Below are 72,089 nucleotides of genomic sequence, written 5' to 3'. Positions count from 1 at the left end.
CTGGAACTGGAGATCATTCTCATGATCATAGGAACCTGAATAAGATTGTCCCTCCCTATGAGAGTGGGGATGACATCCACAAATGGCTAACTGCACTGGAGAGGGCCTGTAGAGTACAGAGGGTCCCTCAAGAGCAGTGGGCAGCTATCTTGTGGCTCTCCTTTGCTGACAAAGGTAGAGATAAGCTCCTCACTGTTTGAGAAGGGGATGATGACAATTACTCAGTCTTGAAGAGTGCTCTCATAGATGGGTTTGGCTTAACCACTGAACAATACAGGATTAAGTTTAGAGACACCCAGAAGGCACAGCCTCAGGACTGGGTTGACTTTGTAGATTGTGCTACGAAGGCTCTGGAAGGTTGGATACATGGCAGCAAGGTGCATGACTTTTTAAGATTGTACAATTTGATTATGAGGGAGCAGATCATTAATAATTGTCAAAAACAGCTTTTACACCAGTACCTGGTGGACTCAAATTTGACTTCTCCCCAAGAATTGGCAAATGAGGTAGATAAATGGGTCAGGACCAGGGTGAAGCCAAAGAATCAGGGTGGTGACTAGAAGAAAGATGCTTCCAAGAACCAAGAGAAAGGTGGGGATAAATCAAAAGATAAATCCGCTACAGGGCCCTAAAAGTCCTCTTCTGGGGGTGGGTCCCAAACCCCTTCCTCCCCTGAAGAGAAACCTTATTGCTTTGTCTGTAAAAAGCCAGGCCACAGGAAAAATGATCCCAATTGTCCAAAGGTCAGCAATGAGGAAAATGTTCCTCCCAGGACTACTATCACTCCTCCTGGTCCTACAAGTAGTAATCCCCCAGGTGGTAGTAATACACCCAAACAGTTAGGTGGGTTCTCATGAGAAACTGAGGTGGACCCTGACTTAGCAAGGTCCCCCTCACAGGCCTCCTCAGTCTGTGATGGTGGCATGGGATTTGACAGTTTTACTGTCAGTCCTAATTCTTTGGGCAAGTACAGACAGGAGCCACTAATCAATGGTCAGAAAGCTGTGGCCATTAGGGACACAGGGGCTAGTGTCACCATGGTGACAGGGAACCTAGTATCCCCTCAGCAGCTTTTACCTGAGTTTAAGTACCAGGTGACCAACATTGATGGTATCAGGACAGATCCTCCCATGGCTATAGACATTCTCAGCTGGGGAGGGGTCACTGGCCAAAACAGAGTGGCAGTATCCCCAAACTTGCCTGTAGATTGCCTGTTGGGTAATGATCTAGAAATGTCAGCCTGGGCTGAAGTTGAATACCAGGCCCATTTACAAATGTTAGGCATCCCTGAGAAAATTGGTGGGACCTTTAGGGCCTCAGTCCAACCCCAGGGAAATGTTGGAGTAGTGGACCCTGAAGGAATGGCCCACTCTACTCCACCAGAGAGCAGAGGGATTGAAGAAAAGTCTTCTTCCCCCCAGACTATAGGTAAGGGTCCGCTTCCTCAGGGAACTGATCCTACTCCTTGTGGAGGAACTGCCCCAGAGGTAGCCAGGCCTGGCCTGGCAAAACCCCTGATGGCAGGGGACCCTTCCAAGGTGGTACCCAGTCTAGAGCAGGTATCCTGACCCTCTCTACCAAACCTCAATCAGCCTAGGGCTGCAGAGGTCACGGAGGTCAGTGGACCCGGGCCCACTGTCCAGAGGAACCCCCTCATCCACAGATTATGGACACCCAGTCTAGTAGCCCTAGCCAGGTGAAAATTCCCCTTGGGTAGGGACCTCCCCCAGATGGACTTTGTTGGGCAAGGGTAAACCTGGGACCAAATGGTTCCAAACCTACCCTCTCCCCCCAGTGTTCCAACCAAAGGGACCCAACCCCCAGCTGTAGGCAGCCAGAGGTTGACCCTTAGGGCCAGATACACCTCGGTCATGGAAAGAAAAGCCTTCACGGTGACCAGTGCTCTGAGGAAGCTGAGACCAACTTTATTAGGGCCTCACTTCTCTACTCAACCACCCCACCCCACCAGCCTTTTACTTTGCCAAAACACACTACAGGTAGTAATCCCAAATTTTGGAGAAAATCCAATACCCTTAAGGGTAGGGACTCCTTAGTGTATCATAAGACAGGGGGTAGCCATGCTAGTGCAGGATCGTCCTCATATGGCCACTTAGTCAATAATGTCTCAACTGGGCAAGGTTAGCCTTATCTCCTTTCATTTGGGAGGGGTTATGAAAGGAAGGTGGAATCTGATTGCATGGTTACCCCCACTTTTTTCCTGGTGTTTTGCTGGTTTTTGACTAGTCTGATAGGGATCCTGCTAATCAGGACCCCGGTTTATCTGCTTTCTCCCTAAATTGGTTGTGCATGTACTTTAGGTACACTCCGGATTGGATTCTCTAGTCTCTAGTATATGGTACACCATGTACCCAGGGCATAGGTACCCCAGAGGCCTCCCAGGGGCTGAAGCATGTATTGTGCCACCCCTGGGAGGCCATTCAAAATGACACCACAGGTCTGCCACTGCAGCCTGTGTAAGGTGGTGCAAGCAACCCTTACTTAGATATAGGTTCCCTATATTTATTCTAAATCACTACACATATAAACCTATCAGTCTCCCCTATGGCAGGCCTTAACAATCCTGATGGCAGGGTGCTGCGTTTTATGTTAGAGGGTCCCCATGCATGAGCAGAGCCCCTCTGCAGCCTTCGGAATCTCTTCTCCGGGGTTGTCTGTGATGCAGCCTGACCATATACTCTTAAGTGCATTATAACCTCGCAGTCAATGCTAACTTTAAAACGGCTGCCTAGAAACATGTTGTGTTTGGTGTCAAACACCTTGGAATCATACCTCCCCACCAGTAACTGGCGGGGAAGGTATGATTCCACCCGTCTAGAGGGACTTATGTCAAACACCGGTAAACCCGGTACCAGCTTTCTCGACCTGGGCATCACAAAATGGATGCTGCCAGCCACAGACATGAGTCTGCCCTCCTGCTGCTGAGCCAAGCTCGAGCAGAGGAAGGCCTGACAATAGGTTTCCTGTCACAGGGAGGTGTAACCACCTCCCAGACAGGCTTTAGTGTATTGGAGCTGGGTGGGTGCACTCTTAGAGTACCAGAAAGTCTGCACTGAGGGCACATTCGGTGTGCCCATGCATAGTCCAGCTCAAACCAGTTGCAGGAGCCATTTGCTCCTGCTCTGGCGCGAAACTGGATAAAGGACATGGGTGTACCCACCCCTCTGTCCTTACCCTTCCCTAGGAGGGTCCCCTCTGTCCTTACCCTTCCCTAGGAGGGTCCCCAGAGCTAGTCCAACCCCTTCCTGGGTATAAAGTGGGAAACCTGACTACAGGACTCTGGATTTTACCTGCACTAAACTCTGCAAGCAGAAACCAAGTACTTCGACGGTCGACACTTCACTGGATGACAGAAAAATCTCCCTTGGAGTAAAAGAGTTACTCCCCTGCAGCGGCAGGCACCTAAACGCATCTGACCGGTATGCATCTCCCGAGCTCCAGCGGACTCCGAAGATTTCTGCAACACAGGAGGTGGGTTCCCGAGCGTCTCTGACGTCAATCTGCTCTCTCAGCAATCCTGAGACCAATAGCCCTTGTAGGGACCGTGCAACCCGAACCCCTGTGCACTGTGTACTTTTGCAGCACCATCTGCTTTTTGGTGATACCTGAGGCTGTGCTTTGGACTACGTGTAGTCCCCACCCGAGAAGTATTTCCAATGAAGATCTCCAGTCTCCACTCCACGAGTGCTCTGTGGGCTGATGCTTTGTGATTCCGCTCGATGTCCCTTCGTGATCCCTGGTCCGTTGGCCTGTGGGTCCAAGCGAGGCTCACTGATTTTCCTTGGGCTTTCCTGGTTGCTCCAGATGTGCCCTGACTCCCCATAGCTTGGAGAGTCCCTTGGACCTTGCTGGTCCACACTGTAACCTGTTTTCTCTGGCCACGTAGGTTGCATTTGCCAAGGCTTGTTGGTGTTCAATCCGGACACTGACCCCTCAGCACTCGACATCCTTCGTGGGACAGCTCACCTCCAGGCTTTGGTTGTCGTCGACATCTCCTGGTCCCAGTGGCTGCAGAGTCAAGCATCCTATCTTCACACCTGAAGCACCCAACATCGGTGGGCATTCGTCTACCGAGCCCCTGGTCACCCTGAAGTGACCCAGACTCTGTCCCCTCTGCTTTCAAATTCTTCTCACTTCAGATCCAGGCTTGGATTCCACCGGACACTTTTCATCTTCCCGGCAGCAGCACTTCTTCGCATCACGACACTGAAAACGACAAGGGTTTCCGACACCCCTTGACCCCTATGCACCCAGCTCCTCTGGGATAGGTAACACGGGTACCTCGGTACTCACAAGGGTGCTGGCCTTAGAACGTTCTATGTTCCAAAGGGTTTGCTTGAAGCCCTCTCCGAAGTGTCCTTAAACTGTAATTTCCCAGCAGCGACTTTCCCATAGAATTGTACGGAGCACGCGTCTGTGTTCCCACACTGCACCCATCGTCCGTGAGCTCCTGGTGTCACTCCTTTGGGTGGTTCCTTGGGGTCCCAGCGATTCTACGTGCTCTAGGCACTGTGTCTAGTGAAGTCGTTGTTGTTATACCATTTTTTCACTATATGGATCGGTGTTCCCCTGGAGCCTGCTTTATATTGTGCCATTTACTGTCGTTCTATTAATCAAGTATTGTGTGCTTTGTGCTCTAATCTTGTATAGAGATTAGTAGAGACTGTTTAGTAATAAATACATATATTTTATATAACACTTGTGTGGTTCTCCTTTCATTTGATTACTCAGGAGGTTCTGATCTGGTAAAACAAGCTGCTTTACATTCCTTCAAGACTTAACCTGAAGGCTGCTCTCCATAGCTACCATTAGCATAACTTTCATAAAGGTTGTCTTTAACCTAATCACCATAAGGGTCATTTGGACTTGTGCATGGTGCCCACGTTAACTAGTGGGCAGTATATACCAGGCCAACTTCTCACAGCGAGTGCTGTTGGCAGCTGTTTGGGCATGGGGTGGAGAGTGCTGTGGGCAGGTGTTTTGACCTGGGGCAGAGAGTGCTGTGGGCAGGTGTCTGGGCCTGGGGTGGAGAGTGCTGTGGGCAGGTGTCTGGGCCTGGGGTGGAGAGTGCTGTGCCAGGTGTTTGGGCCTGGGGTGGCGAGTGCTGTGGGCAGGTGTCCGGGCCTGGGGTGGAGAGTGCAGTGGGCAGGTGTCTGGGCCTGGGGTGGAGAGTACTGTGGGCAGGTGTCCGGGCCTGGGGTGGAGAGTGCAGTGGGTAGGTGTCTGGGCCTGGGGTGGAGAGTGCTGTGGGCAGGTGTCTGGGCCTGGAGTGGCAAATGTTGTGGGCAGGTGTCTGGGCCTGGGGTGGAAAGTGCTGTTGGCAGGTGTCTGGGCCTGGGGTGGAGAGTGCTGTGGGCAGGCGTTTTGGCCTGGGGTGGAGAGTGCTGTGGGCAGGTGTCTGGGCCTGGGATGGAGAGTGCTGTGGGCAGGTGTCTGGGCCTGGGGTGGAGAGTGCTGTGCCAGGTGTTTGGGCCTGGGGTGGAGAGTGCTTGAGGGTAGGTGTCGGGACCTTGGGTGACGAGTGCTGTGGGCAGGTGTCCGGGCCTGGGGTGGAGAGTGCAGTGGGCAGGTGTCTGGGCCTGGGGTGGAGAGTACTGTGGGCAGGTGTCCGGGCCTGGGGTGGAAAGTGCTGTGGGCAGGTGTCCGGGCCTGGGGTGGAGAGTGCTGTGGGCTGGTGTCTGGGCCTGGGGTGGAGAGTGCTGTGGGCAGGTGTCTGGGCCTGGGGTGGAGAGTACTGTGGGCAGCTGTCCGGGTCAGGGGTGGAGAGTACTGTGGGCAGGTGTCCGGGCCTGGGGTGGAGAGTGCTGTGGACAGTTGTACGGGCTTGGGGTGGAGAGTGCTGTGGGCAGGTGTATGGGCCTGAGGTGGAGTGTGCTGTGGGCAGGTGTCTGGGCCTGGGGTGGAGAGTGCTGTGGGCATGTGTCTGGTCTGGGCCTGGTGTGGAGAGTGCTGTGGGCAGGTCTCTGGGCCTGGGGTGGAGAGTGCAGGTGTCTGGGCCTGGGGTGGAGAGTGCTGTGGGTAGGTGTCTGGGCCTGGGGTGGATAGTGCTGTGGGCAGGTGCCTGGGCCTGAGGTGGAGAGTGCTGTGGGCAGGTGTCTGGGCCTGGGGTGGAGAGTGCTGTGGGCAGGTGTCTGGGCCTGGGGTGAAGAGTGCTGTGGGCAGGTGTCTGGGCCTGGAGCGGAGAGTGCTGTGGGCAGGTGTCTGGGGCTGGGGCGGAGAGTGCTGTGGGCAGCTGCCTGGGCATGTGTTGGAGAGTGCTGCGGGCAGGTGTCTGGGCCTGGGGTGAAGAGTGTTGCGGGCAGGTGTCTGGGCCTGGGGTGGAGAATGCTGTGGGAAGGAGTCTGGGACTAGGGTAGAGAGTGCTGGGGGTAAGTGTCTGGGCCTGAGGTGGAGAGTGCTGAGGACAGGTGTCTGGGCCTGGGGTGGAGAGTGCTGTGGGCGGGTGTCTGGGCCTGGGGCAGAGAGTGCTGTGGGCAGGTGTCTGGGCCTGGAGCGGAGAGTGCTGTGGGCAGGTGTCTGGGGCTGGGGCGGAGAGTGCTGTGGGCAGCTGCCTGGGCATGTGTTGGAGAGTGCTGCGGGCAGGTGTCTGGGCCTGGGGTGAAGAGTGTTGCGGGCAGGTGTCTGGGCCTGGGGTGGAGAATGCTGTGGGAAGGAGTCTGGGACTAGGGTAGAGAGTGCTGGGGGTAAGTGTCTGGGCCTGAGGTGGAGAGTGCTGAGGACAGGTGTCTGGGCCTGGGGCAGAGAGTGCTGTGGGCAGGTGTCTGGGTCTGGGGTGGAGAGTGTTGCGGGCAGGTGCCTGGGCCTGGGGTGGAGAATGCTGTGGGAAGGAGTCCGGGACTAGGGTGGAGCACTATGCAGGTGTCTGGGTCTGGGATGGAGAGTGCTGCGGGCAGGTGTCTGGGCTGGGGTGGGGAGTGCTCTGGGCAGGGCTGGCTGTGAAAGTAAGGGTACTTCCCAAGCAGCCCAGAAGGCGCCTGGAGTGTAAGGGACTTTTTCCTTTGCTGCGAAAGCCGGTGTGAACGGAGCCAAGCTGCTGGCGGGAAGTGGGGCCCACAGAGGCGCAGCTCACGGGCCCTGGCTTTGTGAGAGAAAGTGATAAAGCGGTTTGAACGTGTTCATGACACTTGGCGCTGTGCCAGGGACTTTTTTTTGTGAAGTCTGCTGTTTGGGTTTTGGGATTTGGGTTCATGTATATACAGCAGGATGGCTCAGTGAGGTAAACTATCGGTGCTGAAATATGCCCTCATCTGCAAGCATGCGTTTGAATCCCTTTACGACTCAGTCGGCCATCAGTCCCAGGTCGGTAAACTGAATACCAGTGTGGTCCCCAAATATGAGCTTAACTTTATTTGCTGCGTATTACCGCACCACGGGGCATATTTACGAGGCGATAAAAAATTATCGCCGCTTTGGCGGCCGTTTTCGGACGAAAAGCGGCGATAATTTTATCGCTATATTAACAAGGTCACGCTAACGCGTGAAACCTTGCTTTAGCGTGGGAATTTCTAACGCCCAGCTTTGCATCTCTAATGTGATGCAAAGTGGGCGTTCCTGACCTGGCATGACAGAAGAAATGTCGCTAAGTGACATTTCTCCTATCATCAAGCCCCACGCTATGAAGCATAGCGTCAGGAAAAGTAGCGATAACACCTGTTATCGCTACTTTCCTAACACCTGCTTCAGGACTGACTTACTGATTAAGAAACAAGGAAACCCTACCCACAAGGAGCCTGGGTATTATATGTTGTGAGGAAACAATGGCTCGTGTGGATTAATATTTAACAATACAGTATATAGTACATGATAATAATCCAAAGAAGAGGAAGGGTTAAGAGTGATGTCAGAAGAAAAGGCACAGCCATACACATTAAGGGGCATATCAACAAGGGCTTTATCTCTGCTTTTTTGGCTTTAAAAGCCAAAAAAGCAGAGATAAAACTAGCGCCCTATCAACAACAGGGTGCTAACACGCAAATTTGCATGTTAGCACCCTTTTACTCTACGCTTCCCCTTGCATCTCTAATGAGATGCAAAGGGGGCGTTCCAGAGTAAAATAATAGGAGAAAAGTCGCTAAGCAACATTTCTCCTATTATCAAGAATGTCGCTAGCCCTGTTAGAGACAAAACAAGCAGCGCTAACCGCGGTTAACGCTGCTTTTTTACGTCTGCTAATTTTCAGACTTACCCATGATATCCTATGGAAGGAGGATATCATGGCTAAGTTTGCCTGTCCCTATCAACAAGGTAACGTGTGATTATCGCTGGGTTTCCAGCGATAATCTCACGTTAGCCTGTTAGCGTGTAGATTTTTATCGCTATTGAGATAAGCGTTGCTAATAGCACGCTATCTCAGCGATAAAAATTCACGCTAGCCGGCGATAATTATCCTCATGCTAAGAGCGCTGAGCGATAATTATCGCCGGTTGTTGTTGATATGCCCCTAGGTCTTTTGTAAAGAATATTTATATTTTGTAGCAAAAAAGGGTTTTATAAGAAGTGGACATAAATTCACAATACAGATTGACAATATTCATACGATTTACAAATAGTGTCCCAATGAAAAAAATAAACCTAAACAAACAAATAACATAAAGTGCAACATACAAAAAAGGTTTCCATTTTTCTTTACAAAGGCAATCATAAACAATTAATAAATCCAATTAACAACACTCAAGCATTCTGAGTGTCGATAGAATGATTTGCCTTTCACGTCAACGGCGTTTCGACCCTATTCCAATTAAAGGGTCTCGTCAGGACAGTCTAATATAGGGACACCTAAAAAAAGGGGATAAGGAAAAATGTTTGTCAAAAAATGGATCCTATGTCTCAAAAGAGGGGATTTCTTAGAGGAGCATTAATATTAAGTCTATCTACCTGGTCGTCTAGGAAGGAATCTAACGTTTCAGTGTTCAGTGACACCGTGCTCAATGTGAAAATAAAATACTCACAGGTACCCAGCCGGGTGCTGCGTGAGAACAAGGAGAAACCGTTAATTTCAAAACCCATTCTCTAAAAATAATTATCATGGTGCTCATGCTTTTTACTTACCCCTGTGAGAGAAGACTCACGAAGAGGCAGTAGCCCACTGTTTGTATGTCTTATTGTTGAATATGCTCAGCGTGAGGGTCTGATAGCATACATCACCCACGAAGGCTGACTGAAACGTTAGATTCCTTCCTAGACGACCAGGTAGATAGACTTAATATTAATGCTCCTCTAAGAAATCCCCTCTTTTGAGACATAGGATCCATTTTTTGACAAACATTTTTCCTTATCCCCTTTTTCTCACGCAGCACCCGGCTGGGTACCTGTGAGTATTTTATTTTCACATTGAGCACGGTGTCACTGAACACCCACACAGGTGCACCCGAGCACTTCACAGGTCTTTAAAAGACCATTCGTGTGGAGCACTAATTCTGGAGATTAGTGCGGGGGTCTGCCACCGGAGTTACTGACACCGGTGGTGCAGAATGACTGAATCCCTGACCGTCCCCTTAGGATAAGAAATTATCTGCGAAGTCTGAAATACTGCACCCAAATCCCCTGGTTAGTCCTCATTTCCTTCCTTTATTTCACAGGCAGTGTTCTGCTGCTCTTAGCTGTGCCCCCACCGATCTTACATTCGAGGTGGGTCCAAGATTGCTGGTACCGGCCCCTCCGAAATTAAGAGGCACTCATAATGCGGCCCTTAATGATCTGCCTCCATGAATGCAGCCATCCATGTAACCAGCTTTGGGGTCCAGCAACCACAACCCTTAGACTCGAAGGCTGAAGGTGGCTGACATTTTCGAACCTCAACCCTATGAAGAAGTCAATTGAGTGATGAGAATCCATGCCTCATGCTCTTGAAAGGAAATGGAAGATATCCGTGGCTTACTGCCCCATAACATAAGAAACAAGCATTGGCATAGCCAATAGGTCTCGCTTTGGGACCTTATAAGTGTTTAGCCATGCAACAGTTGCATAACTAAACACTTATAAGGTCCCAAAAGCGAGACCTATTGGCTATGCCAATGCTTGTTTTAACTGCTGCAATCTATTGAAGCCTCATGGAGAACATCAAAGTGGCCGTGCGGCCGTGAAAGTGATCGCGATCAAACATCAAAGCGGCCGCGAAAGTGAAATTAATCGTGGTAAAGCGCGACGCGCGCGCCCGCGCACATGCACTGTAGCTCTAGGCTGGCCTGGTAGCACTTTTTGGAGCCCTCTCAATAAGTCGGGCCAGACCAGCGCATGCGCTGGGTCAGGTGAGACCTAATAACAAGCATTGGCATAGCCAATAGGTCTCGCCTTTGGGGCCTTATTAGTGATTAGCCATGCAACAGTTCCATAACTAAATACTTATAAGGTCCCAAAAGCGAGACCTATTGGCTATGCTAAGCAGCCCTGCGGCCGCGAAAGTGATTGCGATCGCGATCAAACATCAAAGCGGCCGAGAAAGTGAAAGTAATCTCAGTCGAGCGGGGCGCGCGCGCCCGCCACATGCACTGTAGCTTTAGGCTGGCCTGGTAGCACTTTTTGAAGCCCTCTCAATAAGTCTCGCCAGACCAGCGCATGCGCTGGGTCAGGCGAGACCTAAAAACAAGGGACCCGATTCACAGAACTAACTTAAGACAAAATCCTAAACTTACTACTTTTGGTATTCACAGAAGTTAGGATTTTGTCTTAAGTTTGTCTTAAGACAAACTTAAGACAGACTTAAGACAAACTTAAGACAGACTTAAGACAGTCTTAAGACAGACTTAAGACAGTCTTAAAACAGACTTAAGACAGACTTAAGACAGACTTAAGTTAGGATTTTGTCTTAAGTTTCTCTTAAGTCTGTCTTAAGTCTGTCTTAAGTCTGTTTTAAGTTTGTCTTAAGTCTGTCTTAAGACTGTCTTAAGTCTGTCTTAAGACTGTCGTAAGTCTGTCTTAAGTTTGTCTTAAGACAAACATAAGACAAAATCCTAACTTCTGTGAATACCAAAAGTAGTAAGTTTAGGATTTTGTCTTAAGTTAGTTCTGTGAATCGGCCCCAAGGTTCTGTTTGTCGAAGGCATAATGGGAGATGGATGTTGTGACAGGATGTACACTGCGCCGTCGGTCAAGTTTGCCATATTAATTTATTAAACTTGAGAATTCTTTCTAGTAAAGACCCAGAGAATGGGAAGATACACTGACGAATTCCCCATAACTACTACTTTAGAAGCAGCCATGCAGTCTCCTAAATCTTTTTCTGGGCCTTATGAATTACTCTGATCCTTTGAACATGAGCATTTAAGTCAAGGGCCCCAGGAATAATCAGGGAACCAGGAGTGGCTGTACTCAAAGGTTTTTCACTTTGAGGTTTGAAACAGAGTGAACTCTGAGACATGTATTTCGCTGTAATGCACACAAGGGCACTGATGTCTCCTTAGGAGTCAGTTTGCTCGTCTTTGGGCCCGGATTCTGTCTGGACACCAGTACCCCTGTCCATCCGCTCGTATGTATCTACTGCCACATCTGTTGTATTGTTTGCCTATTTCACGTCCCTGTTTGTTTACCGGACTGTTCCGACAACACTTGTGTGTCCATGTGTTAGCGTCAGCTTCTGTAATTGGGTGTTTGTCAGTAGTCATTGTGTATCTGTGTTTGTCACCACTTTGCCTAAGGTGCTGAAGAGAGCACGCATAGGGGACGGTGTGCTCACCCACATTGTGTGTGCCTGAGGTAATGTGTACATAAACAGCATTGTCCAAACAACTGACTAACATGTCCACCACTCAAATGACTTTCATATTTCACTATGCGAATTCAACACTAATCCCTTATGGGTTCCGGAATAGCGTGCTACTCGCCGAAAAAGCGCTTCGACGCCTCGTCAGGGGTAGTAAGCGCTATATAAATGCAATTACAGCACAATACAATTTACTTGCCTATGAGGCTTTGTTGCGTTTTCACCCCTTTTTAGAGCCCCTGCATCTCCACTCTGCATATTGCTGGAAGAATCAGCCCCCCGAAATCTTTGGTAGCCCCCCCCCCCCCCCCAAATCTGGCTCTAGTTGCGCCTCTGGGGGGGGTGGGGGTGCATTATTTGGCATATTTTGCCCTTCGTCAGCCAGGATCCATTCCTATCTTACACTTAAAACTCCGAAGCTCTCCAGGGACAGGAAGTCGCGCGCGTGCAATGCCCGGTCTCCCAACCCTTCCTGTCGGGCTTTGCTGAAGGGAGGTTTTCTACCATTTTAGATTTAATGCCACATTGATGTTGTCGGGCACATTCAGAGCTCATCCAAGCAGACTGGCTGCAGCAGAGACTCCTCTGCTGTTTAAAATGCGGGGGGCGGTGATTTGTCCTCATTCGGGGAGGACATTTTCCTCAAGGTGGGAAGTTGCGTATTTTCAGAAGATGTTTAAGATCTTCACGAGGATTTTTCTTTAATTAAGAACCGTGGTTTGTGCCCACTCTGCTGTAGTAAATGCTCAGCTTTTAATGACGTTTAAACAGACTTGCTTTATTTATTTATTTATTACAGCCAATCACTCGGTGAAAAGTGGGATAGTCTGTGATCTGCGTGTGGAAACCAACACTGAATGTGTTCTCCTTGTGTAATGTAACTGGTGCTCAGGCAAAGCCCTCCAATAACATGGCAACATTAAACGTGACATGTGGCAGACAGCGCCTTATTCATCAGATCACTCAAGATTCCAGGCACCGCTCCTCTGGATCGAGTCGCACCAGCAGCGCTGCGTGTTTATGCCACAATTGAGAGCTCTGACGCGGAGACTGAGGGCCCTGCACGTTTCTCATAGTGCCTGCAGTCAGTCAAAAACGTGTTCAGAAAACATGACCATCCATCCGTGGCCTCTCGGCAGAGAGCACAGAGTGGTCACATACTCCTGCTGTAATTGTGATTCTGTTGAACTGGGTGTGATGGGACCCTTTTGATGGGGCTTCACAGTCTTCAAAATAATAAGGCTAAAGTAGAGTAAAAGAAAATGCGGTGCTCGCTTGCTACATAAGTCATCCCTAACTATACACCCTACCACTTTCAAATGTCACTAGCCGCCACTGGCAGCGACATTAAGAAGGCCAACAGAAAAAGGCCACTGAAATTTAAAACGGTCCTCTGAACGTTATTTTTCTTCTTTTAGGAGTTGCGTGATTGGGCCTGGGCTCTTTCTCACAGTCCCCCCCAATCACGCATCTCGTTTTAGAAAGGTGGGCGGTGCCCCCGCCCACTCATGCAGGTAGAATAGGGGCATGGCGTAGGGAATAAATCCTTTCTTTGACACCAATGCAAGACAACAGTAAAAATGTCCAGATAACTCTGGTGATCAATTATTCTGCTGGAGAGCAATCCTTTGTCTGTTGGTAGTTTTGAAATGCAGATAAACTGTAGTTTATGTAGACAGCTCAGTGGGTTACTGCCTTGCTTACAGAGATCCTTTTGTTACTTGCAGTTCAGACGTTACAATCCTAACAGGACAGTGACCTATGAACTGTCATCAAAGAGCCGCATACAAACCTGAAAGGTATAATTAGAACTTTTTTTGTGTAGTTAATATTTCCCCAGTCTTTCATTATTGTAATGTTGCTATAAAGAGTTTGTAAGGGCAGATATACATTTTAATCCGTAAAGCCCCCCCCATACCACCACTGTGGTATGCTTTAAATCCTGTGTTTGTGCTTCTCCAGACCAAACTCTCTTAAAACATACTGCCCACCAGTATGGATGACATGTGATGCCTACTACTGGTAATCCTCATTGGCTCATGCAACATTCCTTATTGGCTGATTTACATACTTGTATGATTGATTGTCTCATAATGTGGGCACGATGTAAAGTACTGTAACACCCTACACTATGAGTAGCGCTATACAGCCAATGAAGTGCATATGAGAGAGGGGCTACGGAGATATGAGGGGCACTGGTGGAGGGTGGTAGTGAGGGACTCTGAGGAGGAGGTCATGAGGGGGAGAGGCTACGCAGAGATGAGGGGCACTGGTGGAGGGTGGTAGTGACGGAGTCTGAGGAGTAGGTCATGAGTTGGAGGGGCTATGGAGAGATGAGGGGCACTGGTGGAGTGTGGCAGTGAGGGCTTTTGAGGAGGAGGTCATGGGGGGAGGGGCTATGGAGCGGTAAGGAGCAGTGGCAGAGGGTGGCAATGACGGAATCCAAGGAGGTGGTCATGGGGTGTAGGGGCGCCACAGAGAGATGAGGGGCACTGGTGGAGGGTGGTAGTGAGGGAGTCTGAGGAGGAGGTCATGAGGGGGGAGAGGCTACATAGAGATGTGGGGCACTGTTGGAGGGTGGCAGTGAGGACATCCGAGGAGGAGGGCATGAGGGGGAGGGGCAATGGAGAGATGAAGGGCACTGTTAGAGGGTGGTAGTAAAGGTATCTACGGAGAAAGAGGTCAGTGGTGGGGCACCAATAAAGACTTTTGCACCAGCGCTACAGCCGCTAAAGCCGGCCCTGTCTTGGCCTTTCTGTTTTTGTTTATTTAATTAGCAGTCGGGTCATTAGGGCCACTGTGGAATATATTTTAGAGTGTGTGCTCATTTTTTTCCTGCTATATATTCAATGATTTAAGTTTGAGGGTCATTTTCCTAATGTTTTTTTACCGGGAATAATGAAAATGGAGTCGGATGGTGGCTGATATGGGCCTGGGGCCCAAGGTCAGCTGTGAGCTAAGGTGCACGGGAGATGGATGGTAGAAAATGAATAATCAGGCCGGGAAGGGAGTGTGCTGCAGAGTCCTGGGTCTCTGCAGGTAGTAATGAAGAGAGTTTCTCTCTGAAGACTGGCAATGAGGGAGGCTGAGTAGTGTTACTTGCCTTATACTCCCACCTCAGAAACCACCTCTTCCCATCAAAGGGACCTTACATGGGATACATTTCAAAAAGAAAAATGAAACGTTTGTTTCATTTTTTAAGAGCAGGCAGTGGTCCCACGGACCACTCTCAAAAAATATTTTAGCATCCATTCACAAAGAGGAAGGAGTCCCCTGGCAACTCCTTCCTCTTTCCGAGCGGGTTACCGCAACTTGAAGTAGGTTGTAAACTGTGAGTGTTTTGCAGCTGCAATTGCAGTTGCAAAACAATGATACATACAAATGCGGCTCGCTATTAGGAAGAGACGCCCTTGGAACACCCCTTCCTAAAACAGTCTTGCACAATATCGTTTGTACATATCAACACCCTTTTTTGCAGTCGCAAATGGGCCAATTGCCCGTTTGCGACTGTAAAAAAAGGTTGTACATCTGGCCCTTAGTAAGCTACAAGGCAAGTCTGTTGTTATGTGCACCTTACTTGGGGCTTAGATTCTTAGTGCAAATGCAGCACTATTATAGTAGACTCAATCAAACAGAAAATATGTTTTTAAATAAACTCTGTGTTGGGTGATATGACCCCGTGTGGTGTTGGTGCTCACTCTTAGCTGTATTATCCTAGTTTGTAAATAGTTGCTATGGTGCCCAAGGGAGGGGGAAATCACCCACACCCGATATGTGACCCAAAGGGATCTACCTTACAAGTGAGAACAAGCCCGGGCACTCATACATCAAATGATGTGTGAGTGCTCGGGCTTGTTCTCTCAGAAAATGTGTTTTGTAAAAGGGTGGGCGTAGTGGGGCTACGTGAAGCAGCGCGTAGTGTGCCCAAATCTACGCACACTACATGCTCCGCGTAGCCCCACTACGCGCCACCCGCCTCCCGCCCGCCCTCCTTTTAAAACATACCCTAATTGTAAATTAAATAAAAGTAAAGTCACTTACCTGAAGCGCGGTGTCTCCGGGGCTCCCTCTTCCTGGTTTCCAACTTCTTCTGACAAATGCGCATGCGCGGACGCCCGCACATGCGCATTTCTTGCGAGAAATGCGCATGCGCGGGCGTCCGCGCATGCGCATTTGTCAGAAGAAGTTGGAAACCAGGAAGAGGGAGCCCCGGAGACGCCGCGCTTCAGGGTAAGTGTCTTTACTTTTATTTAATTTACAATTAGGGTATGTTTTAAAAGGAGGGCGGGCGGGCGGGAGGTGGGTGGTGGGTGGCAGGCAGCTACGCTTCGCCCTGGCGTGTGCGTAGCGCTGCCTGCTTCGCCTACTTCGAAAACTGCGAAGCAGGCAGCGCTACGTACACTACGTGGGCGAAGCGTAGTGTCACGCCCAGGGTTAGTTTTGGACAGTGCACATCTAGAGCACATGTATTTGAAGGTGCCCTCTTATGTGATGATGAATAAAGGAGGCTCAGGGAAAGAAAGGTTTGGCTAGGATCACACAATTTGGTCAAGCATGGAAGCCAGGATTGATCCCAGGATTTCTAGTTTCACATTGTACAATTCAGCAACTAGATGGGTGTCTCATTCCCCTGTATTGCATAACAGATTAATGCTTTACCTTTCATAATTTGACTGTTTTAGCACACGAGAAAGAAGCTCACGGAAACCTATGTATGGATGAGTTTATAAGGGCGTTTCCAAAGAATAATAAGGTTACCTCTATGACTGGACTGCTAGTTTTGAAATGGTCAGTGTGAAAACTGCTGGCAGTTTTCATAAAATACTCCTTTCTCTTTTTTCAAATGCGTTACTGTTTTTCAAGAATTTGTATCTTTGAAAGTACATCGCAAAAGAATGACAAGAAAGTAAAATGCATCAAGTTACATTTGTGCAGAGAAATAAGTGTTGGACAAATTGCAACAAGTAAATAGCCAGCCTTTCTAATTCAATGATGTCAAGGCTTTCGTGTGGTGATAGGGACTTCCTTAATCTTGAACTGTTATAATATGCTTCGTATTCAAGTACTTGTATTGAAGCCTGGCCAGCTGGAATTCGAGGGTTTGCAGTTAGGTCCAGACATTGCTCTTACTTTTAAATAACTCTCCACATGCTCTGTATACACACAGAAGCTATCCGTTGCCTCATGGTGACTGTTTGCAAGTAGATATGATGTAATCTAGGGCCTGTAGGCTACCTCCAGAAGCAACAAATTGGACCCGCAGTGCAGGGGCGGCTCCTACACTAGGGCGGAGGAGCGTTGCCCCACTGCTTTCTTGCAGTGCGAGAAGCAGAAACATAAAATGGTAATAACATTCAGTTATAACCATTTTATGTTTGGTTGCGGGTGGGCGGAGCTGCTCTGCCAGCAGGGCAGGGGAGGAGTGGTGTGCCCACTCCTGAGTGCGTAAAGACTGTTTGGTCGGCCCTCTGGGGCTACCAAACCAGTCATGCACACTCTGTCCTTCTCCATGCTGATTAATTACAATTAAAATTATTAAATTATACCTCAGCGCGACACCCCCACAGCCCCCACAACTCCCCCCCAGTCATGCGAGCTGTGACTGCTGCAGTGGCCCACCCGAAAGCACCCTTGTCCCACCCAAATAAAAATTCCTGGAGCTGGGCATGCTTGTATATAATATTAAAAAAGCTTCCACTTAAAGCCCTGGTGACATCACGACAATGTTGCTGCTCCTGAGTTTCAAAAAGAGAAGGGAAATCCAGAGAGAAAATGACTCTCTTTAAAGGATTTCCATTCCGCTACAACGCTCACCTGACATGACGTCATGCCGTAACTTCTCCACTAGTGAGAAGTGAGCAGTGTGAGCAGCGCACATCGATGTGCCGCTGTCACTGCCGTCGGGGAAAAAAGAACGGATCGCCTGTGCCAGGGCACAAAACAGAGCCCGATAGAGACCCGTCTCGAGGCCTCCTTTAAAAAACTGCCGGTGCTCGGCACCGGTGAGACCCGGCCCACTTAAAGCCCATCATGTTGGAATCAATAGTTGGGATGCGAGGGTGTGTGTGGGGGAGTGAGGGGGGGTGTGGGTGGCCAAATTGGGATTCTCAGGTCCCTTAGAACGAGGTACTAAATTATGAGATAGTGACACATTACTAATGTTTCCAGGGCAGCCGGTCTTACCTCCTCTCTGGACAGTCTCCATCCAGCCAGCTCGAGTCACTGACTACGGCAAACATCTACTGACTCGCACAGAGTTTCTACTGAATTCAGTTCTGGGGGTTTAGTGGCTAAGCTGTCAATTTTCAAACCTGAGTTCTAAAGTTCCTACTTTATATATACTATACATTTTCCTGTACATAGGTTGAGCAATAAACAATCCTAGTTGCATCCAGGAGCCGGGTAATGGTTCCTAAATGTGTTGTACTTGGTTTTAGTTGTATTGTATTTACGTTTTTATAGCGTGTCACTATGACAGTTGTGTGTGGCCTCGAGGTAGTGTGTCTTCGTAGCTTGCACAGTTGGCAGAGTGTAGGGCCCAGTTCTACACAGACTTTACTTTTTTAATGCAAACCTGACGCAAGGTGTTGTGGTGGGATTTACAATCCAACGCAACCTTGTGATTTGTGTTGGATTGTAACCAAAAATGATGTAAAGCAGCACACTGCGGTGCGTTGCATTATGCTGCGTTAAGGGGGTGCTCCATGGGTGGTACATGGGCGTTCCCACGCCACCACTCATAGGATTTCATGCAAATCCCTATCGACAAGGAATTGTAGACAGTGATTTGCTCCAAACTCCTGCACCACCCTGACAGCAGGCAGAACGTTTCCCCTCTTTGCTTGTGTTCTGCATTCTACATCACACATATACAGTGGGAAATGCATTAAAGCATAGTTTTTGTGCTGGAAGGGATCCCGTCCAGTACACAAACTATGCTTACCACAATGCAGGCACTGTTGTGCTATGACACAAGGGTGTCTACATTGCTGCATGGCAGCCAAAGGTGCATGCGTGCAGGGAGAGAGGAGAACAGCGCCACATCTTAGTGGCGCTGTTCTGCTCTCTCTCATTCGTGCAACGCAGTGCAGCAACTTTACTTGCTGCGCTGTGATGCGTGATATTTTAGTCAGTCTGGACCTATGCTTATAGTTTGGCATTTATGGCAAGAGCTGTATTTTGTGTAATGCAGGTGCTTCAGTCAGGATGTATGACAGTGCAACACATGCCTTTACCATGCATGGGAAAGGCTGTGTAGTAAAGGCATGCTTGATAAAGACATTGTGTGGTAAAGGCATTGCATCATAGAGGCATTGTGTGGTAAAGGCATTGCATCATAGAGGCATTGTGTGGTAAAGGCATTACGTGGTAAAGGCATCTGCATAGTAAAGGCATTGCATAATATAGGCATTGTGTGGTAAAGGCATTACGTGGTAAAGGCATCTGCATACTAAAGGCATTGCATCATAGAGGCATTTTGTGGTAAAGGCATTACGTGGAATAGGCATCTGCATGGTAAAGGCTTGTGTGGTAAAGGCTGCGTTGTAAATGTTGTGTGTGGTAAAGGCTGCATAGTAAAAGCATGTGTGGTAAAGGCATTGCATGGTAAAGCATGCGTGTCAAAGGCTGCGTGGTAAAGGCACTGCGTGATAAAGGCATCTGTGTGGTAAAGGCATGCATGGTGAACGCTGTGTGATAAAGGCATTGCGTGGTAAAGGCATGTGTGTGGTAAAGGAACGCATGGTAGAGGATACATGGTAAAAGCATGCATAGTAAAGGCTGGCATTGAGTGGTAAAGACATTGTGTGGTAGAGGCATTGCGTGATAAAAGCACTGCATGATAAAGGCATCTGTGTGGTAAAGGTATGTGTGGTAAAGGCATGCGTGGTAAAGGTATGCATGGTAAAGGCTGCGTGGTAAAGGCATGCGTGGTAAAGGTATGCATGGAAAAGGCATGCGTGGTAAAGGCATGCGTGGTAAAGGTATGCATGGTAAAGGCATAGCGTTGTTAGGGCTGCGTGGTAAAGGCATGTGTGGTAAAGGCATGCATGGTAAAGGCATAGCATGGTAAGGGATGCGTGGTAAAGGCAGCATGATAATGGCACTGCGTGGTAAAGGCATTGCGTGGTAAAGGCATTTGTGTGGTAAAGGCATGCATGGTGAACGCTGTAAAGGCATGCATGGTAAAGGCATAGTGTCGTAAGGGCTGCGTGGTAAAGGCATAGCGTGGTAAGGGCTGCGTGGTAAAGGCATTGAGTGGTAAAGGCATTGAATGGTAAAGGCACGCATGGTAAAGGCATTGTGTGGTGAAGGCATTGCGTGGTAAAGGCATTGTGCTGGAGCGGGTAATGCAAAATTTTGTATACCCACCCCATTTTGCATGTCATTTTATGAATTAGATTAATTAATTAATTATAATCGTACTAATGGTTTGGAGTGATGTGGAAATAACTAACCAACCTTATTAATGACCGAAATACACGTGGGATTTGCATCTGCATGGCCTAATTAATGACGTAAACTAAATTTCGTATGCATATTAATGATAGATAAATAAAACATTGCATGATATATGTTGCTTTAGTGATGTAATTGTGATTCGTGCTTTATTTTGTAAGTATAACCCGCAATGAGTGTTGCTTTTGCTAGAAAAATACATACAGATATGGGTATTAGTGAGGGAATGACATTATAATAGTCATTTTTATGTATTAATTACGTTTTGTGTCTCTTTGCTTAAGTTGTCCATTTTGGCCTGCCTAAAGATGGCTGACTTTGGTGCCTAACCCGACTGCCAACGCTGAACAAGGCTTGGGTGAAGTGTGCCTGCGCTAAGATGAGCAACAATGGCCCCGTCCTGACCCCAGGCAAGATGTACTTGCCAAGGCCACTGGGAGTGGTGCCAACGCTACAGACAAAAGACTTTACAAAAGAACCAGAACCAGCAAGTATGCTGACATCATGGACTAAACCTTATGGGAACAGAGAGGATGATCCCCGATTGTCCAATCAGCGAACTCGGATGCCCAAAATGTGTTACTTTTTATCATCAATTTTACTATAAATTATGGTAGAATAGAGAGGTAATTAGATTTGACGGTCGCTCCTTCGATTTCCTGATGATATGCTGACGGCGAGGACGGTGACACTGCAGGACAGCTGTTAGCCCAATTCTCTGACGGACTGAATTAATGCCCAAATTCCTGATGAACTTTACCTGCTAAATTGATGGGCATAGATTTGCGAGACTGCGAGATTTGACATAGAGGACGACTTTAGCCAGAATAGGTAAATATGAATGGCAACTTGATCAAATGAATGATTTACTTTGCAATTTTAATATAAATTTGGATTTGAACATCTACAGAAATGAGTCGGGTTGTTTATTAATTGAAATGTGTTAATGTAAAGGTTAATTATAGTATTAGTATTTCACTTAAACCGCAACTAGCAGATCTGTCCCGGTTAAAGAGGGTAATACCAAATGTGGAATCTAGGGCCTAATGAGTATAAGAAGGGTTTGTAGGTTTGTTACTCATTAGGGTAAAGCGGTATCTTCCTCCCTCATTATTCAGTGCTTAGGAGGATAATCGCCTCTTGCACGGACTAATGGTAAGTGTGTGTTGGTGTTATGGGCCCCACCAGCAGATGTATGAATAGTGTACGTGTGTGAGATCTTTTGGTCCGTGGCAGTAGGGAGGGATTTTGCACTCTGCGCTGGATCATTGCGTGGTAAAGGCATTTGTGTGGTAAAGGCATGCGTGGTGAACGCTGTAAAGGCATGCGTGGTAAAGGCATTGCGTGGTAAAGGCATTTGTGTGGTAAAGGCATGCGTGGTGAACGCTGTAAAGGCATAGTGTGGTAAGGGCTGCGTGGTAAAGGCATAGCGTGGTAAGGGCTGCGTGGTAAAAGCATTGAGTGATAAAGGCATTGAATGGTAAAGGCACGCATGGTAAAGGCATTGCGTGGTGAAGGCATTGCGTGGTAAAGGCTGTTTCCATTCAGCCACGATTCAGCATATTTGGCGCTATGACTCGGCATGCCTGTGCTGCAGATGAGTGTGAGAATTTATATAGCGCTTTAATAATGCACACCACCACTGGGGCTTTCCCACTATGGTTGTCTCACGATGGGTGGCGTGAATCTTCCAGTAGGGGCGCTCTGTATTGAAGATGTCGGTCTCAGCAGTTGAGGACAGCCCCTGGAGCTGCTGGTTTTGATCTGGGACTCCTTGTTGGGTGGTAGGCTCGAATCCTGCCGGTACTGTCCTTAGCCAGCACAGCTCTACGTGTCTTTCTCTCTGTTACACTTCACAATGAGTCCAAACAAAGCAAGGTGACTAACACTGACAAGAAACATACAGAGAGTAACCACAGTAGAAAACGACACAGGCGTCAATCAAAGAGGTGAATGCAAAGACCTTGTGCAGTCCAAGTGGACATCACCAAAACATAGCACCGTCCAAGTGAAGATAAACAACGATACGCCCACAAACACGCCCATTGAGTACATCACCCAATGCCATGCTGACACGCACACCTTTCACCATATATGGACATCCGCACACAGACATGACCACACCTGCCAGGGAATGACTGCAACAAAGGACTGCAAGTAGGGACATTCAGTGCCCACATACAAGCAAGTGAACACAGCACCATTGAGTCCAAAGACTAAAACAACCTCGACAACCACACCAGAGCGAAAGGCCACACTACACTGACATACCGCTCAAAACACACCACCACCGCAACATTTACCACTGCAACAGTTCCACTACCTGAAGATACCACTAGAAAGACATGGCAGGTACGTGGGGGTGATGCGAGTATGGGCCACTCGTAGAGTTGGCAAGTCTATCTCCTGGATAATGACAGCGAGGCCATCATAAGGGTCAGACTGTAGGTGGAATGAAACTGTCCTTTTTGGGGTCCTATCGAAGGCTACCTGTGGGTGTTTGCGTCAATGTATAGGCTGATGGCGATAAGGTCTGCCTCACGCGCAGAGCACACCAGGTTCAGACATCGCTACTTTTAACAGCATCTGTCTCGCCCTGAAGGTCAGAGCCGCTTTTTAACCACTGCTACTTCCCTTTACAAACACTTAGTAGGCTTGTCGAGTCAGGTAGCTGCGGTCTGCATGGTCCGTGGGAGTAAAGCATGGATGTGGCATTATCCAGAAGTCGCTGGAGTGTTTCTATTACTCTCTGAACTTCATCGGAGCCTTTAGGAACCTCTGTAACCGTCAGGTCATCCTCCATTGGTGGGCGGCTGTTCCAGCTGTTGACCAACTGCTCTGGACCTCATTTTCTGTGGTTGGTTCCTGGAACACGTTGTCTTGAGTCTCTTTACTTTAGTCTACACCTTTCTTCCCATAATCTGATAAACCTCCTCAAATCAGGTGCTCATGGTCTCCACTTCTCATATGTAGTCGCCTTTACCAGCCCTCCTCATTCCAATTGTCAAGCACTAACTATCTGGAACAAAACCGGCTTCTTCATATTACCCTGTCTGGTCTTCGGCCAAAGTAAAGTACTCAATAAAATCTTTTCTGTCCAACAGAATCCAGTCAGTTACTCTTTCTCCCTTTAGGTCATCATGTGAAGAGTTAAATTAAGGAGTACCGCAGGGCTCTTCATTGAGCCCAATACTGTATAATGTTCTCATGGCCGCTCTAGTATCAATTATCCAGTCTTATGGCCTTAGTGTGGCTTTGTATGCCGACGACACACAGCTGATGTTCTCCATTGATAAAAATCCAACCATCTCTTAGGAAGTATTCCAATCCTACCTTGAGTTAAAACTAGCTGTTTTAAATTATAATAAAACTGAGATCCTGATATTTGATGGCTCTCAATAAATGTTGTCGCCTGGTTCGTGACCTTGGGAACTGGGAGATTCCTCCTGCCCTACTAGCACGGCACAAAATCTGGGCATAAAATATATCCCAATTCATCGATCCGCCTCCAGATACTGGCCGTTGTTGGTCCTTGTCCCTCTCTATTGCAATCTTTAAAAAGATATAAAGACATCCTGCCCGCCTCAGTTGTTCATGCTTTGACACATCTAGATTGGAATATGCTAATTCACTCTACATTAGTCTCCCTCAGGTTTTGGTTGGGTAGCTTCAATTTGTGCAAAACGCGCGGCTAGATTCATTCTGAAGATACCACGGCATCAACACGTAACATCAGATCTCCACACTGATGCCAGGTGAGCAAGAGAATCCAGTTTTAAAGCTTAGGGCCCAATTCACAAAGGCAAACTTAGTCCTGAAGTCTAAGTTTAGACCCGAAGTTGAAGTTTAGCTTTGTGAATTGGGCACTTAGACTTCAAGTCCAGACTTCAACTTCAGGCCTAAGTTCACCTGTGTGAATTGGACCCTTAGACTTCAAGTCCAGACTTCAACTTCAGGCCTAAGTTCACCTGTGTGAATTGGGCCCTTAAACTTCAGGTCTGAACTCAGGGCCGGCTTTAGGGCGGTGCGACCGGTGCCACCGCACCGGGTGCTGGCTTCCTGGGGGCGCCGTGTTTGAAAGTTTATTATGCTTTTGAAGCACCTGCTGCAGCCTTTCTTTCCCCTGGCAATTACCAGGCCTCACATAAATGTCAAGAAAACTCCTGTGATTAATTATCTTCCTGGAGAGAGAGCAGCATTTTGTATAGTTGAGGTTTTGACTCATGTGAAGTTAGTGCAGAGGGTTAATATGCCTGCTGCAAAGAACGTGTACTAAGTCGATTACAGAGTGCATATGATGTAAACAGATTACGGCTTTCAAAAGAGACATCCTTCTGTTACTTGCCATTTATAACTTAAAGTCCTAATATAGAATAGTGAGCTATTAACTTTCATCCCAGAACTGCATACACACTGCAAAGTATACATTATTAGAACATTGATTAATGTTGCAAAAAGGGTTAATTTGGCTAGAAATCAATTTGTATTATTAAAGAAAACTCCCAACTATGCTGTTTCTTTTTCGACTTTGCGTTTGTGCTTCTCCACACCAAGCACTCTTAAACTATACTGCCTACCAGTATGGATGACATGTGACTCCTACACTTTCAGTCCTTTGGCTTATGCAACATTTCCTATACACTGATTTACACACGTATGATTGATTGTCTCTGTGTAATGTGTGTGTGATGCAAAGTGCTCGGACACCCTACACTAGTATGAGTGGCGCTATATAACTAATTCAATGCATCTGAGAGAGTGTGGTTATGGTGACTTGGTGACTGTTAAAGGGTGCTAGTGAGGGAATCCGTGGCAGAGGTGGTCATTGGGGGGGCGCCAACAAACATTGTCGCACAGGGCGCCACCAGCACTAAAGCCGGCCCTGTCTGAACTCAGACTTCAGGCATAAGTTCACCTGTGTGAATTGGGCCCTTAAACTTCAGGTCTGAACTCAGACTTCAGGCCTGAGTTCACCTGTGTGAATTGGGCCCTTAAACTTCAGTTCTGAACTCAGACTTCAGGTCTAAGTTTACCTTTGTGAGGTGCGCCCTTATGCCTCACATACGTGGTTTGCATAGAATGGATCCCAGATATCTGATTGAACAATTCACACACTACCACCCCACTAGGAATTTATGCTTGTCGAAGGCACCACTGTCAACAATTACCAGGATTAAGCAGATGTAGAAATGTGTTGTTCCTTAGCCTAGATCACCGCTAAAAACTAGCATGACCTTCCTATCACTCTTTGTTCATTGGCAATGAAGTCTGTTTCAAAAAACGACTGAAAACCTGGCTTTTTAGATCTGTTTAACCAAAGTCACCTGAACCTTTATTGTGCCCTCTCCGATTTACGTCAGCGCCGGGATACCCTAATTAGGGAGGTGCCGCGCTGTACAAGTAGCTATTCATTCATTCGTTCATTTATTCATTCATTCATCTGTACCCATGAAACAGCTCTTGGAGTGAGGCAGCGCCCACCAGCCCCTCGCTAAGCCGTTACCATGGTACCTGTATCAATTACGAGAACCATGAGAATGGCGATTGGTGGTTGGGGGGATCTTCATGCTGCTCACACAAGGACCTACTGTTCTGGTTCTTCTGGGTGCTAGATCCAATCTGGCCTCAGGTAATGGCATTGCCTTGGCATCCAAGGAGCCATGATGCAATCACAGACACATACACACACCAGATAAACATATTAAACACTCAACAGAACAAGCATGGACTGCTATAAATACTCCCTCCTTTATTACGTCTGAATGTTCAAGCCGGCGCTTAGTCACATGGGTGGTGCTCAGTCGCCTGCTAGTAAGTTCCACTGCCTCAGGCTGTACTTTTTGCTAAAAACACTTTGCATGCCCTTATTATGTTAATGATCTTGGCAGTACTTCTTGCTCTAGACTTTTGCTTCCAGTACTTCCTTCTTTTGCTCTTTCACTTGATGTCATTCTTTTGCTGTATATCTTTAACCTAAAATCCCAATATCCTTGATTGAATATTGTTTAATTTTCCACACCGCCCTGGGTGCAGTTTAAATATGACCATACCGAATATGGCGCCCAACCAGAAATCTCGGTGTAGTCACGACATCCCATAAGAGACTGCACAAGGCTTGAACTCAAACCCCCACTGGATCATTCGGAGAGGCAGGGAGCTTTCGAGGTGGCATGGGTTGCACTATGTGGGGGGTGGCACCGCTGGGATTCCACTGGCACAGTGGTGGGTATTTCTGGGGCATTTCTACAGGGAACGGCTTCCTATGCAAGAGGATTCTGATCCTGCGGGCTCCCAATGGAGACTTGACCTTAAAATGAGCAAGATGAGGCCTGGCCATGGTCACCTCTTATTGATCCTCCCACTCCATCATCTATCTTTGAAACGTTTGATCATCCTACTCGCTCTCCATTGCTTCTCCTACTTCCCTAGCTCTCCTGCCAATCTTTCTCAGTAACCTTGGACTATCCACTCTCTTCACTGCCATGATACATGCGCTTGTTTTGATGAGTGCGTGCGCATGCAAGGCAACACTGGGCACTGATCCAGCGGATTACCAGCTCAGGTTACTCACACACCATATATTCACCTGAGCCCATAAACATTCACACAGTAAGCCAGTAATATCTCTGGGACCAATTTTGTTTTACCTGCAAGATTTTGTTATCTTTACCCAAATCTTACCAATTTCTTGATCCAGACAAGTAACCTCACTGCAGTGTGCCTTTCATTCGCAAAACACTATTCAATATTCCCAGGGATTTCCAGACAACATAAAACAGAATACAAACGAATACCGGTTGTTAATGCATAAATCAATAATACAATCCACAATATTCTCTACCTAACTAACTAGAACCCTAACCATAGCTCTGCTACCAGGCTAACTGATCCAGCGGATTACCAGCTCGGGTTACTCACACACCATATATTCACCTGGGCCCATAAACATTCATACAATAAGCCAGTAATATCGCTGGGGTCAATTTTGTTTTACCTGCAAGATTTTTATGGGATCTACATTTTTCATTATTCCCACCACTTTTCCTGTAAAATCCCACACTTCAGGATTTACTGTTGTTTTGACCTCATCTGGCAAGTCATCTTTGGTCATCACAGAATATAATTCATCTACTTCTGTTCCTTGTTTTTCTAGCATGATTTTGTACACTCCGTCTTTGTCTGGAGTCTGAATAGCAACACCATCTGGTGTGCAAAATATGGTGCAATTCATCTTGCACAACAGATCCCTTCCTAATAAGTTCACAGGACTGGAGTCGCACACTACGAACGTATACATTTCTTTGAATTTGCCAATACATACCTCCATTGGTTTTATAATAGGGGTCCTAATTTGTTTATTACAAACGCCCACTACTTGGATCGCTTCTCCCGAGAGGGGTAGGTTTGGGATGTCTGTTGTTCTCACAGTAGAACGGGTAGCACCAGTGTCCAATAAAAAGGTAATGTCATTTCCTTCCACCTTACATCAATATATGGACCTGACTGATCTACCGGCAAGGATGCGCCAAGTACGCACTCCTCTTCCTCCCCCCTCGGGCACCGTCATAAGGTGCTGTCATCAAAATAAGAATCCTGCAAAAGAAATTGCAATGTTACAAAGTTTTTCTTACCACTTTCTTCTTGAAATCCTGTGACCATACTGTACTTGGCTTGACTCAAACTATTTGGCATAGGGGCAGGTGGCAATGGACTCTGTAGGTTTACAACCTGCTGCGGTTGACTCGTTATCACCTCATTCTGCGTCTGTGGATTTAATTTTTGATTTGGGCCATTATTATTCTGTATATTTTTACACTCGTTTTTCCAATGCCCCAATTTTCTGCACCCATGACAGGGAAACCTTTTCCTTGCTTCCTCTCTGCTCAATCGCCCTTTTGGTTTACCCTCACTATTATCACTCTGACCTTGCCCCCTTCCTGCATTTCCTGCCTGACTCTGTAACTGGAGTTCTTGCTGTTCTGCTTATTTCAATTGAGCCCACATCACTTTCTCCTCTAAATTCTTTCGTCTATTGTCAATTTCCTCTCCGCAGTATTTTGCATATTTTAGGATCTCATCTATGGGCTTTGCTTGCCAGCACAAATTGTGCAGCTTAATCATTTGGGATATTTCTTGTCTTAACCCTGACACAAACCGATACACAAAATGAGTCATGTCCTTACCTCCAATATTTTCAAATCCACTATATTGCTTGAACACCTGTAAAAGGCGCTCATAGTAAGCATGTACGGACTCATCCTTTTCCTGGATTGTTCTATCTATTTTTATCTTTTGGGGGAATTTTCCCTTTTAAGAAAGTGATTACTTGGTTATATTTCTTCATAACCTCCTCTGACGGAGCTCCTGTTTTCTCATCTCTCGGGTACTCATCACTAGGCCAATCAACTGTAATTTTACATTCGGTCCACAAATCAGCAGGCACCACTATGTCAAATAAACCATCCAAATCTTTCAACAAAAACTTCGAACCCTTCACAAACCTCTCAACTTGCCTGTACCATTCCACTGGCTTTTCTCTCAATATAGGGAAATCATTAGTAAATGATAAAATATCCTGTCGGGTCTATGGGACATGTACATATCCCCCTCCTGGAACCTCTCTCATTGGGTACAATCTATCAGCCTTCTCTGTTTCTCTCATCAAGTATTCGGATGTCGATCGATTTGTTTGTGCTTCCTCCTTTTTCTTTGTCCATCTAACTTTCCATCTATCTAAATCTCCCCATTTTTGTAATATCGTCATCAATTCCTTAATCTGCAATTTTCTCCCTAACATATTCATGTTTTCCAAATCTTTATAAGAAGATTCTGCTTTATAGGGGTTCTGCAACACCTTGGATCTCCCTATCTCTATTCCCATTTCAGAGGCCAAATTTGTCAATTTTTCATGAAATATGTTCGTGTTTCGGGTTATACTTCTGCAAATGAACAGTAATTCTTTCACACTATAGGTGTTTAACCTATCCAGTCCTACATTCCCAGCTATAATTTCTTTCAATTCAACTCTTAATTTGAAAATGTCCAATATTTTCGGTGGTGGGTTTGGCTTTTCTATTTCTTGTGCCCATCTTTCTGTTTCTTCTGGGGTTACTATTGTGGCACTCTTCGTCACTGTGGTTGTCTCTATTCATACTTCTTTCGAGCAACCTGGTGTGACCCTCCTGGGTGTGTCATTTATTTGCCCTCTTATCGGTAAGTCCATTATTGAAATCACTGACTCACACTCACTGGCTTGGTCATCAATTATTAATTTTTCTTTTCTAGGTTCAACAAGGGGAGCAGTCATGACGGGTGTTTTAGGACAATTTGATTTATCCCCATACAATGGGACAACAGGCCCTATGGTCACTGGTATAGTCAAGGCTTCAGGATGCGCGTTTAACTGGGTAATTTTCTGTATTAATTCACTTCTAATTTATTTATCGCTTCTCTTTCTCTTTCTTGAAGTACCCTTTCCATTGTTTTGTCATATACAACCTGTGGAATTAAAGGCATATCTAAAACCGGGGCACTCGGCGTTTCTCTATTAGGTCCTTCTTGATAAGGCGGAGGATTTTTCATTAAAATATCTTCTAAATAATCATCTTCTGAGTCTCCACTACCTGTCCTTGTCAAATGCTTTGTTTTCTCTGTGCATTTTCCTCCAACCTGTTCCTCAGTCGTTAGTACAGGATATACTCCTTCAGCCACCATGGTTTGTCTCCACTGTTTCATCTGACTATCTCGGTTTCACGTGGAAATTTTGGATAATACCTACTAAGGTTTCTGTTGCTTCGTGATCTATCACGCTCAAATGCTTCAGTTTCCCATTCTTCTAATTCTTCGTACTGGTTCAATCTAGGTCTAGGTTCTAATTCATTCATTCTAGTGCATATGTTATGTAAGACTCTCCAGTAAAATGTTCCAAATTCGGGGAAAGCTAATATTCCATCATCTTTTGTGTACTCTATCCAATTTTCTAACCATACACAGGTATGATAACCTCTTTCCACCATCATGTATGATGCGGGTGTTTTCGGGAAGGGATAAGAATTCCGTCTCTAGTTTTAATGGTTTTATCCTTCTTAAAATAATTTTTAATTTTCTGCATAAATGACATTTTTCTCTTTTCTCCGTTCATTGCGTAGTGAATTCTGGTTAAGATACTGTTCGTAAGCAAATCCAATAAACCTACTATCTGGACGGGTCCCTATTAAAGTCGAATCGAACACACAAGTTCCAGTGTCTATTATTATTCTTTGGGATTCTATGGTATTGACCAATCAAATATCTACTCTTACTTTAATGATACTCCAATACCAGTGCGGCTTCTCATTCTTTTAACCAATCAGATTCTGTTTTGCTACGCATTTAGCCAATACTAGCGCGACTTTCAGTGACGTCAGTATCACTCCTCACTACTGACCCCTCCTTTACAATGTTTCGCGTCAGTCCGTCCCTCCCCCCCCCCCCGCCCCCCGCGCTGTTTCAACCAATCCCAGCGCGGCACTCTGTGACGTCAGTGCAGTACTCGCAACTGACCCCTCGTTTACAAGGTAATACAAAAACTTATTTTCTTGAATTTACGTGCAATTTTCATTAATTAACAACATAAAAACAATTGCTACTTGTCTGATCCTCTAAATACAAAGAATAGTCTATTTCTTTTACTGCGAGTAAAACCTTTCCGCTTACTCTTCACACACTATGAGTACAACCTTTCTGTTTAACCCTTCACACGAGCATCAGAGAACCTGCTACTTCTTCAGTGTTACCCTTTCTAGGTGATATAAGACCAATGTCTCACCAGCGAACTTCTTTGCTATCAATTACTCTCACTTTCATACGAAAGAAAATAATCCCTAAATCAGTGCTTCTAGTCCTGCATAACTTTCAGCACCTTCTTGATACAGACAAGTAGCCTCACTGCAGTGTGGCTTCCATTCACCACCCTCTATTCAATATTCCCTGGAATTTCCAGACAACTTAAAATAGAAAACAAACGAATACCGGTTGTTAATGCATACATCAATAATACAATCCACAATATTCTCTGCCTAACTAACTAGAACCCTAACCATAGCTCTGCTACCAAGCTAACTGATCCAGCGGATTACCAGCTCAGGTTACTCACACACCATAAATTCACCTGGGCCCATAAACATTCATACAGTAAGCCAGTAATATCGCTGGGGTCAATTTTGTTTTACCTGCAAGATTTTGTTATCTTTACCCAAATCTTACCAATCCAATCTCCTTAACGAAAAATTTCCTTTGGTCAATGAATCTAGGAGCTAGTAGAATAGGCAGAAATAACATTTAAGGGTTCCTTCAATAATCACAGACTCAAAGAGTTTTAAAAGTTTTATCTAATCAATAATTTTGTGAGTCAAAGATCAAATACATTGTAAACATCGAGTTTCATTCAGGGAAGAAATCAAGTTTAGTTCAAATAATAATAAGTCACAATGCAAAATATCGTGATGACAGTACCTGAAGAGGGAGAAAATAGAGAGCAGGTACAAGGACAGATTTCCCAGAATTATAGTTACCGAGGGTGATAGATGAACCCAACTCCTTGAAGATGGGCCAGATGGAGTCCACCGGACAGGTGGAAGACAGAGGATCAGGACAGGTTCAGAGCTGGGAAGGCGACCTATTCTAAGTGCAACGCCAGCGTCGCACCCCTCTCTGGCACCACTCTCCTCGATATTTCTTCCGCGACTCCCCTTCTAGATGATTGGATTATCGATCAGCATTTCGGTCTCTCGAGCAGGGTCTCTGGCATCTGCAAGGTCTGAGACAGCGTCTCTGACAGAGTCTGTGGCAGTATCTGTGTCGGGTCTGTGACGGGTCGGAATGACGGGTCTGACAACAGCGACTAACTAACTTACCTCAATGATACTATTCTGTGTTCGTGTACCACCCCCAAACGTTTCAATATCGTGTTTTCCCCTACTTCTGATCGTACAGGGCAAGGAGGTGAGTTCATCACACCATATTAAATGTAATATTTTACTTAGGTTCTTTGTTCTATGTTTCCGCCTCTTAATTTACTTTCCCAAAGCTTTATTTCCACCCGTATTTCACATTATGCTTAATACATTGTATGCAAATATTTGTCATTCTTGTTCCTCTGTCCAGGTCATGTGCTTCTTTCTATCTTGAGCTTGGCTGGATTTCAATGGCGTCATCATAGTTCTGGGCAGTGTTTAGTGCGCGTGCGCACTGATCAGGTGGGGTAGAGATTTCAGTCACCCTCTGAGGCCCAAATACGAACTAATAATAAAATCAGAGAAAAACATGTTAGAATATGAAAATAAATGAATTCACTGTATACCACTTATCACTACTCTAATCCCATTTACTTACTTATCTCTTTTGCATTAGCAATTAATAGAACTTGTAAGGTTTAATTTAATCAAAGCATGTGTATTAACCTGTGAGTTTCAAGCGGCCATTTTAAACACTATTGCCAGCTGCGAAAGTTTCCTCCAGCATCGAAAACGTCATACCACGTAGATGCAGTAGACGCATGCGCAGTGAAATTCCCGTGTTTTATCGGCCATTTTAAGACACTCGGGTTACTGGTTAGTAATATACGTAGAAAAGCTTCCCCTAGATATGATATATTGTGTGTAATGCAATTATTACTATTCACAAACAGGTTGATTAAAGTGTTACGCGTTATTTGAGAGGATTGCATCCGAGCAAGTTTCTTCTTTACAAAACCTTGCTCCATCAGCACTGATTTTTATTTTAATAAACAGATTTTATTGATTTTGGTAAAAGTGTAGCAACACTAAAAAAATAAACATTGCATCCTGGTCTAGTCCTCATCTCCCCACCCACCCCCAGTTTCAGCACATTACGCAGGCGGAACCGCATTCCTAGGTTCAGTCCCCAATGTAGTAGACAGGCCGCAATATTCCCACCACTTGACCCAAATCTGATTGAATTTCCGAGGACATCCCCTGGCTGTACAGATCGGCTCATCTTGCTTGGCGCACCAGTCCACTCCGGAGCGCCACCGTTTTAAGGTAGGGGGTTGTGGCGATTTCCAGGAGCATGCAATGTCTCTCTTGGCAAGCCCCACCAGCATTCTTTCACCCCACACCACCCCCAAGTTCATCCATAATACCCAGAAGGGCCATCTTTGGGGTCAGCGCAACTGATGTATTAAAAATCGCAGAGAGGGCGGCATGTATGCCGGTCCAATACTGGACAATCCGGGGACATTGCCAGATCATATGGAAAATGGTGTCATGTAGGACGGTTGCATGAAGCCGGGCATTATACAGTCTTCGGGAGGGGTTCAGTGGCCTTCTCTTTCTCGTTGCCAACGGTGAGTCCCTTACATCACACGAGCAGGGCCCGCTGCGCCTGCAAGGAAGTGCTCACGTGTGTGCCACCCCACCGCCTCCTATAGCACCAAGACACCTCTGGGCATTCGTGCGCTTAATACATTTATTAACATAACATAACATAACAGAAACTGCTTGGAAGTGAATTGTGGTCATATATCAGGTGTTAGAAATATCTACCAAAACGTTTAATAAACTAATGGACATATGTAGGATGGCCCTTTCGGCAGGTGGTGCAGCTCCTACCATGCATATGTTACTGTGGAACTGGGGCGAGCCCCGCCTTCACCCCGGCTGCTGCAAGGGTGAGGACTTGTCACTCCTGATTTTTTCCATCACAATTGGGCATTTCATGTTTCCACACTGACTCCTTTCCTTAATTCTCAGTCCCAGACAGATACCACTCCTGAATCCCATCTCATTCGACTCTAGTTATACAACTTCCACTTTTAATCATTATACGAACTACTTTTTGGGCTTTTTTGATGTGAAACCTCTACATGTATTTTCTGTACCTTTACAACGCTGTTTATGTTTTGTAAATACTTCTTTGCTTGTATTTCACTTTGATGATGTGCTCGTGTTTTTTCTGGGACTTCATGGATTATTTCTGACTGTATTCTTGCCGCCCACGTGTCTGTTCCCGCCTTTTTCTGGGCACTCTGATTGCTGCATTTACTTTCTTATTGTTACTCGAGTCCTCCACCCTCTGGAGTGCAGTCGCTGTACTATTCTATGCTATGAACTGTTTTCACATTTTGATTGCACTGTTTTCACCTTGCTTATCTTTTCATGATTACATTTTAGTTTATTGAATGAATACATCTTCATTGTATGATGACTTAAAATCTTATACAAAACGATAGCATAAAAACACAATAAATATAAAAGCAAAATATATCATAAGCTGTGCCATAAAATTGTGTGATATAACATTTTTAAAATGTTGTTACGTTTATCGCAAAGCAAAATTAGCAACCTCCCCAGGCACCCGTCATGGGGGTCTACATGGCCAGTGTAAGGGGAAACAAAGCTTGCGCAGAGCCCAACTTTTAGTTTATTCCCGCTTGCTCTTGATTGCATATGAATTATCTCCTATTTCTTAGGTAATAGATTGTGTTATCGACCACCTCAGTAGTAGTCGAGTCATAAGAATGAAGGGTAGAGTCATTCCAGATTTTAGGTAGGGCACTGAGCAGTCGCATACATATCAGTTTTACATTCCTAGCTCTCTGACACCCATCCTGGGGGGCTCATAAGCCACCACACATCATGCACCGCACATGTAAACCAACGCAGGCTCCCTCCAGTGAGAGGCACCTGCAGGGGTTCTTGGCTGCAGTGAGGAGTAACCAGGGGCCACAGAGAGGCCTCAGCCCCCTGGGCCTGCTCACGTTAATAACCCTGTCCTGTGTCCCTGCATTCATCCCATCCCAGAATGATCAGATCCGACCTTCAGGAGGTCAGCTCTGGGCTCTGCTTTCCGTCTCCGATGAGAGGCCTGGGAACCGAATGTGCAGACTCTTTTAATGTCTAATGTCTAGTCCCAGGATCTCCCAACTAGACAACAACTGAACTTTGTAGTGCGGGTCAAAAATCGGATCAGAAGCCAGGAACTAGGAAAAAACACAGACTGTCAATCTTCTTGACACCTCCCTTCATCTTACGTGCCACCAGTTTCCCAGATACTGAAGTGTCCTCCTCAATACTTGCTGCTCCAGATCTCCCCAGAGGCGAACCCAGGCCCTTTTGTTCTCTATATCTTTATGTTCTCTTTCTTAATACTTTCTTCTCTTTATTTCTTCAGCCCAGATTACTTTATCGATGAATATCCAGCATCACACCGACCCCGAGGCCCCTTCTTCCCCCTGACCCACTTTTAGGGAATTTGTGCTTCGAGACAATCTGGGTTAAAATTTCAGAAAATACCTTTAGGAAAATTGGGGTCCTGTCTAGACGAAAATGTTTCCAAATTAAGGATTTTTCCTCCCTGCCTCGATCTGTTGCCCTCTCCCGTGTCTACGTTTTCGAGTTCGTTCTCTCTTTGGAGAGTCAGATGAAACCTACATTTATCAAGTAAATTCTCTATAAAAGAGAAATGTAATATTAATGGATTCTATTGCTTTACATAAAATCACTAATACATGAACATTGAGAAGCTTTTAACATAATTCATCCTTCCACACAATTTGACATTATTCCACAGTAGATAGTTTTTGCAGGCTGCTCTCATGGAAGCTTACAACTGACACTGTACTCTGTCATGAAGTTCAACAAACATTGACCCGCCTCGTCCACTCCCAAGGCACCGGTTAAAAAACCTGGAATAGATCACATCGTTTCTGCATTTTTGTCAATCTGTTCAAACCAAGCCCTATTTCCGAGCTGAAGTCACTGGCCAATGTTTTGATACAGTAATCCTTCGGTGCTTGCTGCATAGAACTTGTTTTGAGGCCTGCATATTCACACACAAAGCTTAGATGAGGTGTGTCTGTCCCTTTAAAGTGGTCACCGTAACATATATATCCTTTCTATGCTCTTGTCTGATAGAAACTGTCCTCATCTAAGGTTAAACTCGTTGCCAGACATATGTCTGGCTCTTCCTTACTCCTACCTTGTGTTACCTGTTCCGCCTTCACATCTTCCATACCTCTGGGTGATGACGAGAGGGAATCCTGCGCTAAGGGCTTTGCACCCGCTTTCTCCACCGACATATGAAGACTCACACTTGTGATTATTGGAGAACAGATGCTGCTTGGTGGAGAGCTGGCTGTGTGACGTCACTCCTGCTTTAATGTAGTTCGCCACTGGTATCGCAGTCGTCGAGGGCGTTACAGGCTTAGAGAGGACTCTTCGGGTTATGTTTCAAACAATGATATAGAACATAGAGGTGCACCACATCAAAGACCCCCAAAAAATCAGGGGAGAGAACACTCCAATGAAACAAGTAAACTTTGTGCGGTTCTTGTCTTTATTTTATTTTCTTAAAAACCAACACACATATGCAGCGAAGACAGCCAACGCGTTTCGTCAATAACAATGGACTTCTTCAGGACAGTAATGATCCTGGACGGTAACTCAACCAAATCAATGCGTCAAGATGTGGTAATCAAAAAGGCAGGGATAATATACTTCATCGATGTCCACAATCTGTGTGAATCATAAACAACATATATTTCCTGTGGTCCAGGTTTCTAATAGTATAGTCAATATGTCAGGTAACAATGAACCCCAAGTGAGGTGGGAGTAACAAGGAAAGATTGGGTGCAGGAACCTCCTCAGGCCCGTCTGCTTCGCCAAAAGCAAGGCGCGTAGACGGGAAAGGACTCTTCAGGTAAGGATCATCGTCCCATCCCCTCTTTACCTGTTCCGCTCACCCTCCATGTTGCTTACAATGTCCACCTTGAGCTGGTTCATAAATAATTCTGTTGACAGGTGCCATAAGGGGGGGGTTGTCCCCAGATGGAGGCCACAATGCAGGTGTGTCGTCTCTATGCATGTAGGTGTTATACCGACCCCAGGTGAGACTTTCTTTTGTTTGAAACAAAGTTCTCTTCGTGCCCACTGCTCTATGCGCTTCTCCCTTCGTACCTGTGAGGGCTCTCAAGGGCTCTGCCTGGACCCCTTCCTTCCCTATCTTCACTTCTCCACACTCTTCTACAATGGCTTCTAGATTCCAAGCAGGCACATTTACATCTTTTTCTCTTTCTTTACATTGAGTCGCCACAACATCAGACACCATCTCTTCCTGGCCAATTTGAATGACTATGCCATAAAAATCCAAATTCTGTTCTTTCTTGCATCTTTTTCCAATGCACTATCACTTTTCTTTCTCGAAGTCCCTCAACGCTGGGTGAATCTTTTACTCATGCCACCCTTTTTGCAACCAAAGCTCTTGCTTCTTGCAAATGACACTTCCAGCTCCAGAAAAACCACAAAATAGAGCCAATCATTTCTCTTTCGGCATCCAGAATCCCCCACCAGGCCCAGCGAAGCCTGCGTCTACTGCTGCTCTCCCCACCTGCTGGGACCTCTTGCTGACCCCCTCCAGCCCTTGGCCAAGCCTTGTGTGCGCCTATCCTTCACTCTGTCCTTTTCCTTCCACATCTTATCATTTGTTACCTGCCAGTTTGTCAACAAGTTGTGTTGTCTTTTGTATCAAAATGTCTTCATTTCTTGCCTCTTTCTTAAATGTCTGTCCTTGTCATTAACCTTTGTCAATCACCTCGTGCCTAGTTCACGCCTTTCCACTCATTCAGTTAGTCCAGTTTTTGGCTGCGGGTTCACTCCTTTATTTTTTATAATTGTGTCATTTTTATTCATGTTGATTATGTTTGCAAACAAAATTGAAGGGCCAGTCCTATTGGCTTTGGCATTGCTTGCTTCATGGATTTTGTGCAGTGGGTTAAAAGTGTGAAGTTGATTCCAAGCCTCACATGAGAAGATGTATTAGTTATGTGTGTCCCCGGGCCAGCCTTGCTGGGTCCCACGTGCACATGTGGGCGCCAGGGAGACACCCCAGACACCCCAGAGCAGAGGCAGGAGCAGTAACATTGAAGCAGACTTGCAAAGTGTGACTGCACGCCTGCCTGGCTCACTGTTTCACTCCAGAACTCTGTGGCTGTATAGGAGCCAGCAGTTCTCAGGGTGATTTGTGTAGGGTCAATGGAAAGTCCCCAAGGCTGTTTCCGTCCCCCCAGAAACTTTGGGGCATATTCACAACTAAAGTGGCAGAGCGTGGCGTTAAAGCAAGAAGGCTATGCCGCGCTCCGTCACTTTCGAGACACAGGGCTGCACCATATCTACAACAATACGGTGCAGCCCTGAGTTTCTCCCTGTGCTGGCGCTAAATGTAGCAGCCTAGCGCCAAAGCAGGCACCCGTGCACCGTAGTGCAAGGCTTCCTGCGTTGTGGGAAATGATTGTTTATGTGCAGGAAGGGGTCCCTTCCTGCACATAAACAAACACAAATGGTGATTTGTAACCTCTCTGCGAGATGCACACCCTACTGCATAATTAGAATATGGGGCGGGCTGAGGCAAGAGCGTTTTACATCCAGCCATACATTGAGAATGCCTTCCTTCATCCATTCATCCATTATCCTCTTCATCAAGTGGCAGTAATATATGCACCACTCACCCCCCCCCCCCAATAAGGTGGCATTAAAGGCCCCTACCTACTATGCATCACTAAACACAGTAACTGCGTAGTCAATTCATTCATTCATTCATAGCTGTTACTATTATTCATGGGCCTGAGAAACCCTGGAGGGGGCGGGTTCCCATCATGTCGCGAGGCTGAAATACATCTTTCTTTCCTTCTCAAATTTTGTCTGTGTAGGATCCATCCATCCATCCATATATCTATATGTCCCTGTCTATCTATCCGTCCATCTGTCTTTTTAACTCTCTCCCTTTCTCCTTGTTCTCTTTGTGTGGATTCTGTGTAGGAGGCCAATGTAGGGTCCCTTGGCAGATAGGTTCATGCTAATATCCATCCGTCCATCCATCCATCCATCCATCCATCCATCCATCCATCCATCCATCCATCCATCCATCCATCCATCCATCCATCTATCTATCTGTCCCTGTCTATCTATCCGTCCATCTGTCTTTTTAACTCCCTCCCTTTCTCCTTGTTCTCTTTGTGTGGATTCTGTGTAGGAGGCCAATGTAGGGTCCCTTGGCAGATAGGTTCATGCTAATATCCATCCATCCATCCATCCATCCATCCATCCATCCATCCATCCATCCATCCATCCATACATCCATACATACATCCATCCTCACTCTCTTCTTGCTCTCTTTGTGAAGGTTCTGTATAGGTCTCTTTGTAGGCTCCCTTGCCAGCCAGCCTTCTATTCATCCATTCATCCATCCATCCATCCATCCATCCATCCATCCATCCATCCATCTATCTATCTGTCCCTGTCTATCTATCCGTCCATCTGTCTTTTTAACTCCCTCCCTTTCTCCTTGTTCTCTTTGTGTGGTTTCTGTGTAGGAGGCCAATGTAGGGTCCCTTGGCAGATAGGTTCATGCTAATATCCATCCATCCATCCATCCTCACTCTCTTCTTGCTCTCTTTGTGAAGGTTCTGTATAGGTCTCTTTGTAGGCTCCCTTGCCAGCCAGCCAGCCTTCTATTCATCCATACATCCATCCATCCACCCACCCATCCATCCATCCATCCGTCCATCCATCCGTCCATCCATTCATCCATCCATCCATCCATCCATCCTCACTCTCTTCTTGCTCTCTTTGTGAAGGTTCTGTATAGGTCTCTTTGTAGGCTCCCTTGCCAGCCAGCCAGCCTTCTATTCATCCATTCATCCATCCATCCACCCACCCATCCATCCATCCGTCCATCCATTCATCCATCCATTCATCCATCCATCCATCCATCCATCCTCACTCTCTTCTTGCTCTCTTTGTGAAGGTTCTGTATAGGTCTCTTTGTAGGCTCTCTTGCCAGCCAGCCAGCCTTCTATTCATCCATTCATCCATCCATCCATCCACCCACCCATCCATCCGTCCATCCATCCATCCATCCGTCCGTTCATCCATCCATCCATCCATCCATCCTCACTCTCCTCTTGCTCTCTTTGTGAAGGTTCTGTATAGGTCTCTTTGTAGGCTCCCTTGCCAGCCATCCAGCCTTCTATTCATCCATTCATCCATCCATCCATCCATCCTCACTCTCTTCTTGCTCTCTTTGTGAAGGTTCTGTATAGTTCTCTTTGTAGGCTCCCTTGCCAGCCAGCCAGCCATCCTTCTATTCATCCATCCATCCATCCATCCATCCATCCATCCATCCATCCATCCATCCCCAATCTCTTCTTGCTCTCTTTGTGAAGGTTCTGTATAGGTCTCTTTGTAGGCTCCCTTGCCAGCCAGCCTTCTATTCATCCATTCATCCATCCATCCACCCACCCACCCGTCCGTCCGTCCGTTCGTCCATCCGTCCGTCCGTCCGTCCATCCACCCACCCATCCATCCATCGTCTTGCTGTCACTGTGTAGTTTCCCTTGGCAAGACCGAGTCCTGCTAACTTAGACGGACACTCGGAAACATTTCAGAAACACCCCAAAGAGAAGAAGCCAGGGATCCTCGCGCAGCGGGAGGGAGGGAGGGGGGCGCAGAGTTCAGTCTTGCATCAGCCCCCTGAGAGCCGAGCGTTGTTTCTCCTCAGTGCGAGGGTCTGGCACTGCTGATGGCCAAGTGGGCAGAGACCCAACCCAAACAGCCCCTGCCGGCGGGACGGCTGACGCGCAGAGCCCCGCACTGTGCTGTGCACATGTGTCCTCCAGGCGGCAGCGGGAGGGGCCGGACCGGTTGCGCGCAGGAGGAGGGGCACGCAGGGCTTTAAGTGGGGTGAAAAAAGTGGGGATCTCTAAGAAGGGCGTGGCCTATGTACTTAAGGGTGTGGTTTCAACATGTAAGCTACATTTCTTTGATTCCCCTCACCTGTAAGCACTGCATTTTCTTTTACTTTCGTACTGTCAATAATTTGATAACTGTGTACTTCCCACACGGACATTTGCACAGAATCACAACTGCAGAGAGGCCAAGGATTGTATGAACATGTATTCCTTTTTGGTTTACTGAAATACCAAATACCTAAACTCTTAGGGAATGCAAGATTAAGGAAGAGATAAGAAATATAAACTAGAACTATAGCGCCAGCAGGAGGCAACACTATCCACCCCCCCCCCCACAGTAGCATGCATGTCTACGCATAAATAAAACACACCACACAAATTTTGTTTGGGTAAGAAACTGCTGCAGGTTTATTACATACAGCGTTATGTAATATGGTGGGTTATCTTACGGGCGATCCAAGGGCGGGCAACCATCTGGGCCGCCTGCCCGCCTGATGAGCCAAGCAGCACTGGGGCGAACCCCATCTGTGCTGCCCCTTCGGTGATCCTCTTCCCGGATCATGGTCCCTTATTACTCACGCCCCTTTCAGGGCGGAGCGTAAGAAATATAAACTAGAACTAAATCATCCCCATGGATTACCCCAGTGCTTTTCATACTCATTGTTCAGAAAGTGATGCAACCGTGTTTTTGTCGGTAAAATTAAAATCATGAATATAGCCTCTGGTAGGGACCCACTTCAATGTCCTTTTTTTCACAACAAATGTTATTGTTGACAGACACAAAAGGCCCGGGTGACACCAGGGCAGCACATTGTATACGTATCATGGCGATGGTAAAGATGTTGACTTATACAATATAGAATTCTCGAAACAAGGAATTTGCAAAAGGCTGAATTTAACGCATATAAACATTATTAACTAGAAACATCAGTGTCACAAAGTCCATATGTATATTGTCGTACAAAGTCTCCAATCGTAACATGTGAGTACATAATGTCCTTTTTTAATTAAAACCAGGCCTCAGACCCAAGAAACCCAGCCCACTTAAACCCCTGCGGCAAGGATAGTAGTGGCAACAACCTGGCAGCGAGACTGGGGCTACCAGGAGCTGTGCCAGGGGAGCCAACGAACAAGCAGTCTCTACTCAGCTCTACCCACTGTCAGCCTGAGTTTAATGGGCAATGCCATCTATAAGTTCAAATGCACAATGTGAAGTCACTTCAAGTTGCGGCTAAACACTATAAGGGAGGGTGTCCCAGGGAGAAAGTCACACACAGTGCATTGGCTCAACCCAGACCTTCTGGCCATGCCCTAACTTTGGACAACAGATGGGCATACTTCGACAAATCAACCGTTGCATGGGGTATGATGAGAGGACCTGGCACAGGCGGTGCCCTAATGGGACATGGCCTTTAAGCATGCATAGAGGGAGCACAAACCAATGTGGTTATGTACACTGTGCACTGTTCAATGGGTTTACAAAACCCTTAACAATTTGCATATAAATTCAGAAATGCTTGAACAAAAATCAAAACTGAGGTTGTGATTCAAACATGTACTTGGTTACATAGACATGGATGAAAGTATGCAATAATCCATTTTATATGAACATATAGATATCACAGATATCAATAAATGTAACTTCACAAAACATAACAAGTGGTCATTGCATCATGATCAACACTTGAAATCATATACAAAGGTTTAAGAACACGCCAGATGCATTTCGGGACTGACACGTCCCTTCGTCAGATGCGTGCCATCTCTCTGCCTTAGCTATGCATATGCATGGTTAAGCCACTCCGTGTTCTAGCTGTCTGAGCGGATGGGCGGGGAGAGGAACCGGAAGGATCGCGGCAGGAAGAAGGACCGGGATGCGGCTTGATAAGTAGGTCTTGGGCCAGGGGAAGGTAGGAGTAGGTTTTAGGGGTGGGGCTGGTTTTAGGGCTCAGGGCAGGGGGCTCGTGTCAGGGTCGTTTTTAAGTCAGGGGGCTGAGTTTTAGGTGGAAGGAAGGGGGAAGCAGTTGTATGGACTGGGGCAGTTTTGGGGTTCAGGGTTAGGGTCGGGATAGATTTCAGGGCAGGAGGCCAAATCTTAGGGCTCAGGTTAGGGGTAAGGGTTTCGGGGTAGTTAATAGGGCTGGGGTGGGTAGATTACAACGCAGGAGGGATGAATTTAAGAACTCAGTGAAGGGGGCCTAAGGGTGGGATCTTAACCACACATATAGCTTTACCAATCATGACTTTGCAACAAAATTTGTTGTAATGACTGCATGGTTAAGGCATGCATGGTTTATGCACGCGTGGTTGTTTCATACAATCTGCCCTTATAAAAGACGAGCATTCAATCATGAGCTGGTGGTCCTAAAGACCACTCAGAAAACAGTAATGACCTTGCTTCTGAGTTTTAGAAAATGTTGTATCTTCTTGAGACACTTTACTTAGGAAAAACAAACCCAGGGGTCCATAGCCCTTCACAACACTCAGTATTCCATGTTATATGGCAGTAAAGTCAAGACTAGAAGCAGCTGTCCTTGCAGATGTCTGCATTAAAAAAAGGCTATTTTGTTTTGCCGTTTTATATAGCGTGAACTCGGCCAAAGGGTGGTGGAGCGCTTTATATGAGCACCAGTTACACTATTCAAGATCAGATTTATTTATTATAAGCGGGAAGAGTCAGTGTTGTGGCCAAAATCACAGGATATTGGGCTGATGGCGAACCTCGAACCCGGTTTACCAGTTCCAGGGTCGGCAGCTCTGGTTAGGTCTCACCTGAGCCAGCACGCATGCGCTGCTCTGTGAGACATCTAGTAAGGGCTTTAAACTTTGGCACACACGCTCGTGCATGTGCTTTTGTTTTCTTCACCCGCTATTGGCCTTTGCATGCGTCTTTCTAAGAAAGACAGCACGCAATTGGCCAAAGGCGGGTGCATGTCCCGCCTTTCTCTGCCCTGGCCTAGGGTCCGTGGGAGGGAGTGCGGCTTTCATCCCTCGTCATGGCTCATTAAGCACAGCGTGCACTTTCAGCTCCAAACGTTTTCGCTTTCACTTTCGCGTACCGCGCTTGTTTTATTTATTTATTTACTAGAGCTCCGTAATGCCTTTCTGCACAGAACACCCCTCCCACCTCCCAAACATCAACCAGAGCGATGCCGTGACTTGTTTCTATTCTTTGTGAGCCACTCTCACTGCAGGCACAGCGTATTTATTTTTATTAACGGAGCATTGCGCTTTAATGCGCTTTTAATTTTAAATGCAGAACTGGGCTGTACAGAGCCCTCATTGCTGTGCGTGCGCTACATGAACGGATATTTGTTTGTTGTGTAGTGTGCAGTACTGGGCTGGACAGAGCCCTCATTGCTGTGTGTGCGCTACATGAGTGGATATAATAGGCTCTTGCTCTACAAGGTCTGCTGGCTGTTTTGCAAATTCATACAGCGCAAACTGAACTCAAGAGTAGTAGAGACCTTTACAAGACACCCAGTTACATTACACAAGAGCACATTCACACAGGGACACATTGCCTTTTAGAAGGCACGGGAGATTAACTAATTTGCCCAGAATCACACATTGGTAAGCCAACGCCGTGACTCGAAAAACACCAGCTTCCGCACGCGATCATCATGCGTGATAAATCAATTAATCGCACGCGATCATCATGCGTGATTAATCAATTAATTTCCCCATGGTCCCCCTGTTTACTAAAAACGGGGTGCTAAGGAACATTCACATGCGCTATAAGAAGGGACCACCCCGTTAAATCTGTTTCGTGTTCTATCTACTCGCCGTTTTTTGTATCTAATATTCAGCCTCTTTCTGCTCTCCCATGTGCCCCCTTCGAGATCCTCCTCTCGATCCGCATTCAGCCAGCACCCTCCTACACTATAGTCATCCACCACCACGTCCAACACCACCACCATGTCCACCACCACGTCCACCACCACCATGCCCACCATGTCCACCACCACCACCATGTCCACCACCACGTCCACCACCACCACCACATCCACCACCACGTCCACCACCATGGTCATCAAGTCCACCACATCCACCACGTCCACCAACACCACATCCACCACGTCCACCACAAACATGTCCACCACCACCACGTCCAGCACAACCACGTCCACCACCACATCCACCACCAGCACCACATCCACCACCACCACATCCACCACCACCACTTCCACCGCCAACACCACCACCACATCCACCACCACCACCACGTCCACCACCACCACCACGTCCACCACCACCATGTCCACCACCACCACGTTCACCACCACGTCCACCACCACGTCCACCACCACCACCACATTCACCACTACCACCACGTCCACCACCACCCCCACGTCCACCACCACCTCCATTACCACCACGTCCACCACCACCACCACGTCACCACCACCATGTTCACCACCACCACATCCACCACCACCACGTCCACCACCACATCCACCACCACCATGTCCACCACCGCATCTACCACCACCACGTCCACCACCATATCCACCACCACCACGTCCACCACCTCCACCACCACTACCACCATGTCCACCACCACCACCATGTCCACCACCAGGTCCACCACCATCACCACCACATCCACCACCACCACGTCCACCACCACGTCCACCACCATGTCCACCACCACCACCATGTCCACCACCACCACATCCACCACCACCATGTCCACCACCACCACCACCACATCCACATCCACCACCACCACCACATCCACCACCACGTCCACCACCACATCCACGTCCACCACGTCCACCACCACATCCACCACAACCACCATGTCCACCACCACCACCACCACGTCCACCACCACCACACCCACCACCACCACGTCCACCACCACCACATCCACCACCACCACGTCCACCACCACTACCACGTCCACCACCACCACATCCACCACCACCTTGTCCATCACTACCACCACATCCACCACCACCATGTCCACCACCACCACATCCACCACCACCACGTCCACCACCACATCCACCACCACCATGTCCACCACCGCGTCTACCACCACCACGTCCACCACCATATCCACCACCACCACGTCCACCACCTCCACCACCACTACCACCATGTCCACCACCACCACCATGTCCACCACCAGGTCCACCACCATCACCACCACATCCACCACCACCACGTCCACCACCACGTCCACCACCACGTCCACCACCATGTCCACCACCACCACCATGTCCACCACCACCACATCCACCACCACCATGTCCACCACCACCACCACCACCACATCCACATCCACCACCACCACCACATCCACCACCACGTCCACCACCACATCCACGTCCACCACGTCCACCACCACATCCACCACAACCACCATGTCCACCACCACCACCACCACGTCCACCACCACCACACCCACCACCACCACGTCCACCACCACCACATCCACTACCACCACGTCCACCACCACCCCCACGTCCACCACCACCTCCATTACCACCACGTCCACCACCACCACCACGTCACCACCACCATGTTCACCACCACCACATCCACCACCACCACGTCCACCACCACATCCACCACCACCATGTCCACCACCGCGTCTACCACCACCACGTCCACCACCATATCCACCACCACCACGTCCACCACCTCCACCACCACTACCACCATGTCCACCACCACCACCATGTCCACCACCAGGTCCACCACCATCACCACCACATCCACCACCACCACGTCCACCACCACGTCCACCACCATGTCCACCACCACCACCATGTCCACCACCACCACATCCACCACCACCATGTCCACCACCACCACCACCACATCCACATCCACCACCACCACCACATCCACCACCACGTCCACCACCACATCCACGTCCACCACGTCCACCACCACATCCACCACAACCACCATGTCCACCACCACCACCACCACGTCCACCACCACCACACCCACCACCACCACGTCCACCACCACCACATCCACCACCACCACGTCCACCACCACTACCACGTCCACCACCACCACATCCACCACCACCTTGTCCATCACTACCACCACATCCACCACCACCATGTCCACCACCAGCAACACCATTTCCACCAACATGTCCACGTCCACCACCACGTCCACCACCACCACCACCACATCCACCACCACCACGTCCACCACCACGTCCACCACCATGTCCACCACCACCACCATGTCCACCACCACCACATCCACCACCACCATGTCCACCACCACCACCACCACATCCACATCCACCACCACCACCACATCCACCACCACGTCCACCACCACATCCACGTCCACCACGTCCACCACCACATCCACCACAACCACCATGTCCACCACCACCACCACCACGTCCACCACCACCACACCCACCACCACCACGTCCACCACCACCACATCCACCACCACCACGTCCACCACCACTACCACGTCCACCACCACCACATCCACCACCACCTTGTCCATCACTACCACCACATCCACCACCACCATGTCCACCACCAGCAACACCATTTCCACCAACATGTCCACGTCCACCACCAGGTCCACCACCATCACCACCACATCCACCACCACCACGTCCACCACCACGTCCACCACCATGTCCACCACCACCACCATGTCCACCACCACCACATCCACCACCACCATGTCCACCACCACCACCACCACATCCACATCCACCACCACCACCACATCCACCACCACGTCCACCACCACATCCACGTCCACCACGTCCACCACCACATCCACCACAACCACCATGTCCACCACCACCACCACCACGTCCACCACCACCACACCCACCACCACCACGTCCACCACCACCACATCCACCACCACCACGTCCACCACCACTACCACGTCCACCACCACCACATCCACCACCACCTTGTCCATCACTACCACCACATCCACCACCACCATGTCCACCACCACCACATCCACCACCACCACGTCCACCACCACATCCACCACCACCATGTCCACCACCGCGTCTACCACCACCACGTCCACCACCATATCCACCACCACCACGTCCACCACCTCCACCACCACTACCACCATGTCCACCACCACCACCATGTCCACCACCAGGTCCACCACCATCACCACCACATCCACCACCACCACGTCCACCACCACGTCCACCACCATGTCCACCACCACCACCATGTCCACCACCACCACATCCACCACCACCATGTCCACCACCACCACCACCACATCCACATCCACCACCACCACCACATCCACCACCACGTCCACCACCACATCCACGTCCACCACGTCCACCACCACATCCACCACAACCACCATGTCCACCACCACCACCACCACGTCCACCACCACCACACCCACCACCACCACGTCCACCACCACCACATCCACCACCACCACGTCCACCACCACTACCACGTCCACCACCACCACATCCACCACCACCTTGTCCATCACTACCACCACATCCACCACCACCATGTCCACCACCAGCAACACCATTTCCACCAACATGTCCACGTCCACCACCACGTCCACCACCACCACCACCACGTCCACGTCCTCCACCACCAACATGTCCACCACCACCACCACGTTCACCACCACGTCCACCACCACCACATCCACCACCACCACATCCACCACCACATCCACCACCACCACATCCACCACCACCACGTCCACCACCACATCCACCACCACCACATCCACCACATCCACCACCACCAACACGTCCACCACCACGTCCACCACCACCATGTCCACCACCACCACGTCCACCACCACCACATCCACCACCACGTCCACCACCACCCCGTCCACCACCACCACAACATCCACCACCACGTCCACCACCACCACCCATGACAGGTAAAGTGTAACTGGAGGGCAGGAGTAATAGGAGTGTCAACCCCAGCTGTACATGGGACATTTAGGGATGCATTGGGTGCGAGAAGACGGGAATAGGGGCTAGAAGTATTACACCAGACCCAAGATACATTTTGAAGAGGCGCAATGTCACAGGGGCTCCTGTAAAAGCACTCACAGCATCTCTACCTCACTGTGGCATACCTGCATGAGCCACTCACTCAGAACAAGCATTGGCATAGCCAATAGGTCTCGCCTTTGGGACCTTATAAGTGTTTAGTCATGCAACACTTGATGTTGTTGCACCAAGGATATTGTGCTGGATAACTAAACACTTATAAGGTCCCAAAGGCGAGACCTATTGGCTATGCCTATGCTTGTTATTCTGTAGAGGTGGGCGAGCTGCTATTAGCCAGGCTCGAATCTGAAGCCTGCTCTGGCTCAGCACGAGGTCCAGTTGTAACGTCGACCCCATTCCGAGCCAAAGCTTTCATGTGTCTTTTACCACCCTCCCTTCCTCCAGGATGTGGCACTATGACCAGAGCTGCAGACTTTGGAATTCGAGTTTTGTGTCAGCTAAATATACTGGAATTCTGGGCAAATCACTTCATCCTCCTGTGCCTCTAAACAACGCATGTGACTTTGTTTAATATTAATGGCGTTCATGTAAAGCCCAACATTAACTTTGGGTCAAGTTCACCCTGTTAAAGAGTGCAGAAAACGCACAAAGAGGTAAAAACAAAGACTTGGCATAAGAAAAGTCAAACAGATACTCCTTTTATGGCTGATTTGTAGGAAGTGAAACCAGAAAACATCTCCTCTTCCCTACTTAAATTGTGTGATCTTAGGCAAAACATTTTACTTCACAAAAGCTTCTTTTCCTTCATTATCACATATGAAAGTGCCTTTCAAATATGTGAGTTTGGATGACCAGTGCTTAATTTAATAGACTAACATTGCCGTCTAATAATCTGGGCCACGTACAGGGATAACTTGACAACTGTCTTGCCTCTTAGTTCACTGATGTTTCATGTTTAAGAATAATAATAATAGTAGTAATCAGTGCAGTGCTATAATGTGACGTATTAATGTTAAAGTTTTCACACGTTAGAGAAATACACTTTTTGAACTTTGAAACTGTGAGACCGGCCTCGCGGCGTGGGAACTCCCGACCAGCAAGCTACCCTGCAACCACGCCGAACCTCGATGTCAAAGACTTCCGGCCCCCATGGCCCAACATCCCGAGGGCCGGCCAGATCCCCTACACGCATGCCCGGCCGAGGGAGAGAGGAACCCCCCAAGCCAGACCGAGAGGCGCCGACCCTGTCACACCTCTGGTCTCTTCCCCGAGGGAGGTTTCGATCGACCACCAGGCACCCGGTGAGCGGCCGCCTCGCCTGCTGGGTGTCCGGAGTCCCTCCCGGACCCACCTGAACAGATCAAAGGGCCGAGCGACAGGAAACCCCGACACACCGCCCCCAGGCACCAGACCCCTCTCCGCGAGGACTCCGGACTTCAAAGAGGAGGGGGAGTATAACAAGGGGTGCTGAAGGGACGGGAGGCAGAGAAGCCTGCTGACCTGGTCGTGGCTCGATTGCTCCCCGCACCGAAGAACCCTGAACCATCTGAGCCCTGCTGACGCTGTCGCGGCTCCCCGAACTCTGAACCATCTGAGCCCTGCTGACGCTGTCGCGGCTCCCCGAACTCTGAACCATCTGAGCCCTGCTGATGCTGTCGCGGCTCCCCGAACTCTGAACCATCTGAGCCCTGCTGACGCTGTCGTGGCTCCCCGAACTCTGAACCATCTGAGCCCTACTGACACCGTCGCGGCTCCCCGAACTATGAACCTCCGGTGCCTGCTGAGTGACTCGCGGCCCGCTCCTCCAAGAGAAACGGCAGAGATTGCCAAGAGAAGCAACATCCCCTCAGCTCGAGGATTGAGAGCTGTGCGCCGGATACTCCGAAGAGACACTGATTCAAAGACTGTCCCGCTACCCCCTACCCCTCATCACAAGATCGCTGCCGCTTGTGGCACTAATTCTGCACCTGCCTTCCGGATCATAAAGATCCCTGACAACTAACGATAAAGCCTATTGTCTCGCAAAGAATTCCTGTGTGGTGTCCCTCTATCCGAAAAGGGTACGTGCAGCGTGTGCGATCCTAGATACGAGACCCTTCCAGGAAGGGCCTCCCCGCTCTTGCTCGGCCTAACTCTGGGCAAGGTGGGCCTCCGGGTGGTCAGGAAAGTATTCTGCAGCCTCCCCGGGGAACGCCTTCCAACATTTGGTGGCAGGCGACGGGATCCGAGCCAACACCTAGAGATCGTGCAGTGGACGGCTAACGCACTACCAGGAAGAAATGGATATAGAAACCTCCCTAGGTGCCGCAGGCACCAACCCGAGCACGACATTCCGAGAGGACCAGCTAGAATCTTATACGCACCGAGAACTGAAACAATTTTGCAAAGACCTTGGAATCGCTACCACCGGACTAAGCACGAAAGAGGACTTCCAGGGAGCATTAAAAACCTGGGTCGAGGTGGGAACTCCCCGGACACAAACAGAAGGAGAGCTGCCTAACGAACCACGAAGCACCCCGGGGAGGAACGGCGCCCCCGAGGGACTAGCGGACCGAGAAAGAGGTCGCAACCACGAACTAGAACTAGCAAAATTAAAAATTGAAGGAGAACTAAAACTGGCCGAAAAGAAGCTGGCGGTAGAACAGTTACACCTACAAGGAGAACTTGAGGAAAAGAAACGACAAAGAGAACACGAAGAACGAAAACTCCAACACCGAGCACGAACGTGGCCTGAAAGAGATCGAGCTCAAGGCTAAGAATGCGGAGGCCAGACCCTCGGAAACCCAACCCATCTCCTCCACCGTGGAACCAAAGGTCCACATCCCCAAAGATGTGGTGAAGCAATACTATAAGAACGACGACATCCAGCAGTGGTTCAAAGCCTACGAAGTCGCCATGACCTCCCACCGAGTCCCGCAGAGAGACTGGGGGGCTGGGCTGTGGGGCCGGTTCCTGAGCGAGGGGAGGGATACCCTGCTGGACCTGCCCTCCACGGTGATGAACTCCTACAGTCACATGAAAGAGGCCCTAGTAGCCAGATATGGGCTCACCCCTGAAATGTACCGACAACGGTTTAGAGACTGCAAGAAGATACCCGGTACCACCTGGGTGGAGTACGTGAACTTTTACAGCCGGGCCTTGGACGGGTGGATCAAGGGCAGCAAGGTCTCCACCTTTGAGGAGCTGTTCGACCTAATCGCATGGGAACACTTGTCCGCTAATTGCTTTGTAGAACTGCGCCAGCACCTCCTGGACAGCAAACTCACGACCCTCGAAAACTGGCCGTCGAAGCCGACCGGTGGGTAAACACCCGGGCCTCCCGGGGTCCCGTGGGAGACTACGGTCGCCACAGTCAGGGACCCCCCCGCCAGAGGGGCGGAGGGAATCAAGGCCGGCCCAGGGAACTCCCGGGGGGATCCCCGCTCAGCCCCCCCAGAGGACAACCTCCGCCCTTTTCAGCTCCACCTCCGGCCAGCACTGGGCCACCGGGGAGGCCGGGGCCCCGAGTGAGGATCACCTGTTTCCGCTGCCAACAGACCGGACACTACGCCAGCGACCCTCAATGTCCCATGTACCAGCGAACCGCCACAGCCACCCCGCCGGCTCGGCACATGGCCTCCGTAGCCCTGGAGGAAGAGATGGAAGACTCCGAAGAATGGGAACCCGCCGCCATGGCCCTGGTCTCCCTAGGGGACCGGGAGATGGTCCCCGGAACGTCCCTACCAGCCAACACGAAGAAGTACCGACAGCAGGTGACGGTCAACGGTCACCGCGTCGAGGGCCTCCGGGACACGGGGGCAAGTGTCACGGCGGTCCATTGTCACCTGGTCTCCGAAGACCAGATCCTGCCCGGCGCCTTTTGTCCCGTCATATCATCAGACAATTCCGAGAGCCTCTGCCGGATGGCCCTGGTTCCCTTCGAATGGGGGGGAGTCACTGGCAAGTTAAAAGTGGCGGTCCGAACCTCCCAGCCCGTGGACTGCCTCCTGGGCAACGACCTTGAGAATTCCCCGTGGGGACAAGTGGAACGAAGGGCCCATCTCGAGATGATGGGCCTACCCGAATGGGTATGCGCCACCACGCGCTCGAGGACTCTCAGAGTGCCTTCCTCCGAGGGGGGGGAGGCCATGCCACGGAGCACCGCCACCATCCCCGAGGTCCCGGATGCGCCACCCGAGGCCAACGACCCCCTGCCGGACGAAGCGACCGTTCCCGACGAGGGGTCCGTGCCTTCCGACCCCGAACCCCTGACCGAGCTCGGGGACCTGCCGGAATTGGCCCAGTGGCGCAGCGAAGGAGGTCCCTCCCGAGAAGAATTCTGTCAAGAACAATCCACCTGCCCTTCCCTCATTAGACCCCGACAACAGGCCGAGGCCCAAGCAGTAGGCGACCGGACTGGCACCCACTGGGTATACTGGGAAAACGGCCTCCTGTACAGCGAACAGAAGTCGGCCGAATTGGGATCGGCCCGAGTACTGGTGGTACCCCGGCGCTTCCGAAGTCTCCTCCTGGGCCTGGCCCATGATGTACCCCTGGCCGGACACTTGGGTCAAGATAAGACCTACCAGCGACTCGTCACCCACTTCTATTGGCCCAAGATGCGAGCGAATGTGGAGGCCCACTGCAAGTCCTGCCTCACGTGCCAGGCCAGCGGAAAGAGTGGGGGGAAGCGCAAGGCTCCACTACAACCCTTCCCTGTCGTCAGTACTCCTTTTGAGCGGGTAGGCATCGACATCGTGGGACCGCTGGACCCCAAGACCGCCCAGGGCCACCGGTTTATCCTCGTCCTGGTGGACCATGCCACCCGCTACCCCGAAGCCATCCCCCTCCGCACCGTGACGGCCCCCGTGGGGGGCCGGGCCTTGATGGGGATCTTCTCCCGCGTGGGGTTCCCCCGCGAAGTTGTGAGTGATCGGGGTACGAACTTTATCTCCTGATACATGAGGTCCCTCTGGCAACAGTGCGGAGTATCGTACAAGTTCACCACCCCGTACCACCCCCAAGGGAATGGCCTAGTCGAGCGCTTTAACAGGACACTGAAAGGAATGATCATGGGCCTCGAAGAACCTCTACGTCGGGGGTGGGACGCCCTCCTCCCCTGCCTCCTGTTCGCCTACCGGGAGGTTCCACAAAAATCCCTGGGGTTCAGCCCATTCAAACTGCTATATGGACACCCCATCCGGGGACCCCTGAGCCTGGTCAAGGAGGGTTGGGAAACGACTCCCCGGGGGACCCCCCCGGATGTGTTCCGATACATCCTGGCACTCCGCAACCAGACCCGGATATTCCGAGAACTCGCAGAGGCGAACCTCGAGGCTAGCCAAGAAGAGATGAAGCGCTGGTATGACCAGAATGCTACGCTGGTCGAGTTTCAGCCGGGCCAACAAGTCTGGGTCATGGCCCCGGGGAAACCCTGCGCCCTCCAGGATAAATGGACTGGACCCTTCAAGGTGATCGAGCGGAAGAGCCAAGTCACCTATCTCGTCGATGTGCAGTCCCCGCGGAACCCCCTCCGGGTTCTCCACGTGAACCGCCTCAAACCCCACTTTGTAAGGACAGAGTTGAGTTTACTCCTGGCCACCGACGATGGGGCCGAAGAAGACACCGAGCCCCTTCCAGACCCCCTGGGGGCGAAAGAGACCGATGGTTCCGTGGAGGGGGTGAGACTATCAACCGCCCTCACAGCCCCACAGTCCGACGACTGCCGCCAGCTACTAAGGCAGTTCGCAGACCTCTTCTCCCTGATCCCTGGGGTCACCAACTGGTGTGTCCACGACGTGAACACCAGCGACAGCCCGCCAGTGAGACACCGGACCTACCGGGTCCCTGATCGGGTCCGAACCTGCATCCAGACCGAGGTAGCGAAGATGCTGGCTCTCGGGGTGATTGAACCCTCCGACAGCCCCTGGGCCAGCCCGATAGTCCTGGTCCCGAAAGTGGCGGCCCCTGGTGTCGCCCCCGAGCTGAGATTCTGTGTGGACTACCGAGGACTCAATGCGGTCACCCGAGGAGACGCTCACCCTATCCCCCGCGCAGACGAGCTCATTGACCGGCTCGGAGCCGCTCGCTACCTCAGCACCTTCGACCCAATGTGTGGATACTGGCAGATTGCCCTCACCGAGGGAGCCAAGGAGCGCTCCGCCTTCTCCACCCCGGATGGGCACTACCGCTTTAGGGTGATGCCGTTTGGAATGAAGAATGCCCCGGCCACCTTTCAGCGGCTGGTGAACAGGGTCCTGTCCGGACTAGAGGGGTTCAGCGCAGCATACCTCGACGATATAGCGGTATTCAGCACCCAATGGACCGAGCACCTCCAGCACCTCCGACAAGTCCTGCTGGCTCTGTGCCGGGCCGGCCTCACCATCAAAGCCAGCAAATGTCAAATTGGGCACGGCTCCGTAACCTATCTGGGACACTAGGTGGGAAGCGGACAGGTCGCCCCCCTCCAGCCAAAGATCAACGCCATCTTGTCCTGGGAACCCCCCACGACCCAAACAGAAGTCCGGGCCTTCCTGGGCCTCACCGGTTACTACCGGAGGTTTATTAAGAACTATGGCAGCATCGCAGGCCCCCTCACAGAGCTAACCTCCAAAAGACTCCCCAAGAAAGTACAATGGACTCCCCCCTGCCAGAAAGCGTTCAACGCCCTAAAAGCAGCTATGTGTACGGCTCCGGTGCTTAAAGCCCCTGACAACGCCCAGGAGTTTGTGGTCCAGACGGACGCCTCGGAACACGGCATCGGGGCAGTCCTCTCACAGTACGACGACAAAGGCATAGATCAGCCCATAGCCTTCATCAGCCGAAGGTTGCTGTCCCGAGAACAGCGGTGGAGCACAATTGAAAGAGAGACCTTCGCAGTAGTCTGGGCCCTCAAAAAGCTACGGCCCTACCTGTTCGGAACACACTTCCGAGTACAAACAGATCACCGACCCCTGCGGTGGTTGATGCAGATGCGAGGAGAAAACCCCAAGTTGCTACGCTGGTCCATCTCCCTCCAAGGGATGGATTTCACTGTGGAACATCGCCCCGGGACGGACCACGCCAACGCGGGCGGCCTGTCCCGATTCTTCCGCTTCAGCGAGGAGAACCCCCAAGTGGATGGGTAGTTCTCCCCGCCTTTCAGCTGGAGGGGGCACGTGTGAGAACGGCCTCGCGGCGTGGGCCCTCCCGACCAGCAAGCTACCCTGCAACCACGCCGAACCTCGATGTCACAGACTTCCGGCCCCCGTGGCCCAACATCCCGAGGGCCGGCCAGATCCCCTACACGCATGCCCGGCCGAGGGAGAGAGGAACCCCCCAAGTCAGACCAAGAGGCGCCGACCCTGTCACACCTCTGGCCTCTTCCCCGAGGGAGGTTTCGATCGACCACCAGGCCCCCGGTGAGCGGCCGCCTCGCCTGCTGGGTGTCTGGAGTCCCTCCCGGACCCACCTGAACAGATCAAAGGGCCGAGCGACAGGAAACCCCGACACACCGCCCCCAGGCACCAGGCCCCTCTCCGCGAGGACTCCGGACTTCAAAGAGGAGGGGGAGTATAACAAGGGGTGCTGAAGGGACGGGAGGCAGAGAAGACCTGGACTGACGAGAGCCTGCTGACCTGGTCGCGGCTCGATCGCTCCCCGCACCGAAGAACCCTGAACCATCTGAGCCCTGCTGACGCTGTCGCGGCTCCCCGAACTCTGAACCATCTGAGCCCTGCTGACGCTGTCACGGCTCCCCGAACTCTGAACCATCTGAGCCCTGCTGACGCTGTCGCGGCTCCCCGAACTCTGAACCATCTGAGCCCTGCTGACGCTGTCGCGGCTCCCCGAACTCTGAACCATCTGAGCCCTGCTGACGCCGTCGCGGCTCCCCGAACTACGAACCTCCGGTGCCTGCTGAGTGACTCGCGGCCCACTCCTCCAAGAGAAACGGCAGAGATTGCCAAGAGAAGCAACATCCCCTCAGCTCGAGGATTGAGAGCTGTGCGCCGGATACTCCGCAGAGACACTGATTCAAAGACTGTCCCGCTACCCCCTTCCGCTCATCACGAGATCGCTGCCGCTTGTGGCACTAATTCTGCACCTGCCTTCCGGATCATAAAGATCCCTGACAACTAACGATAAAGTCTATTGTCTCGCAAAGAATTCATGTGTGTTTTCCCTCTATCCGAAAAGGGTACGTGCAGCGTGTGCGATCCTAGATACGAGACCCTTCCAGGAAGGGCCTCCCCGCTCTTGCTCGGCCTAACTCTGGGCAAGGTGGGCCTCCGGGTGGTCAGGAAAGTATTCTGCAGCCTCCCCGGGGAACGCCTTCCAACAGAAACAAATGTATCATATTTTACATGATGTTATGAGATTTCCGTGTCAAACCTTTTCAGGGCTCGGCTCGTGCACTGGGCCTAAGATCCGAGCCAGACCCTTTGGCCCGGCTCTGGCTCGGCTCTCCCTGTAAAGGTGTTGGCCCGCTCACCTCCACTTTGCTGTCTGAAGGCTGACTCAGAGAGACCAGCACGCTGGGGCAGTAGCCCTGTTTTATTATCCATGGCCAGCAGCAGTTCCTCTGTTGACGTTACCACAGCAGTGGTGCCCCACTTCTTTCATAGGGCTAGACTTTACTGTGGGAAGGCCGTACATAAAGGAAAGTTCAGTTCAAAGGGTGTGCACCACCGGGCATCACTTACAGGCAGAGCAGGAAGGAACTGGCACCCGCTCAGGCACTGTCTGGGGAAAGTACCAAACAGGAGGTGCCCATGGGGGTGTTCTCTTCTAGATCACCAGCCTGCCAACAAACACACCTGCGTTGTGTGACATTCCCCCTGTGAAAAACAGGATGTTCTCAAGCCGAGTTTCATAAAAGGCTTATTAAGTGGCATGTTGCAAGTGGAAACAAGCATTTGCAATGCAATCGGTCTTCCATTTGGCAGAGTTAGAGCTATTGGCATTGTAAATGACAATGTCTTTTATCTGTGTGTTTTGGTTTGGAGTGTAGTTGATGTATGAACAGAGACACAGCTGTAACACTGCCTAGAGGACTTGGAATGAGGAATTACTGAGGTGACCAAAGTAGCAGCTAGGAGAACAGTGTAGAGGACTTAGAATGAGGAATTTCCACAGGGACCAGAGAAGCAGCTGCAGCAGTGTCCATAGGACTTAGAATTGAGAATTGCCTATGAGACCAGAGAAGCAGCTAGCAGCACTGTGTAGAGGACTTAGAATGAGGAGTTACCACTGGGACCAGAGAAGCAGCTACCAGCCCTGGCTAGAGGACTAGGGATGAGGAATTACCACTGGGACCAGAGAAGCAGCTGCAGCACTGTGTAGAGGACTGAGAATGAGGAATTTCCACTGGAATCAGAGAAGCAGCTGCAGCACTGTCTAAAGAACTAAGAATGAGGAATTACCAAAGGGGCCAGAGAAGTAGCTGCAGAACTGTGTAGAGGACTCAGAATGAGGAATTACTGACAGGACCAAAGAAGCAACTGCAGAATTGTGTGGAGGACTAAAAACAAGCATTTGCAATGCTATAGGTCTCACATTTATAAGAGTTTGAGCTATTGGCATTGTAAAATTACAATGCCTTTTATTTATGTTTTGGTTTTAAAACAAATAAAAGGCATTGTCATTTACAATGTCAGTAGCATAAACTCGCATAAAAGCAGTGTGTGGAGTGCAGCAGTGTGCGGTGTGCAGCAGTGTGCGGCATGCAACATTGTGCGGCGTGCAGCAGTGTGCGGCGTGCAGCAGTGTGAGGCGTGCAGTAGTGTGCGGCGTGCAGCAGTGTGCGGCGTGCAGCAGTGTGCGGCGTGCAGCAGTGTGTGGCATGCAGCAGTGTGTGGCGTGCAGCAGTGTGCGGCGTGCAGCAGTGTGTGGCGTGCAGCAGTGTTTCGGGTAGCAGTGTGAGGCATGCAGCACTGTATGGCGTGCAGCGGCGTGCAGCAGTGTGCGGCGTGCAGCAGTGTGCGGCGTGCAGCCGTGTGCTGCGTGCAGCAGTGTCGTGCAGCATGCAGCAGTGAGTAATGCAGCAGTGTGCAGCAGTGTGTTGCATGCAGCAGTGTGCGGCATGCAGCAGTGTGTGCCGTGCAGCAGTGTGTGGCGTGCAGCAGTGTTTCGTGTAGCATTGTGCAGCATGCAGCAGTGTGTGGCGTGCAGCAGTGTGTGGCGTGCAGCAGTGTGTGGCGTGCATCAGTGTGTGGCATGCAGCAGTGTTTCGTGTAGCAGTGTGCAGCGTGCAACAGTGTGCGGCGTGCAGCAGTGTGCGGCGTTCAGCAGTGTGCTGCGTGCAGCAGTGTGTGGCGTGCAGCAGTGTGTGGCGTGCAGCGGCATGCAGCAGTGTGTGGCGTGTAGCAGTGTGCGGCGTGCAGCAGTGTGAGGCGTGCAGCAGTGTGCGGTGTGCAGCAGTGTGAGGCGTGCAGCAGTGTGAGGTGTGCAGCAGTGTGAGGCGTGCAGCAGTGTGAGGCGTGCAGCAGTGTGTGGCGTGCAGCAGTGTGTGGCATGCAGCAGTGTGTGGCGTGCAGCAGTGTGAGGCGTGCAGCAGTGTGAGGCGTGCAGCAGTGTTTCGTGTAGCAGTGTGAGGCGTGCAGCAGTGTGTGGCATGCAGCAGTGTGCGGCGTGCAGCAGTGTGTAATGCAGCAGTGTGTAATGCAGCAGTGTGCGCAGCAGTGTGTGGCATGCGGTAGTGTGCGGCGTGCAGCAGTGTGCAGCGTGCAGCAGTGTGAGGCGTGCAGCAGTGTGCGGCGTGCAGCAGTGTGAGGCGTGTAGCAGTGTGTGGCATGCAGCAGTGTGTGGCGTGCAGCAGTGGGCGGCGTGCAGCAGTGTGCGGCGTGCAGCCGTGTGCTGCGTGCAGCAGTGTCGTGCAGCATGCAGCAGTGAGTAATGCAGCAGTGTGCAGCAGTGTGTGGCATGCAGCAGTGTGCGGCATGCAGCAGTGTGTGCCGTGCAGCAGTATGTGGCGTGCAGCAGTGTTTCGTGTAGCATTGTGCGGCGTGCAGCAGTGTGTAGCGTGCAGCAGTGTGTGGCGTGCAGCAGTGTGTGGCGTGCATCAGTGTGTGGCATGCAGCAGTGTTTTGTGTAGCAGTGTGCAGCGTGCAACAGTATGCGGCGTGCAGCAGTGTGCGGCGTGCAGCAGTGTGCTGCGTGCAGCAGTGTGTGGCGTGTAGCAGTGTGTGGCGTGCAGCGGCATGCAGCAGTGTGTGGCGTGTAGCAGTGTGCGGCGTGCAGCAGTGTGCGGCGTGCAGCAGTGTGAGGCGTGCAGCAGTGTGCGGCGTGCAGCAGTGTGAGGCGTGGAGCAGTGTGAGGCGTGCAGCAGTGTGCTGCGTGCAGCAGTGTGTGGCGTGTAGCAGTGTGCTGCGTGCAGCAGTGTGTGGCGTGTAGCAGTGTGTGGCGTGCAGCGGCATGCAGCAGTGTGTGGCGTGTAGCAGTGTGCGGCGTGCAGCAGTGTGCGGCGTGCAGCAGTGTGAGGCGTGCAGCAGTGTGCGGCGTGCAGCAGTGTGAGGCGTGTAGCAGTGTGAGGCGTGCAGCAGTGTGCGGCATGCAGCAGTGTGCGGCGTGCAGCAGTGTGTAATGCAGCAGTGTGTAATGCAGCAGTGTGCGCAGCAGTGTGTGGCGTGCAGCAGTGTGCGGCGTGCAGCAGTGTGAGGCGGCAGTGTGCGGCGTGCAGCAGTGTGAGGCGTGCAGCAGTGTGAGGTGTGCAGCAGTGTGTGGTGTGCAGCAGTGTGTGGCATGCAGCAGTGTGTGGCGTGCAGCAGTGTGAGGCGTGCAGCAGTGTGAGGCGTCAGCAGTGTTTCGTGTAGCAGTGTGAGGCGTGCAGCAGTGTGCGGCATGCAGCAGTGTGCGGCGGGCAACAGTGTGTAATGCAGCAGTGTGTAATGCAGCAGTGTGCGCAGCAGTGTGTGGCGTGCGGTAGTGTGCGGCGTGCAGCAGTGTGCGGCGTGCAGCAGTGTGTGGCGTGCAGCAGTGTGTGGCGTGCAGCAGTGTGTGGCGTGGTTTGTAAACAACAACAAAAGCGGACATCAAAGGAAGGGTGGGAGGGAACGAGCATATGGGGTGTGAGTTATAACGAAAGGTAATTGTTGTAAGAGGGGATGCAGGAAGTGAGGCCGAGCGCGCGCTGGCGAAAGCAGTCTGCTGCTTTCAAGTCCGATGCCAGATGCCAGCTTGAATACCTCACATGCACTGGCCATAAACCGCATTCCTAAGGTCTTGTGCCCCTTACTAAATCTCTCTGAATGCGTGAGGCGGCGCACGCGCAGGAAGTAGCTGGTGGCAAATGGAATGCACGTGGTTGTGCGCGTAACCGCCACCCGATCCACCTGGGAAGCCTTTGGGAGCATTTTCTGAAGCCCCACATAAGTCTCGCAGTGCGATCGCTTACGCGATCGCTTACGCGATAGCCAGGCGAGACCTAACAAGGCATTGCCACTGGGAACAGAGACACAGCTGCCACATTTGTGACCAGATAAAGAACAAGATTTACAGCCCTGTTTACAAAAACAGAGCAATGGAGCTCTGAGCAAGTGAAACATAATTAATGCTGAAAAACGAAAAATTGGGTGAAAGGAAGCCAGCAAGTATAGACACATTTCTAACATTCTAACTTTGTGACTTCTCAACTCGACCTTTAGTGATCCAGGCTTTGTAGGTCATAAGTGAAAGCTAAGGTGGGAAGGGGAGAACAGACGGAGAAACAGTGGGTGGGAGGGGAAAGCAGTAACACTGGTCAGCTTCTTGCATTTGCAAAATTTCCAGAGCACGAGGCGCAATCGGAGGAAAAAATGTGCACAAAACACACTGAAATGCACAGAAGCTAAATGAGCCCTGTAACTGGGCCAGTCGCTATGAGACCAAAGGGAGGGACAGATGGGCATGATTTACCATTCAAAAGTACGGAATTTAGAAATTCATCCGGAACAACCAATGCCAGGCAATGACCCCGCTTGAAGCTCATGTACTGAATACACCATGCCGCGCGACCTAAAAAGTACTCTGAGAACTCATGGGCAGGGAGGACAGTCAGGAGGCAAGACGTGACGTCACGAAGGGCGGAGCTATAAGAGGCAAAGTCAGTGCAAGCCAGCCTATGGCGTGTCACTACAAGTTCATCATTTTTACAAACTCTGCCCCCGAAACAAATAATGCAGGAAAGCAGTTCTGTCACATTTCCCTGTTTTAAGATAGCTTAGGTGGCTAAGTGTGCCCAACAATTATTGGAGGATAATACTGGTAAGATCGGTCTTGACTAATGCCCTTGCTGCAGAGATCTCCGTGTAATCTGTTGGTCGCAGATTTTAGTCGCCAATTAATGGTTTATAGGATTACTATGCGTTGCATATGTCCACAGCTCACAGGTTTTTCCCATTAAGATAGCTCAGTGGGTAAGTGTGTATGCTACAGAGATCCTTGTGTAATCTGTAGATTACAAGTGCCGGTTCTGATATGTTAGCTAATCAAAAATGCTACTGTCTTATGAAAAAAAGAGGCAAGTATGGTATGTTATGTCGCAGAGATTTGTATAGCGCTCTATTTGTTTTAGTATGGCTTTTTAGCGCTTTAGGATTTTGGGAAGCTCCATTGCACAGTTTATGCATGCTGGCAGAGGAAAAAGATGTTTTCTCACTAAGTTACATCATCAGTGGCGAGCAGGAGGTTAATATGTGTAGCTAAGGAACCACTCGGAAAAGCATCATATAAAAACTTTACCCCTGAGGCTTTAAACCCTGATATATACATGTTCAATTCACAAGTACACATGTTGGAATTCTTAGTGCATTCAGCTCACCCTTCACTGTGGCACCACATGCTGGCAAGCTTCAGTACCCGATGTGATGCTGGAGGTCACCCTACAGCAGACTACTCTGTGAGTTTGGCCGGATTCATGGAGCAGAGCTGGAGGTCAGTGGGCCTGGCCTCAGAGAAGAGAGATTCGGATCAGTTCTCATGCTGAGTCCCAGACTTAGGGGCACATTTATTGAGTCACGCAGCGCAGAAAGCCACCTTGTTGCGCTGCCTGACAGGAAAAGGGCATGAATGCACCATATTTAACATCATACGGCGCATTCCTGTCTTTTCCTAGCACAGGTCAATCGCTGACACCTTATCACAGAGTGGAGTGGGGTCAACAGTCTCACTTACCCCATCCCACTCTATCACGAGTGAGGGACGCCTGCCTTCCTGCGCAAAAATAATCCTGAATGCAACACAGACATCCCTGCACCATGGTGCAAGGGTGCCTGCCTGGGCGCTAGGCAGCAGATTGTGCACCAGCACAGGGGAAAGTCAGGAATGCACTGAAGGCCTTAATATGGCACATTCCTGCATATGGCACATTCCTGCATATGGCACATTCCTGCATATGGCACATTCCTGCATATGGCACATCCCTGCATATGACACATTCCTGCATATGGCACATTCCTGCATATGGCACATTCCTGCATATGGCACATTCCTGCATCCTGAGAGTAATGAGGAGAAATATAGATAGACATCCTCGTTACGCCTCTCCTGGGGAGGCGTATCTTTTTGGCTCATTCCCTGGTTTACGAAACCTTGTAAATCAGGGAATGCATAAGAAACCATGGGAGCTGCGGGGGAACACCCATGGAATGCCTTCCTAGGTCAGAGTAATGCAGCCTGGTGATTTGCGCTGCGTTGCGTTTTTCAAGATATTTGGAGCCACTCAAAGCCAAGCAAAGTGACTTTGCCTGGCTTCAAAACTCTGACTTAAGGTTTGTGTCACTCTTGCACTATGTTGTGTGGTGAAAGAGCAGGGCAAACCGGGTCATAAATATGGCCATACTGCAAGTACCCAGTGACTTGCGGAACATGTGTACCTGCTGCAAACACACAGGGAAGGCGGCTCTAGTCACAGGAAGCACACCGAAGCAGAACAGCCTCATTTTCATGTTTAGATAGTTGGTTATTTATTTGTGCGTGCTCGAGATAGCAGTTCTATACATGTAATAGAGTGTATGAAGCTTACAAAGATTTTCGTGAGTACTTCTGACCAGCTGCAGTAAACCTGGAAAACATTTACAAATTCCTACTTGCATTCGTGCAAGGATTTCTAGGTACATAGTAGTAGATTGTGTTCAATTGTGCCTGCAAAAATACCTTTGCACAATTGAACTTTTTTCCCTCATTTTCTGAACATGTGAAATATTTTCTCCATGGAAAAACCACTTACAATAACCTAACCCTTTCTGGAGGGTTCAAATGTCATTGCCATCCTAGAAAGCGATTTCCTACTGCCTTTGACAAGATTACATATTTGACAATTTTCAGAAACAAATTTGTGATTAGCTGCAAACTCACATATTTGTGACACGTTTCTCAAACTTTCCAGGGCTCCCTGCCCTGAGTTACTTAGGCCCTACTCCTGGAGTATGATTTACACATGCATCATATTATACAATTCTTGAAAAATACCATTCTTTGGTAATATTACACATGCATAAATCTCTCGAGGAGCGCAAAATCTGTTTTCGCGAATACCATCCTGGATTTGCAATTCATATATCTAGCAGTTTACTCATGGTAGTGAGACATACATGAATTGGCCCAGTTCTTAATTTGTGCCAGTGGTTACTGGTGGACGCACCAGCACTTATTACACAGGACTGGAATTCATTGTCACCATCTACAAGATGGATCTTTGGAAGGCTTCAAGGTTGACTTTGAAGGTCTCTTGACACCAAATGTTGGCATCAACTGTTTCTGAGTCATGTGAATCCCCTTCTTTACGCTCACTAATAAAGTTTTCAAGACACATGGCGTCCCCAATCTCTTTGTTTAAGAACGCGCCCTATAGGATTCCTAATACCATAATTGGACCATGAGAACAACATCTCCAGCCCTCTGCAAAGAGCTCGATCAATTAACGCAGAATCCCAGATCATATGGAAGCAATCTCTTGTGTTGATATGTTACGCTCACGCCAGTTTTGCAATAGATTGACATCATTTTGGCAGCAACGAAACAAACCCCAAGGAATTTGCTCAACGTATATTTGCCGTCAATTCTGAGAACTTGCTAATTGGATATAGACTGAAATTTAAGGATATACTTTTACATTTGAAATGTCTAATACATTAAGAAATCCCTGAGATATTTACCTCACATACCCTCTCTTTCAATACTAACGGACCATTTAATACATACTGATGAAGGGGAGATAAATGGTCGCCTCCTGAGGTTTATAGGCGGCAAAGATAGCGGTCATTCTGCCTCTGCTATCATGGGTATCAAAGAAATGAAAACATACCTAACAGATGTACCTCATTTACCCTCTCTTTCAGCATTACTACACCAGCAGATGTACCTCATTTACCCTCTCTTTCAGCATTACTACACCAGCAGATGTACCTCATTTACCCTCTCTTTCAGCATTACTACACCAGCAGATGTACCTCATTTACCCTCTCTTTCAGCGTTACTACACCATTTAACATACACTAATGTAGGGCAGAAAGATGGCCGCCGTCTGTTTATAGGACGCAAGGCCCATGTTCCTCTTCATGACTTCTTGCAACATCAAAGACATGCCTTCTCTGTTGAATTATTAGGTTGATCTAATAAGTACCTCTACATTTATTTATTTTGATGATATTTATTCCTGTCTTATTTATTTGGTTCTTATCCCTTAGTCTTTCACTTTTAACAGTCTGATTTAAGTATGAATCCTATATTTATATATATTTTTTCTGTTTTCCCTTTTAGTATCTATCTATCTATCTATCTATCTATCTATCTATCTATCTATCTATCTATCTATCTATCTATCTATCTATCTATCTATCTATCTATCTATCTATCTATCTATCTATCTATCTATCTATCTATCTATCTATCTATCTAGTATATAGGCATATGTACAGTGTATGATATGCTATTTATTACAATTATTAAGTGTGGGAGGGGCCATGACTCAAGAGAGAAAACACACAGCCACACACTTGTACGCATACACTCTGAAACACACACACACTCACACAAAACCCTTCCGGTTGGACAGCTCTGCTTGACACATTGTAGCAGAGCATAACAGCTCAATGTTAAATCTTAAACATTTGCATGTAGCGGGAGACAAGTAATAGAAACAACGCTCACAGGTCACCACAGCAAGGACCTGTACAATAAACATCAGAAATATCAAGAAGCTTCCTGGCATCCACGGAAGCATGCCGGGCCAACAACGGATTGAGGGAGACCAAAACAGGTACAGCAGAGCTACCTATTAAGGCAGGAGGGAAAGAGGGCACACACAAAGAGGACACATAAACTAAATGACCGGAAAGTGGAAAGACAAAAAAGCATTGGCAAAGTCAATAGGACACGCCTATGTGAGAGCTATTGGCTTTGCAAATGTGTTTTAGCCATGTTGTACAGCAGTGTGGCTATTGTTCAGCTAAAAGTAAGTGGTGTAGAGCAGAGGGGAGTGTGGTGCAGTGGAGTGTCATAGAGTGGCGTGGTGTAGAGTGGAATAGAGTGGCATAGAATGGAGTGTTGCAGAGTGGAATATAGTGACGTATAGTGGAGTAGAGTGCAGTGGAGTGTCTTAGAATTGAATGGTGTAGAGTGGCGTACAGTGGAGTGACATACAGTGGCATTGAATGGAGTGCCATAGAGTGGAGTGGCATACTGTGGCATGGCATAGAGTGGCGTGGCATACAGTGGAGGAGAGGTTTGTAGAGTAGAGTGAAGTAGAGTGGAGTAGAGTAGAGTGTTGTAGAGTGGTGTGGCATAGAGTGGAGTGGAGTGGTGTAGAGTACAGCTGCGGCCGTGCAGGTAAGAGCGGTGGGGTGGTGGGGAAAGATTTTGATGGACCATGACGAGGGAAAATTAAATAATTAATTAATTTCCCCTCGTCATCGTCTGTCAAAATCCCTCCTCACCCGGCCCCACCGCCCCTCCGCTCTTACCTACATGGGCCGCAGCTGGTAGAGTGGAGTAAAGTAGTGTGAAATGGAGATGTGTTGAGTGGAGTGCTGTAGAGTGGAGTGGCATAAAGTGGAGTGGCATAGAGTGGACTGAAGTAGCGTGAAGTGGCATAGAGTGGAGTGGCATAAAGTAGAGTAGAGTGTTAAAGAGTGGAATGGCATAGAAGGGAGTGGCAAAGAGTGGCAAAGAATGGCATAGAGTAGAGGGACATAGAGTGGTGTGCAGTAGAGTTTCGTAGAGTGAAGTGACTTAGAGTGAAGTAGAGAGTCGTACAGTGGAGTGGTGTAGAGTGGAATATCAGAGAGTGGCATGGCATACAGTGGAGTGGCGTAGAGTGGAATGGCGTAGGGTGGAGTGGTGTAGCGTGGAGTACAGTGTCATAGAGTAGAGAAAAGTGTTGTAGAGTGGAGTAAATTGGCGTAGAGTGGAGTGGTATAGGGTGGAGTGACGTAAATTGTAGTAGAGGGGCATATAGTGGCTTAGAGTGTAGTAGAGTGGAGTAGAGTGGAGTGGCATAGAGTGAAGTAAAGTGTCGTAGAGTTGAATTGTGTGGCATATAATGGAGTGGTATAGAGTGGAGTGGCGTAGAGTGGAGTAAACTAGCATAGAATGGCATTGCGTGGAGTGGAGTGTTGCATTGATGGCCGACTTTAGCGCTGTTGGTGCCCGGTGCGACAATCATTTTTGGTGCTCCCTCCATGACCTCCTCCTCGAATTCTCTCATGACCACCGGGCAAAAGTGCCCCTCATCTCTACATAGACAATCTCTCACATACATTTCATTTATTTTAAAGCACTGGTAATGGCTGACTTTACAAATAGGAATGTATATCTCCCCCAAACAAATCCTTTTCAGCAACATGAGGAATAGATAATGGAAAAATTGGGGGAAAAAACATAATGTCCTAACCTATTTTATACAGTGTGCATGCAGCTCTTTCTTGACAGTTTGCGACACTCACTGTTCAATATCAGGGTTGTATCTTATGAACTGCGGTGACAAAAGGATCTCTGTGACAAAAGCAGGAACCCACACAGCTATCCACATAAAATACAGATCTGTGATCTGCACAGTACGAGTTCTTTGCGGCAGGCATATTAACCTTCTGCACTACTTTATGGCAACTGAAAACTGCCACTGTACAAAACTCTGATCTCTCTCTCTAGCAGGAACATTAATCACAAGAGTTGGCTTGACATTTTTAATGCTGCCCGAAAACTGGATGCACAAGGAACTCTTCTACAGGTGTTTTTCAATCATATGTTATTGCTGAACAGAGCGCCCCCCCCCTGAGGTCAACGCTCCCTCGAGAGGTCAGCGCCCAGTGCGGCACCACCAGTCGCACTGCCCTAAAGCCGTCCCTGGATGTATTTGATATGTGCTGGCTTGAAAAGTGTGTGTGTGTGTGCATGCACGCATGTGTGCATGCGCATGTGTGTTCATGTGTGTGTGTGTGCATGCGTGCATGTGCATGCACGTGTGTGTGTGTGTGTGCATGTAAACCCAAATCCTTCCAAAGCCGTTTGGAGCATGACCAACGACATGAAACCAGCCGAGCTGCCTCTGACCAATGAAGACAAAAGAAGTGAGAGTGATGAAGATGCAACCAATGGTAAGTAATGGGTGGGCTCTAAGCCTTTTTTAGGTTTGTTTGATATGCAATAGATCTGGAAAAGACAGCACATGCGCACTGCCTCAGGCACGACCTAAAAAGGTGTTGGGGTTGAAATGCTGGCTACGAAGTGGAAGCATCAGTGAAAATGTCAATGCACCCACTCCAGAAGTTGCCAAGCATTGAGCAATGGTATAGACAACCTTTCGTGCTGACGATACCTGCTCTTCCAGGGAAGTGGTAATGCAGAACCCAGAAGTGTAATAGATACATAACTGAGGTTAGTGATCTAGTTCTTAATATTCGCCCTAAGCCACCACCTCCCTGTTCACCAAAGTCTCCAGCCAAGCCCTCTCTCACTTTGTCCCATGTCACATGTGTGACCATGTCTCATGTGTGACCTCTAGTGCCAAGCCGTTGTGTTTTTATGGAGAATCCTGGCTCGAGTCCTCACAATAGGACCCCTCCTGAGAACATCCCACAGGGTTTGGCTGGAAAGTGCTTGTGAAACTCAGCCACATAGCAGAGACTGCACATTGGAAGCAGGACCCAGGACAGTTCACCTGTATCATAGCTCTCCTAAGATATTAAATACTGATTCTTTCCCTCTTATTCCAAAGTGAAGGATTTTGTCAGCCTCGTATTCAGAGAGGGCACTATGGCTGGGGAGAGCTTGGAAGAAAATATATGTGGATATGTGGTATCTGAACACTCATAAAGGAAGGTCCCTAAGGAACAGCAAACAGAGTTGTTGTAAATATATGTAGTTATGGCCAACCACTATCTCCAATCTGATCATCTGCTGATGAGAAAGCTTTGGAGATGTTGCTCAAGTGACTGATTTAGTCTCTCCACTTGACCATCTCTGTGTGGATGAGAACTTGTGGACCAGAAATGAGGAGTCCCCACTTTATGCTTCTGTTCTTTCCAGAAACTGGGTGTGAATTGTGACCCCGGAGAACTGAAGAGTGCCTCTGATAAACCATGAATGGCAAAGATGTGGTTTAAAAAGGCTTTTGCTAACACTGAGTTTTGGAAGTTTTCCAATGGTATGAAATGTCCAGTAAAGTAAATCGATTACAACCAACACAGATGTGTAGCCTCTGGAGGACGGCCACTCCACTATAAATCTATTGAGATCATGGTGCAAAGTTATTGAGGCATCAGTAAAGGTTGAAGTATGCTTGTAGGTAAAGCATATGCTATCTTGGCTTCAGCACAAATCATTTTCTGCTGTTGATACTTTTTCACAGAGTCCGGAATGTTTCGCCAATAAAAATGTCTCTGTACTAAATATAACGGGGAACAACATTTACAACGCAACTGTTACAACGCACTACACTTACAACGCATTTTTTACAACGCAACATCCACTACAACGCATTCCATTACATAGCATGACACTACAACGCATTTTTAAAAACTACCTTTACAACGCATTCCATTACATCGCATACTACCTTTACAACGCATACCATTACAACGCATAATATTACACTACACTATCCAACACTTACCCTACTGTTGCACCCCCTGGAGTTAGAATAGTAATTTTTACCCCTATACTATCCAACACTTACCCTACTGTTGCACCCCCTGGAGTTAGAATAGTAATTTTTACCCCTATACTATCCAACACTTACCCTACTGTTGCACCCCCTGGAGTTAGAATAGTAATTTTTACCCCTATACTATCCAACACTTACCCTACTGTTGCACCCCCTGGAGTTAGAATAGTAATTTTTACCCCTATACTATCCAACACTTACCCTACTGTTGCACCCCCTGGAGTTAGAATAGTAATTTTTACCCCTATACTATCCAACACTTACTCTACTGTTGCACCCCCTGGAGTTAGAATAGCAATTTTTACCCCTATACTATCCAACACTTACCCTACTGTTGCACCCCCTGGAGTTAGAATAGTAATTTTTACCCCTATACTATCCAACACTTACCCTACTGTTGCACCCCCTGGAGTTAGAATAGTAATTTTTACCCCTATACTATCCAACACTTACCATACTGTTGCACCCCCTGGAGTTAGAATAGCAATTTTTACCCCTATACTATCCAACACTTACCCTACTGTTGCACCCCTGGAGTTAGAATAGCAATTTTTACCCCTATACTATCCAACACTTACCTTAAATGCAATTTAATACTATGCGTTGTAATGGTATGCGTTGTAAAGGTAGTATGCGATGTAATGGAATGCGTTGTAAAGGTAGTTTTTAAAAATGCGTTGTAGTGTCATGCTATGTAATGGAATGCGTTGTAGTGGATGTTGCGTTGTAAAAAATGCGTTGTAAGTGCATGCGTTGTAAAAGTGTGCGTTGTAACGACATACATCCAAATATAACATATTCCGTCTTCTGAGATGTCCTGTGGCGGAACAGGGATGCCTTCAACTTAAAGTTTGCTGCTTTCATTCTTCTAAAGGGAGATGTACAGCCTGCCTTTGATAGGAGGGGTTCCCTCTTCTCTTTCCTTCCATTGGTTCTTTATGAATCCATTGATGCGAGACCATCTCTGGCTGTGCTTGTAGAACCTGCTTCAAAAAGGTAGAGGATGGTATGGACCTACGGACAGCCGCTGACAGGATGATAGGTTGAGGCGGTCCATTTGCAGATTCTCCTGTGTAACTGATCCTTGCGGCATGCCGTACTGTATTTGGATGAGCCGCTCACTCGAGGTAATGTCGCGATTGCGTAAAAGCTTCTTCTATTACCAGCAATTCACAACCATAGATGGTGTAATTGTGTTCAACCATAGATAGTGGTCTACAGAAATGTTCCACTTGAAGTAAAGCATCAGTCTCTGGTGGTCTCTGTGATAGCATAGCACCGCCCCAACAGCGACAGATGAGACATGGATTCAGTAGCGAAGGCCCATCGGGCTGTCTAGGTATTGGTGCTGTTGTGACGCCTTCCTTCAACATCAGGACCGCCTTCTCCTGTTTCTCCCTTGACTTGAAAGGCTCACCAGTATTGTCAACTTCGTTTAAGTGTAAATTATGGTGGCAAACTCAGGAGGAAAATGCCAATAGAAATTTGCAAATTCCACAAACCATTGAATATCCGTGACTGAAGTGGGACAAGGCCATTCACGAACTGGTCGCACTGTAGAAGTATCCATGCTAATGCCTTCTTCTGAGGGTTGAAAGTTTATGGGATTGTTTACACTGCAACGAGGCATTTCCGAATGGTGCCCAAGATGGTAATGTTGTACTCTGAGATGTGTGCCATGTTGTCCCGGATCCTCCAAATACACAGGTCGTCCTCCAGATGTATAATGACAAAAGTGTCCTATAGATCCTCAAACATATCATTGACAAAGTGACAGATGCAAAGAGACATTTAATAAGCCAAGAGCAGTACCAAGCATTCAAAGTACCTTGTGCTGAACACAGGTTTCAAATCATGCCCACCTCAGGTGAAGCGTCACATGGAGGACTCTGAGCTGTGACTATCAAGTAATGATCAGAACTCCTATCCGCGACCCTACTGACTCGGTCTGCAGGAGAGCCGTAGACCACATGGTCCGCATTGCTGCAGAGGAGCCACGTGGCTACGATCCAGGTCAGCCATTCTCCAACAGATTGCAAACAGAGCAGAAGCGAGCTCATGGGAGCAGGCCGCTCAGCTCAGACCACTGGAAGACACGCTG

This window comes from Triturus cristatus, chromosome 6 (assembly GCF_964204655.1).
Source record: "Triturus cristatus chromosome 6, aTriCri1.1, whole genome shotgun sequence".
In the NCBI taxonomy this organism is placed as follows: domain Eukaryota; kingdom Metazoa; phylum Chordata; class Amphibia; order Caudata; family Salamandridae; genus Triturus; species Triturus cristatus.
This window is presented reverse-complemented; position numbering follows the sequence as displayed.